Source organism: Amphiura filiformis, chromosome 2 (assembly GCF_039555335.1).
Source record: "Amphiura filiformis chromosome 2, Afil_fr2py, whole genome shotgun sequence".
Taxonomy (NCBI): Eukaryota; Metazoa; Echinodermata; class Ophiuroidea; order Amphilepidida; family Amphiuridae; genus Amphiura; species Amphiura filiformis.
The window spans coordinates 59,880,166-59,952,254 of NC_092629.1; the positions used below are offsets into that span (position 1 = coordinate 59,880,166).

At 37.1% G+C, this 72,089-nt stretch overlaps 2 protein-coding genes across 2 annotated transcripts in view; one reads left to right on the forward strand and one right to left on the reverse strand.

Moving 5' to 3' along the window:
* The first annotated feature begins 20,755 nt into the window (after positions 1-20,755).
* Positions 20,756-29,560, forward strand: LOC140136442 (alpha-N-acetylneuraminide alpha-2,8-sialyltransferase-like). The gene is made up of 7 exons (XM_072158169.1): positions 20,756-21,064; positions 22,507-22,605; positions 23,179-23,316; positions 25,372-25,528; positions 26,062-26,174; positions 26,495-26,587; positions 28,760-29,560. Exons 1-7 carry the CDS (start codon positions 20,862-20,864, stop codon positions 29,235-29,237), a joined length of 1,281 nt encoding a protein of 426 aa, XP_072014270.1. The 5' UTR covers positions 20,756-20,861; the 3' UTR covers positions 29,238-29,560.
* A 30,328-nt stretch (positions 29,561-59,888) lies between these two features.
* LOC140146477 (kelch-like protein 15) overlaps positions 59,889-72,089 on the reverse strand; it is a 17,353-nt gene continuing 5,152 nt past the window's right edge. The window contains exons 2-7 of the mRNA XM_072168338.1: positions 70,861-71,099; positions 69,558-69,701; positions 68,160-68,578; positions 65,932-66,207; positions 65,271-65,430; positions 59,889-64,514 (exon numbers count right to left, since the gene is read on the reverse strand). Coding sequence (XP_072024439.1) covers positions 63,610-64,514; positions 65,271-65,430; positions 65,932-66,207; positions 68,160-68,578; positions 69,558-69,701; positions 70,861-71,071 — 2,115 coding nt within the window. The 5' untranslated portion in view covers positions 71,072-71,099 and the 3' untranslated portion in view covers positions 59,889-63,609. The remainder of the gene's footprint in view (positions 64,515-65,270; positions 65,431-65,931; positions 66,208-68,159; positions 68,579-69,557; positions 69,702-70,860; positions 71,100-72,089) is intronic.

The following is a 72,089-nucleotide window of genomic DNA, read 5'->3' on the forward strand; positions in this document are numbered from 1 at the left end:
ATATTATACCTGCATACAAATCAAATCAAAGCATTGGAACCTGTTATATTTGATGGGTTAGGCAATCTCACTGAGCTAGGGTTGTATGAGAATCAGTTAACTATGCTCGATGTCAACCTATTCAAAGGGTTGCATAAATTGTCTATATTATACCAGGTGCATACAAATCAAATCAAAGCATTGGAACCTGGTATATTTGATGGGTTAGGCAATCTTACTAAGCTAGAGTTGTATAAAAACAAGTTGACTGTGCTCAATGCCACCCTATTCAAAGGGTTGTATAAGTTGTCTATATTGCCACTGTACAAAAATCAAATTAACACATTACAACCTGGTATATTTGATGGGTTAGGCAATCTCACTGAGCTATGGTTGCATGAGAATCAGTTGACTGTGCTCAATGTCAACCTATTCAAAGGGCTGCATATATTGTCTATATTGTCACTGCGCACAAATCAAATCAAAACATTACAACCTGGTATATTTGATGGGTTAGGCAATCTTACTGAGCTATGGTTGTATGAGAATCAGTTAAGTGTGCTCAATATCACCCTATTTAAAGGGTTGCATAAATTGTCTATATTAGACCTGCGTACAAATCATATCAAAGCATTGCAACCTGGTATGTTTGATGGGCTAGGCAATCTTACTGAACTATGGTTGTATGAGAATCAGTTGCCTGTGCTCAATGTCAACCTATTCAAAGGGTTACATAAATTGTCTTTATTAGCACTGCGTACAAATCAAATCAAAACATTACAACCTGGTATATTTGATGGGTTAGGCAATCTCACTGAGCTATGGTTGCATGAGAATCAGTTGACTGTGCTCAATGTCAACCTATTCAAAGGGCTGCATATATTGTCTATATTGTCACTGCGTACAAATCAAATCAAAACATTACAACCTGGTATATTTGATGGGTTAGGCAATCTTACTGAGCTATGGTTGTATGAGAATCAGTTGACTGTGCTCAATGTCAACCTATTCAAAGGGCTGCAAAAATTGTCTATATTAGCACTGCACACAAATCAAATCAAAGCATTGGAACCTGGTATATTTGATGGGTTAGGCAATCTTACTGAGCTATGGTTGTATGAGAATCAGTCATACTGCAGTTACTGTCCGTTTTCCTATACACAATACACAGTGCTCTTTCCCATTGACGCGTGACCCTACAAATAGCCCTACGTTAACAGTATGGGGATATGACTAGTTAACGTCGCTGTGTGAAAAATAACCGGCCAATATAAAAAGTACTCTTCTAAAGTTCTAGAAAATATAGTTTTTAACATGTCCTAAATTTTAGCTAATTTAGATGTTTGGAAATATTCGTACTTTGGTGTTTTAGTTAATGTTATAGGTAATAGTACATTGCCTAGTTAACGTCGCTGTGTGAAAAATAACCGGCCAATATTAAAAGTACTCTTCTAAAATTCTAGACAATATAGTTTTGTAACATGTCCTAAATTTTTAGCTAATTTAGGTGTTTGGAGAGGGTCGTACTTTTGTGTTTTAGGAAGGACATGTAAACGACAGATAACACCAAAAATATGAAGAAATTATTTCCAAACCGTGTTAAGTCAAAAATCATTATGTTGCTCATTTTCAAGAATGCTGGTTTACAAAAAGCACGCCATTGTCTGATTTCGTGAACAAAGCCACACATAACATTGTTTCCTTTCGTTTCCTTTATAATCGGTTACCCAACTGAAGCTATGAATACCAGCTTTATTGCGATATCGCACATGAAAACAGTCACTTGTGCACAACCAGAGAAGATCCGATTTAATCAGTTGAGCTGTTTCAATGAGTGTTATCTTGGTTTAATAGCTTTTAATGGGGTTAAGTCCTGCAAAGGTCGAGATGAATTCTACTGTAGACATGACTGCATCATGTTAACTGTGCTCAATGTCAACCTATTCAAAGGGCTGCATATGTTGTCTATGTTGTCACTGCGTACAAATCAAATCAAAGCATTGGAACCTGGTATATTTGATGGGTTAGGCAATCTCACTGAGCTATGGTTGTATGAGAATCAGTTAACTGTGCTCAATGTCAACCTATTCAAAGGGCTGCATATATTGTCTATGTTGTCACGGCGTACAAATCAAATCAAAGCATTGCAACCTGGTATATTTTATGGGTTAGGCAATCTCACTGATGAGCTATGGTTGTATGATAATCAGTTGACTGTGCTCAATGTCAACCTATTCAAAGGGTTACATAAATTGTCAATATTATCACTGCGTACAAATCAAATCAAAACATTACAACCTGGTATATTTGATGGGTTAGGCAGTCTTACTGAGCTATGGTTGTATGAGAATCAGTTGACTGTGCTCAATGTCAACCTATTCAAAGGGCTGCATAAATTGTCTATATTAGCACTGCATACAAATCAAATCAAAGCATTGGAACCTGGTATATTTGATGGGTTAGGCAATCTTACTGAGCTATGGTTGTATGAGAATCAGTTAACTGTGCTCAATGTCAACCTATTCAAAGGGCTGCATATATTGTCTATGTTGTTACTGCGTACAAATCAAATCAAAGCATTGGAACCTGGTATATTTGATGGGTTAGGCAATCTCACTGAGCTATGGTTGTATGAGAATCAGTTAACTGTGCTCAATGTCAACCTATTCAAAGGGTTACATAAATTGTCAATATTATCACTGCGTACAAATCAAATCAAAACATTACAACCTGGTATATTTGATGGGTTAGGCAATCTCACTGAGCTATGGTTGTATGATAATCAGTTGACTGTGCTCAATGTCACCCTATTCAATGGGTTGCATAAATTGTCTATATTAGGCATGATGCAGTCATGGTCCATGGCAAAGGCGATTCGACCTTTGTGGCATTAAACCCAGTTAACAGGAAATTAATCCAGTAAATCGATTCAGTAAAGCAAATAAGCTCATGCATTCGATCACTAACGGCAACCAACTTCGGTCGATTACCCCAGCTGCAGCGTGTGTAAACTCTAATTTGCATAGAGGCTGTACGTGAAATTATTGATTGGCTCCAAACAAAGGATTTGAACCGGTGCACGTAATCATGGCGCAGTGCAGTCCATTCAATCAAATGTTGTCATCAACCTATTTGATCGCAGTGCATTGTTATGTGTGTGAGACGAACTGTCGCGGTTGATTGCAATCAAACAAACGATGTCTTACGTATTACTTTGTTCCGTGATGAAAATCGTGATGTTTTATTTAATCACTCTCGAAAAATGTATTTCTTTTGTAGGTCTATTACTTTGTTTTGTGATGAAAATCGTGATGTTTTATTTCATCACGCTTTAAAACAAACGATTTCTCATGTATTACTTTGTTTCGTGATGACAATTTTGATGTTTTATTTCATCACTCACGAAAAATTGATTTCTTATGTATTACTTTGTTTCGGGATGAAAATCGTGATGTTTTATTTCATCATCACGCTCTAAAACAAACGATTTCTTATGCATTATATTTGTTTTGTGATGAAAATCGTGATGTTTTATTTCATCACGCTCTAAACAATAATTATAGTTACATGCATTTCAAGAAAAAATCTTATTAAAACGGTAGGCCCTATGTTGTTTAGAAAAATGTAGAAAGTGATGATGATGATGATGTCGATGATGATGATGATGATGATGATGATGATGATGATGATGATGATGATGATGTCTCCAAAAGTGTCCCGGTTTGTTTTTCTTGCCCTAAATCGTGCGTATCTATTAATAAGGCACTTCAATAATCAATAATCAGTCCCGTGACGGCCTCCACTAACTAGCTACTAACTTGGGTTTATGGGCGCTGATATTTCATGTTCACTGTCACTTATTTATCAGAAAAGTGCGACCCTTTGTCAATCACCTACAGTACCCAATTTCGGCATACTATATAAGACACTCATCATGATGATTGCCAGAGAATAGTTAAGATGTAGCTTGTACCGTTTTTTTGTGGCATCCTTCAGAAGTGAGCAGTCCGATACCAATATTTTCGGTCAAATCTCCATTCAATTAACACGGGGAGTTGGCTAGCTATGCCTTGCCCTCACTCATATTTTACAAAAGTGCGACTATTTCTGAACATCTAACCTAGCTGTAATTTTAGGTCATGTTAGAGAAATATATTTGCTAGAAGTTTGGAGAATACCTAACATATTGGCTGGTTATTTTTCACACAGTGATGTTAACTAGGCAAGTGCCCATTCTTGCAACGTACATCATTTGTAGGGGTCACGCGTCAATGGTGAGAGCACTGTGTATTGTGTATAGGAAAACGGACAGTAACTGCAGTATGGACTGCACACAAATCAAATCAAAGCATTGGAACCTGGTGTATTTTATGGGTTAGGTAATCTCACTAAACTATGGCTGTATGAGAATCAGTTGACTATGCTCAATGTCAACCTATTCAAAGGGCTGCATAGATTGTCTATATTGTCACTGCGTACAAATCAAATCAAAGCATTGGAACCTGGTATATTTGATGGGTTAGGAAATCTTACTGAGCTATGGTTGTATGATAATCAGTTGACTGTGCTCAATGTCACCCTATTCATAGGGTTGCATAAATTGTCTAATTTAACACTGCATACAAATCAAATCAAAACATTGCCAAATGGTATATTTAATCATTTGTCTCATTTACACTTTCTTGATCTAAACTCAAACAAGATTTCAACTCTTTTCCCACATGATTTTGTTGGGTTGTTTCAACTAAGAAGGTTGGAACTAGCGGAAAACAGTTTGCGATTGTTGCCACGTCGTGTCTTCAGTGACCTTGGTAAATTGACTCATCTGTGGCTTCATTTCAATTCGTTATATCAACTTGAATCGGGTGTTTTTAATGGATTATATAAATTAGAAGTACTGTTATTATACAATAACCAACTTACACAGCTAGATGCATTTACATTTCAAGACTTGAATAGTTTATTCTTGCTTGACGTTTATTCCAATGATATATCAACAATACAAGCTAACGCTTTCAATGGTTTATACAATCTACAGGTGCTGATTTTAAGTCACAATCCGCTTGTTAGATTAACCGTAGAGTCATTTAGTGGATTGGGAAATCACACGGTTATGGCAGTCAATTCAGGGTCCGTATGCCAATGCTTCCTAAATCAAAGCAATGGCCCTAAATGCACTTCCGAGGAAGATATTTCCCCGTATTTATCATGTGAACAGCTTCTGTTAAGAGACATTATTAAGTCAACGGTATGGATAATTGGTTTATTAACTTTATTTACAAATTCTCTTGTTATCATTTGGGGATTTATTCAATTAAGGAAACTCATCAGAGATGAAGTAAAACAAAAACTATTAATTGTAAACCTGGCGACAGCTGACTTACTCATGGGATTCTATTTGTTAATCCTTGCCGGTAAGGATAGCATGCATGGCAGATATTTTCCAATGTATGCTACGAAATGGAGAGCAAGCTCATTTTGTAGATTTGCCGCAGTATTATCTATTTTGTCAAGTGAGGCATCTCTACTATTTCTGACACTGATAAGTCTTGATAGGTTCTGGGCATTCAAGAATATCTTTCTTGGTTCTTGGACGTTGAAATATCCAGTGACTGATGATTCGAGACGCGTCGTTATGCGATATGATCCCCGGAATTTGTTGTCAACTCGAAAATCAAGAGTTATCGCGTCGGTAACAGTTTGGATTGCTGCATTTACACTGAGTATTGTACCTTTATTTTTAGGTGACCAAGACTTTGAGTATTCAGAGGTGTGTATTGGATTACCATTAGCAAGGAATATCTTATTTCACAGAGTATATGAAAACTTTACAATCCCTTTTAACGATAGTGAGCGAATACCAAATCCAATTATCGTTCAATCTTTAAACATAACAGGATCAATACTTTCCCCATACTATTCCATTGGTCTATTTCTAGGCGTCAATTTCCTTTGCTGCATCACATTGGCATTTTGTTATATTGGCATATTTTGTATTATTTCTTGTTCATGTTTAGTTCCACATATGATAAGGAGTAAACCCAGATGGATATTGGAAGTACGTGCAGCATTAAAAATGGGACTTATTGTTCTTACAGATTTCTTATGTTGGATGCCAGTTGTGATCTTAGGAATACTTGTCCAAATAGAGTACACAACAGTCTCTCCTACAGCATTTGCGTGGATCATAGCCTTTGCTTTACCAATCAATTCAACTATTAACCCATTTTTGTATGCAATAGGACAAATAGTATCCAATCATTATTTCAATCGCAAACAAAATTCAAATCAGGTACATAGGCCGGTTATACGGCGTGGTGATGTTGAACTTGCACCGCGTGTAGAAGCTGCACCGCGTGTAGAAGCTGCACCGCGTGTAGAAGCTGAACCGCGTGATGAAGCTGCGCTACGTGGAGAGGCTGCGGCACATGGAGAGGCTGCCCCACGTGGAGAAGCTGTAACTCGTGGTGAAGCTGCACCACCTGGAGAAGCTGCACCTTGTAATGAAGCTGCATCACGTAGAGAGGCGGCACCTGACGCTGTAACATGTGTTGAAGCTGTGCCACGCGAACAAGCTACACCTTGTAAATCTGCACCACGTAGAGAGGCTATACCTCGTGGGGAAGCTGCCCCACCTGAAGAGGCTGCAGCATATGGTGAAGCTGCATCACGTGGAGAGGCGGCACCTCGTGGTGAACCTGCACCATGTGTTGAAGCTACACCACGTGGGGAAGCTATACCTCGTGGTGAAGCTATACCTCGTGGTGAAGCTGCACCGCCTGGAGAAGCTGTATCTCGTGGTGAACCTGCACCACGTGAAGCTGCACCACATAGTGAAGCTAAACCGCCTGGTGAAGCTGCACCACCTGGAGAAGCTGCACATTGTAGCGAAGCTGCATCACGTGGAGACCCTGCACCTCATGGTGAAGCTGCACCAGCTGAAGAAGCTACCCCATGTTTTGAAGCTTTACCAGGTGAGGACGCTACACCTGGTAAATCCGCACCACGTGGAGAAGCTGTACTTCTTGGTGAAGCTGCACCATCTGGAGAAACTGCCCAATGTGGTGAAGCTAAATATCGCGGAGAGGCGGCACCTCGTGGTGAACCTGCACCACGTGAAGCTGCACCATGTAGTGAAGCTGCAGCAGGTGGTGAAGTTGTACCTCGTGGTGAAGCTGCGCCACCTGGAGATGCTGCGCCACCTGGAGAAGCTGTACCATGCGGTAAAGCTTCACCACCTGGAGACGCTGCACCTCATGGTGAAGCTGCACCACCTGGAGAAGCTACATTACGTAGAGAGGTGGCACCTCGTGATGAACCTGCACCACGTGCTGAAGCTGCACTAGAAATGGAAGCTGCACCACATAGAGAAGCTGCATCACATACTGAAACACGTCTTTGAAAATGATTGATTTTTGCGATTTCATCATAGATTTCATGTGAGAAAGTCAATATGTTTACGGAAAAGTTTGTCATTCTTAAATTACGATACATAGGGAGAACAAACATGTCTGCATTCAATATCGGTGTAAACCACAGCAGCTGAAGGGAGTATCCCATCATGCATCTGCTTGCTCCATAGCAAATACATACAAAACATAAGTAAGAGCAGATTAGATATTGAGAGCTGTGAATAGTTTCGCAATACTTTGGAGATCATATTTTTTCAAACAAAAGTCTTAACTCCCCTGATATAAGCGAGTAATTGAAAGTTGATGTGAGGGATTTTGTGTACACTTTCTATGGCATGTGCAGTTCTACTGTGGTACTGCATAGCATGATGGGATACACAGCCCTCACATCATCCAAGAATTTCCTTGTAAAGAAATAAGTTTACCAAATTTGAGGTCACTATCAATGCAGATAATGAAACATCGGCAAAATTCAAGCTGATGACGTCAGACGCTACGCGTAACCTTCCTTAGAATGGTTGTCATTTTGTTACTTCAAAATATGACCCATCTTTACTCTATAACTCCTGAACTAAGCATCCTAGTCAATATGACAATTGACTATTTTTATTCCTTTCAACGAGAGGAACAATTTCGTCGGCTGTATTCCATAGTGGCGTATAGTGATTTTTGGTCATTTTTTGAAAATTGGCACATATGTTTTTAATGATGTTCTCTTTCATTTTTCTAAGTCTCATCAGTCATAATTAGCTAATTAATTAGTAATTAATTAATTAAATGTGGCGTATAGTTACAAAGCGACATTTTTGTATTCCATAGTGGCGTATCGACCATACGCCACTTTTTATACTCATTTTATAATAATGAAATAGCGGCAAAAATGAAAAACATCGTATGTCATAGTGGCGTACGCGTATCGGACCTATACGCCACTATGGAATACGAACGACGAAAATTACGCCATAGGGATTACACGGCGACCGAGGTGGTGTACGGTTAACGTAAGGTTAGGGTATTGCGTTTTGTTCGTTTTCCATAGTGACGTATAGTTTTATTGTCAGTTTGCCAGCAATAGTATGTATTTATTTCTTTTGAAAAATATATAACAATAAAATCTATTTAGTTTACTACAGAAATTTCACATCATTTACAAAATATAATGAATGTCTGATTTACACAACTCGATTTTAAGTTGGCATTTCTTCAAACGCGATTTTCTCGAAAAGTTGTTTATTCGCGGCGCCCAACTATACGCCACTATGGAATACGGACGACGATTTGATATATAACAGCATGATAGAACATACATTAACTTTTGGTCCCATTATGACCTTGGACACCTCGTGGGAAGCATAGAGGGCATAGAAAAAAATGGAACCAATTCTAGTTTTATTCTTTGAGGTGTAAGGATGCCAAAAAATATTGGTTTCACTAATGTACGAAAAAAAGATCCCAAACCAAAAATCACCCTTACGCGCCCTGTACTATATAAGATGTGAAAGAATTTAATTACTATTTAATCATTTCCATGGTAAATGGTTTGTATTTATTGTTGTCTGCAATATCCAAGTAAATACCAACAAAATAATAGTGTTAGAAGCATCATATAGAAGAACAGCTAAGAACATCACGTTTGCCGGCCACACAAACCTCCTTGGGCAGATATTGCAACGTCAAATATTATTTTGAAAATATAATTTGAACAGAATCAAAAAGTATCAAAAAAATATTATATTCATGTACCCAAAACAGAACATTTATAGATTTTGGATGATAACTGTCTCAAAATGTTCATCTTGGTTGTGAAGAACATTTTGCGCATTTTTTTTGCGCATTCTAGAGCATTTGGTCACACAGAAAAAAAGTCACCACCATAAATAGGACTCAATGGGCATTGCCCCAGCAAATGTTCTTACAACTTTATAACCGTACTGTAAACACATTTTGGTTTTATTCAAAGAGTTTTAATAACATTTAAATGTCGGGTTGTATAAAGGTTATAAAAGCGTTTTTAAAACATTTTATATGATAAAACTCTACAACAAAATGTTGTGAAAATGTTATTGTAAAATATTTTTGTCAAACATGTTTGCAAAATATTTTGTCAACTCTTTAATAACATTATGTTAAACTGTTTTTCAAAAATGTTTTTGGAACGTTAGTTAAACGTTTTATACCCTTTATATAACCCGACAATAAAACGTTTTTTGTAACACATTTTGTGTTTGCTGGTAGGTAAGGAAACAACCTAGGTGGTGGAAACTCATCCTTTAATTGAACTGTTATAACTGAATGACTATTTTTGGACCATTTTGCTCCAAATACATTTTCGAATGTGAGCCCCTTGCAACCCAGATTTTGTTCTTCGGCATTTTTGCGTATAACTACATAACGGTGTAGGTAGGTTAAACTATACATTTTCTGAACCCATGTGATCATCGGAATATTTCAAATTATCCTTCCAAATAAATATGTAGTATTTGAACTGGTAGATAAAGCATTTTGACCCAGAAAGGCATGAAAAAGTGACAGAGTGAAAACCTCACTTTTTATTTCCCCTAAATCGTGCTTCAGCTCAAAGACACCTGTCTGCGTTTTTAATTTGCCTTTTCAAGATATGGCGGACACAGTTGGATAGCAATGCACGAAATCTGTCAAGTTTTTAGAATATACCGGCTTTTACCCAGATTGAAGACTGCCCTCTTGTGTACACCATGCTTCGAAAAGGCTAATTCGGAGGGCATTATACCATACCCATCGGTCTCTATCATCTGCGAAATGCAAATTTTTTGTAATATCAATGTGATGTATTTTAATTCTATAGCATATTGTGCTGTTTTAACATTAAAGGAGTATTTCGTGATCCTAGCATCCTCTTTTCATGTCATTTTTCAGCAGATATTCACGAAAAAAGCTTATTCCCAAAATTTCAGTTGATTCCGATTTTGCGTTTGGGAGTTGTGCACGATTATGTGTATTACACTGCTCCATAGACAATGTGTTGCAATTCAATTTCACGATATCTTTGCTAAACGGATTAATCTGCAAGAAATTTTTTGTACATAAACATTATGTAGCCAGAGGTTTCCAGTGATACAAAAATCTCAACTTTTTTGTTGTTGAGAAAAAAGTGGGGAGGGGGATGATGCTGTGGATCACGAAATACCCTTTTAATATTAAAATATGTATACATTTATATATCTGTAATTGTATCAATCTAAATTTAAAATTGTGCAATGTTTTCCCTATAATATTTGGGGAGCACTTGAGATTGGTGGGATATTAAGCGTGGAAGATTTTAAGTGTCATCTAACGTGACTTAGTAAGATACATTATCTTACTCAGATCAGAATGACAATTATGTCAACCTGTATACAGTGGTGACTGCAATGAGGGGTGTGTGCAGAACAAGGAATCAGCAAAATTCCACTATTTTCCACATATGACATGACATGATATATGATATGACATGACATGATATATGATATGACATGACATGATATATGATATGACATGACATGGTATATGATATGACATGACATGACATGATATATGATATGACATGACATGATATATGATATGACATGACATGATATATGATATGACATGATATATGATATGACATGACATGATACATGATATGACATGACATGACATATGATATGATATGACATGAAATGATATATGATATGATATGACATGACATGATATATGATATGACATGACATGATATATGATATGACATGACATGATATATGATATGATATGACATGACATTATTATGATATGATATGACATGACATGATATATGGTGACATGACATGATATATGATATGACATGACATGATATATGATATGACATGACATGATATGACATGACATGATATATGATATGACATGACATGACATGATATATGATATGACATGACATGATATATGATATGACATGATATATGATATGGCATGACATGATATATGATATGACATGACCTGATATATGATATGACATGATATATGACATGACATGACATGACATGATATATGATATGACATGATATACGATATGATATGGCATGACATGATATATGATATGACATGGCATGACATGACATGATATATGATATGACATGACATGATATATGATATGATATGACATGACATGATATATGATGACATGACATGATATATGATATCACATGACATGATATATGATATGACATGACATGATATATGATATCACATGACATATATGATATGACATCACATGATATATGATATGACATGACATGATATGATATATGATATGATATGACATGACATTATTATGATATGATATGACATGACATGATATATGATGACATGACATGATATATGATATGATATGACATGACATTATTATGATATGATATGACATGACATGATATATGATGACATGACATGATATATGATATGACATGACATGATATATGATATGACATGACATGATATATGATATGACATGACATGATATATGATATGACATGACATGATATATAATATGACATGACATGATATGTGATATGACATGACATGATATAGGCCTATGATATGACATGACATGATATATGATATGACATGACATGATATATGATATGATATGATATGACATGATATATGATATGACATGACATGATATATGATATGACATGACATGATATATGATATGACATGACATGACATGATATATGATATGACATGACATGATATATGATATGACATGACATGATATATGATATGATATGACATGAAATGATATATGATATGATATGACATGATATATGATATGACATGATATATGATATGACATGATATATGATATGATATGACATGACATTATATATGATATGACATGACATGATATATGATATGATATGGCATGACAAGAAATGATATGATTATGATATTATATATATGATTATGACATCACATGACATGATATATGATATGACATGACATCACATGATATATGATTATGACATCACATGACATGATATATGATATGACATGACATGATATGACATGACATGACATGACATGACATGTTAATGACATGTCATGACATGATTTAACATGTCATGACATGATATGACATATCATGACATGATGTGACATAATATAATATCTGTAAAACATAAATGTTATGGTATTTTCTATTATTAAATGATATGAGCATGTGATAACAATGCATCATGAGGTGATGCAAAGGTAAACAAATACAATAAAGGCATTTGCCAAAATAAAGTACAGCGTGTACTTTGAGCTGTATAGTATTGCAATAAATTTCAAGAAAACTTGACTTGCCTCTTTAGCTTTACTTGATGCAGTCCTGTGAGTCCATTACTAATTCAAAGAAAGTTCTGTATACAAATATGGTACCGCCATGAGAGGTTCTGGTTAAAACTATGGGCCCGAGGTGAGATTAATAGTACTGTTTATCTCACCCATTGACCATAGTTTTAATCAGAATAAAGGCATAATGTGTATTTGTTTTATATACATGTACTTTAACATTAATATATTCTTTGTTCATTGATTGGTTAAAAACAAATTATTCAACATTTGTACTCTCCAGCTTCTATCCTGAGTGAACAGCACGACCTATTTGAGTACAATCTATATTATTTTGGCCTTCAAATCACGCTATGTGCAAAATACGGCCATGTACTCAACATTTTAAAACAAATCAATGAAAAAGGAATATATAAATGTACAGTAACCTGTTAACACGTATTAATGGTAGAAGCTCCTTTTTCGCAATCATCTGACAGCGAAAGTCAACCATATTCATATGAAAGGTATTTTGATGCCAAATTTAAGGCGTAAACTGAGCTACTAGTGGACATTTATAATGAGAATTTTTTCAAAGCGATGAGAATTTAAAATTTTCTCTTGTTTTCTCTTTTTTTTTTTGAAACCTTCTCATTCAAATGAATGAGAATACTAATTAACGTGTTAAATGAAATGAGAAAATTGTCAATTTTCATAGTTTTGTCCAATTTTCATCGCCTTTGAAAGAATTCTCAAACTTCCACTGTGCATGTATACTCGTTCGAATTTGCAGAAACGCGAATCTCACGCATAAATATCATTGACAAAATGACGTCGTTTTTGTCATGTTTGTAGGCCATACGCTGAGAATTATGTGTGCAATTCGTGTTTCTGTAAAAGCGATCGAGTATAAATTCAGCTTTACAAACCATAGGGCTTAGTATAGTGTACAATCTCCGCCAATGTCACCCTTTAGGCCTATTAGTCTCCCGGTGTTGTCACTTAACATTGACTATGTGTACGCATGATCGTTCCATGATGCAGTCATGTCTACAGTAGAATTCATTTCGACCTTTGCAGGACTTATTAACCCCATTAAAAGCTATTAAACCAAGATAACACTCATTGAAACAGCTCAACTGATTAAATCGGATCTTCTCTGGCTGTGCACATGTGACTGTTTTCATGTGCGATATCGAAATAAAGTTTGTATCATAGCTTCAGTTGGGTAACCGATTATAAAGGAAACGAAAGGAAACAATGGTATGTGTACTTTTGTTCACGAAATGAGACAATGGCGTGCTTTTTGTAAACCAGCATTCTTGAAAATGAGCAACATAATGATTGTTGACTTAACACGGTTTGGAAATAATTTCTTCATATTTTTGGTGTTATCTGTCGTTTACATATCCTTCCTAAAACACAAAAGTACGACCCTCTCCAAACACCTAAATTAGCTAAAAATTTAGGACATGTTACAAAACTATATTGTCTAGAATTTTAGAAGAGTACTTTTAATATTGGCCGGTTATTTTTCACACAGCGACGTTAATTAGGCAATGTACTATTACCTATAACATTAACTAAAACACCAAAGTGCGAATATATCCAAACATCTAAATTAGCTAAAAATTTAGGACATGTTACAAAACTATATTTTCTAGAACTTTAGAAGAGTACTTTTAATATTGGCCGGTTATTTTTCACACAGCGACGTTAACTAGTCATATCCCCATACTTTTAACGTAGGGCTATTTGTAGAGGTCACGCGTCAATGGGAAAGAGCACTGTGTATTGTGTATAGGAAAACGGACAGTAACTGCAGTATGCCCAATTTCGCGAAAAAAGGGGTTATTTTTAAACTATGTTGGGTTGTTTTTGACGACGGTGTACTCGAAATTAAAAAATAGGGTACATATTTCTGTGAATCATCATCATCATAATGTTGAAATCCCAAGAAATCTTACCATTTCTCGCTCAATTTACTCCCCGATTTCACTTTTGTGAAACTTTTTGCCTTCCTAATATCCCGGCCTAAATATTCAGCAACACGCTCGACTCGGTTTTATTTGTTTTATGGTTTGTTTACACCGATTACGTCACTGGGGACTTACCCAGTTTGGCCGCTGATTCCATGAGACTTTTTTCATTGGCTTTATTAATGACGCACCCGGCCTCCGGAGCCTTGACAAACTGGGTACCCACAAACCGAGCCACAAACTCTTCAAAATGGCACCTGATCATAAAGGAATTGTTCCTTCTGAACCTTTTGAAGTTGTAGTCAGCAGGGCGAAAACCGCAAATCGCTCACTATTTGGTGACCGGCAAGCTAGAGGTTTTTCTTGAAAATATCTAAAGATGGTGCTGGTATAGTGGTTTGAGTGAGGGAATTCGTGGCAAATGCCAGAGTTCGTAATTTTTGTCAGTCAGTTTATGTATTGGTCACATTCAAGCTTTATTTTGCAAAAAAAAAAAACGGGAGGAAAGATTACATTGTTGATAACTGTATCATAAAAAACACATGATGCATCCTATTGGATGTATTTGTATATATTTTTCTGTTATTTTCCTCGTTTATATATTAAAAGGACAACGGAGTAAAACAATGAATCAGAACGAGTGTTTTTGTGTGTGTTCTTGAAATGTTAAAAAAGGGATACTTTTGTAAAAGTGTACTTGAAATGCAAAAAATAGGGGTATTTTTTAAGGCTAATTTGTACGCGTTTTCATGTAAAATAGGGGTAAAAAATGACGAAAATGTTCTTGAAACCGCGCAAAATAGGGGGGTATTTTTGACTTAGGGAACGATCATGTGTTACGCCTTTGAATGTTAAGTGACAACACCGGGATTAGTCTATCCGATTTTGTTTCTTAATTTCTCCCATTTTACTTTTAGTGACCCTTCCAATAAAAGAGAAGACTTAAGTGAAAATAATTAGGCCTATGTGAAACTATTACTAGAATCTAGGGCCTATTACTAAAATCGTACACCGTACTACGAATAAGGCTGTTATCACCCTTATATACCGTACAAGTGATAATATTATAGGCCCTAATATTATTATATTATTATGAGCTCTGTTCGCCGTAATATTGGGGATTGGGAGGTACCACTTGGGGAGGGGGCAAATAAGCTGCACTTTTACATGTATGTAATTGACATCATGGGGTACACGAAAATACCTGATAGCTTTAAAGATAGATTGCACAATCTAGGTAACACAGCAAAATAGGTCAAGTACCTTGAGGCCTATTGACTTGATTTTGATGCATTACGTACGTAGGTAACGAAACATCAAAGATGGTGCAATCCTGTCCTTATTTGTATTTGAATTGTTTTATCAAAACGAACATTTTAACACCTCTTTTGTCAAAATCGGTTTTGTGTAGCTCATGATGTCAACTATCTCTGGTAGCAGTACAGCTTTGCGCCCCCCCCCCCCAACTAGTACCAAACACCCCATCTGAGGGGGTCGGGCTAATACACTATGAAGTTGAGGTGGGTTGGAAAAGGGTCGAAGGTGTCTGGGTTCTCTTACCTAGGTATTGGGCTATTCCAGAAAATAGGTGCACACCCCCTATAGAGGAGTAGATTTTCAATCAAAGAAATGTCCGGATTTCCAAGTTTGCTTTCTGAAAACGACTGGATTTCCAGTTGCCAATGTTACTGGAAAAAGCTTGGAAATCCAATCAAATGAAGGAAAAATCACGGAAATGTTGAAAATGAGCTCTCATATTGAGGATTTCTGATTTTAAACTATTTTTCTGCCGGATTTTTTGGCCTTTGGGCACTTTAAAAGTCTGGATTTCCAACAGTCACGACTGGACAAAAAGTCCGGAAATCCGAACTCCTCTATAGGGGGTGTGCATCTATTTTCTGGAATAGCCCATTCTTGTGGGGTGCGGTGTCAGTATATAGATATAATGAAAGACAGAGATAACAAAGAAAAAGAAGACTAATTCGCATCTGACGTCAGAGCAAAGGCGCGTCGTGATTGGTTGCCGACCTGCCAATCTTACACCGTCACGATATTCACAGACTTGGCACAAGTTTTAACATTTAGAATCATCCTGAGATTGGACTAAAATTACTCTTTCTCTAGATTTTGTTTTGGTTCCGATGTCAAAATCTCTATTAGACGAGTTAATTTAAAATGCGGGATAAGGCTCTAATTCGGGTCACCAACCATTATATCGGATATTATTTTGTTTTCTGAATTAAGCTGTCAATTGGGACCATACATTATGTGCAGCCCGTGAGAGATATCATAGATTTTTGGTGGGTATGCTCCTTCGGAATTTTGAGGTGAATGCAGTGGTGCACCGTGTCATCGCCCTGATATCTTCATGGCAGAAATCGCCATGGTAGGTTGAATCCACCGCCACGCATGGCCATTTTGTTCCGACCTGTCGAATAGTTTTGAGACCTAATGGGCCGAAGGACATCTGACTAAGGCTACTGACAATAGCCTGGTGACTAACCTCGCTGTGTGTCAGTGAGCATGGTACGCCATAGGTCATCTGCGGCTATCTGCTTTTAGACTACCTCCACGATTGACCTATACATTGCGCTATATAGTTCGGCACATACAAAATCAGAATTATTGTCAGTTTTTGAGTTCAAGACGCAAGCTTCTTTCTCAAGACGCATGCTAACGACTATCATATCTGTTCAACACATATATTCAAGTGCAAGGAACCACAACTGGCTTCTTTAGACGAAATCATTTACGGGAGATATTCATCATTTTCTACCCCCGTATTCAAAGATTTTCGTCTGAATATCAAAATCGTGCATAGCACATTCACGTGTATCGATCCCGGGTATTGATTTTAGTATCTCTGCAGTACCAGGTAATTATTAGCCAGGCGATGTCGGTGTGTGGTGTAGCCTGAATTTTAGTGTGAGGGGGCAAGGCTAGATTTTCGTCCCCATTTGCCAATTTTTGTCCCATTTCTGGTCGTTTTAAGGACATTTTGCTCTTTGCCGTTTATCCCTAAAAATTTTCTGTGGGGGAACTCTGCCCCCTTCCCCCTGGCTACGTCACTGGTTGATGGGTCTTTGGGAGCTGACAGCGTACCGGTGACGTGAAAGGAAGTCTTTCGGAGCTGAGAACGGTCAAAATCAAAGGTCTTACTAGTTCAAAATCATCTGAAAAAACCCCAGAAATGTTGGGAATGAGCAATTTAGGTGTCCTTTAGAGCTGAAATTATCAAATTCAAAGGTCATTTAACGCCATGTTTTGGTAAGTTTAGGAGGTCTCTTGGAGCTGCGTGATCCAAATACAGGTGTCTTTTTCCAGGGGAGTATACCTGTATGGTAATTTGTGTTGAGTGCCCCCCCCCGATTTGCAGTTTCTCTGGGCCCCTTCCCCGGTTTTCATGCGAGTATTTTTTGTGAGGGGGACTTTGGGGTGCGAGCCCCCGGGGAAAAAAGCAAGGGGCGGCGGAAGAAGAATGGGCGGCAGGAAGAATTATTAAAGAAAAAAGGAGGACGCAGAAAGGGCGACAAGAAGAATTATTAATGAAAAAAGAAAATAAAAATTATGGAAAATGTTTACAAAAGTTCTGCAAAGAATTAAACTATAGGCCTACCTTCAGGGGGTACTACACCCCTGCCCAATTTTATGCCTATTTTTGCATATTTCTAAAAAATTATAGCGCATTGGTGAGAAGTAAGATATGTATATTATAGGGGCAAGGACTACAACTACTGCACTGACAATTTTATTTCAGCACAGACAACAGTTGTGGAGTTAAGCAGTATACAGACTTTTTATTGTACGTACAATATTGTATGTACAATATGTACGTTATTTAATCTATTGCCATTCTATTTCCAGTAATGTTTAAGTTCTAACGAATGTTTGATGACGTAAAATCGATAATATATTTCTGCTAGATATTGTATGCAACATATTATCGATTTTTCGTCATCAAACATTCGTTAGAACTTAAACATTACTGGAAATAGAATGGCAATAGATTAAATAACGTACATATTGTACATACAATATTGTACGTACAATCAGGCGGCTGACACTGAAAAATTTGCATGGAAAAATGACCCGTCTCCTCCGCAGCCAATTTGGTTCCGCTCCATCGAAATCAAGCTGGTCACGGAGGAGACTACCCTCCTTTGTGTTTGTTCATTTGTGTATGGAGAGCCCTTTTTGGAGTCCGGAATGACTTAGGCTACGTTCTCAGCTAGAGTCCGACGCTGCATTGCACTAGAAATACCTTTTCTGTGAAATCGCTATAGAGCCAACCGGGAGCACGTATTCGTTTTGAAAATATAGCATTAAAATTAGTATCACCCTTGTGGCCCGTGCAGTGGAAAACCTTAATTCTTTCATTAAAAGGAAATGAAAATTAAAAAAAACACAGATCTACTTGTGCACCAATAAAATTGGCACAGCAATTTGTCTCAAATATGAATGAATTTTAAGAAACATACGGGGTATGATGAACATTGACCTGACGCCATGATAGTAGGATCTATTAGTCGTTTTATATACAATGTATATACCGTATTGTCATAATACCAATATTTGTCATTATAATGAGTAATATCTAGCAACGTAAATGTGCAGTTCATATGCACAAACGAATACTGATCTTTATGATATTCAGGTTTTTGTACATCACATATAACATGTCACATAGGAGGTCATACGTGTTGACCTTCATCTATTGTATTTGTTCATCTGTGTATGGAGAGGATTAGCGCCATTAAACGCCATTAAAACGCCATCAGTATTAGGGCGTAGTTCAGTGAACTCACCGGATTGCTATTCCAAGTACTTTCATAATACAGATAATATGTATTAATGGGTCGAGGCGATTGCATTGAAAAACCTAATAAATTATTCATAACAGTTACGTAATCAATCGATAGTGCGGACACTTTTCATTTGCAAACCACCAAAATTCGTGATCTTTTAGCGTTGGAAAAGAAACCACGTGAATAGAGTGCCCTCTCAAGAATATCAACTCTCTGGTAAAATACTCGGATTGTTATTATTATTATTATTATTATTATTATTATTATTATTATTATTATTATTATTATTATTATTATTATTATTATTATCATTATTATTATTATTATTATCATTATTATTATTATTATTATTATTATTATTATTATTATTATTATCATAAAAAAAATCAGGTTTATTTTATATTGATGAATTTATGACTATTCTCACAACAAAAATGCTCACTTATGTAAGCTTTCGGCTTGCAGTCGCTAAGCCTTTTTCAGTTCAAACTGATGCTATTTTACTTGTTTTGGGAGTTATTATAAGTAAAACACGTTTTAAACAAGGTCATGGCAAGAAAGTGATTAATATTAAAAACTTTATTCAATGACTGTATTTTCATGGTGAGCCCGATATTTTAAAAACCACAAATAAATTGATTCATAAATGGGTCCCCAACTATTGATCACTCCCCAATGAATGATCATTTCTTACGCCGCCATCGTCGATATAATATTGATGTCGAATGTAACTTTGATCAACATGATCAATGTATTGGAAGTGTTGCCTTCTCAATCATTTATCAGCATAATTGGGCCGCCTTCTACTGTGCCTTTTTGAATGGTCTTGCTTATAGGCCTGGCTAGGCATCTAATACATGTTTCCTTTATACATTTTGGAGAGTGTTTGAGTTCTAGGCTATCGTAGATTTCTCATTTAAGCCTAACTCTATAAACTCTAACTGTTCAATTATTATTTTTTCATAGAATTAATATCACTATTATAGGCCTACCTTATGCCTTTTATCGACCGAAATTGGCCGTTATAATTCGAATAGTGCAGGCCATTCAGTTAGTCACATGCGATTACAAATTACAACACCCATGCAATGTGGCAACAGTTTAGGTGTACTTTGACGCCTAATTCAAAATTTGACTACTAAGGGGTGCTTTTGCCGCAGCGTTGTGCGGCAATTGCAAATGAAAGTTTTGGCAGTCTTTATAATACAGTCAATACATGTTTAATTATTAATGTACCGTATTTAAAAGCGAGTTTAATATAGTATAACGGCTTTATCTGTTACTCGACTCGAAAACAAAATTATGCAAAATGTTTTTACCTATTAAAAGGAGAACATTTTAAAAGAAGAGATGAAAAGTGGGAGCCTAAAGTAGGAAAAATGGGTGTTCTTTGGTTTCTTGTACTTTTTACTGGGTTTACAATTATCTTATTTGGAACAAGGGGCGCATACATATACCTATCAGAAAGATCAATTCATAAGATTCTGTTTGTCACTGTATTAGTGTGCGGCCCTGTCATCATATGGTATTGGATGGTACTAGCAGATTTCATCAGGAACGGCAATCAAGATGTATATTTAGGGTGAGTTGACCAAGTTTGAATCCTGATTTTACTCATAGGCCTATTCATCATGATATATGCCCAACGGCGTGCCATGGCCGCTACTCTCGGGGGGCTGCAGAAAAGGCAAAGTTTGCCGCCGCTCTATCAATAACCCGAAAGGTTGACCCAATTTCATAGGCACTAGCGACCTGGTGTATAGTTCCATTGGTTACACAATTTTTTAACCTCTTTCAAAAAATGTCCGCCCTTCTTTAATTGCCGCCCCTCCTCTTTTTGCCGCCCTCCAGCGCACCCCCCCAAAAAAAAAAAAATACTCGCATGATACCCATATGAATGTAGGCCTACAGACATGTGTATAGATAGAATATTATGTAGTTAGGTCTACCTATTTTGAGAACCCAGGAGGTACCATCTACTCCCAATCCCAGAATTTTTATTTTGCTTTTAGTTTATGGATTTTAATCAATATTACCCAGTTTGAACACCCTAATCCTTCAGTTGGAACTAATACCGGTACTAGTAATAAAAATTAAATTTTGATATATACTTGGCCAATTATCTGGAAAAGAGGGCGAAACTGCATTTTGCACATTTTCATACATCTGACATCTGAGGTCCTGAGTTCGATTCCCAAGCGAGATTACACTCCCTGTTTGCGTATTTAATGAAATAATTTTACGGCGGCAAAACTGTTGAAACTTCTGATTGAAATAATCTGATAAAACTAATCAAAGTAAATAGAGAATTTCTGATTTTGATAAAAATGATATTTCACATCGGTACGAGCCCATAATTATCATTCAAAAACTACATCATAGCCCGCCGGGGAAGAGGGGATATAAGTTCCACGTCCCCCATATTCGACGGGATGGTTCATGCAATCATCCCCATCCAATTCTATGCAAATGTATAATGTGTCTGACCATACCAAATGTAAGCTCATTATTTGAAAGTTTTAGTTTCGCGGCATGTCCTATTCGACCATTTTAGTTCAAAAATGGCAAATGTTTGCGCATTTCGGGACCGTTCACAAACACTTGTTGGGGGGGGCTGATGCAAAAGGGGCCCTGAAATTTTTAACCTTCCTTGGCCCTGAAAAAAATGACCACATATTTTATTGGGAAAATTGAGTTCATATGCTTTTCTATGGGGTTGACCCATAATTTTTATGTCAAAAAGGGGGTGCCCTGAAAATTTTGAGATCTCAAAAGGGGGGGGGGGGCGCCCCTCTCTTAAGTTAACAAGTGTTTGTGAACGGTCCCTAATAGCAATTTGATCCAAGAAAGTTATTATCATGATTATGGAAGAGAAAGACGGTATACTTGCCCCGCTTTATCATGTTTACGGATTTTACACCAATAATTATACACTTTCGACATCTATAATGCCATAAAGAAATTTACGTCACTAAAAAACATTGACAATTTCATGTGTTAATTAACTAAATCTATATTATACAGAACGGACGGTGTATTAAATTTGTCTGCAACGGAAGATCCTGTCCTTGCTGCCATCGTAAGGAAATGGACTATATTAAAGGCAGCTCCACAACCATTTGGGTGAGAAATTACATGTATTGGGTATTTATTCTAATCAGAGAAGATTTACTTCATCACATCTTCTCTGTTCTAATGTAATAAAAATAAAAAGCTTGGCTTGGTCAATTTGTTTGAGCTTGGCTCCATCAGGACCCAAGACCGACTGGTTAACAGGCTTTCAACGAGTCATGCCCCGAGATTTTACTTTTCAAAAATGAAATAACTCGACTCAGATTTCCCCGTAGAGATTGCACAGTGACTTGAGTCATTTGACTCGACTCGACTCAAGATATTGCTAGAAATAACTCGACTCGACCATGAAATGACTCAACTCGTTACAAGTACAACCATACTGGTTAAATAAACGAACAAGATATCTGTATACACATCACAGTCCAAGTTGCTTTCCACTTGCGCCCATCTCGGCATGTGACGTGGGACGGGGCAGATAGACATATTCCTCAATTGTCCAATGCACATCATGTTCTTGTATGCCTATATCAAAATGCTCCCAACGAAGGCCGGGCAGCCTCATGGTTGTGGATCAATACAGGGACGTCATATATATTATCGTTGTACATGTACATTTTTCAGATCAGAAGAAATAGATTTTTCAAAGTCAGCGTTTCCGAAGTTACGTGAAACAATGAATACCATCAAGAGAGAGGATTTTGCCATAATTTTAAGCACAGATTACCAACTCAATAAGACATCTAATTTAGCTAATTTCAGGTAAGAATTTTCACTTTTCACTTTATTTCCATCTTTTTAAATAAATATATTCATTATTTGTTTAAAATAATATATGATATAAAACAGTTTGAGACTATTTTGTTTAATGATTGGAGCCATTAAAACAAGATCTCTGAACTTTTTGACCTGTTGGGAACGATGCAGTTTGAAATCTAAGCATACAAATGATTGATTTTTACTCCTCTGTACTGTGGGCATTTCAATCTGATTGGAAGTATTTATTTTATTCAGTATTCGTTATTCATTATTCATTATTCACCCGTATACGTGGGAAAGCATTATGATGACGAAGAAGTACACTAAGCTACGCGAATAAAACTAATTCAAAATATAAAAGTATAATGCCGCTTACACACCATTAATAAATAATGATAAATAATTAAATTTCGGATTTATATTATCATTTTTATATTCAAATACGTATTGAATAAGAGCATTGCCATATCTATGTTGGAAAAACATAATGATGGAGAAGAACAGCAAACTATGCGAACAAGATTAACTCAAAATGTAAAAGAATATATACACGACAATTTATACCATTATTCATTATACTTTATTCACCATTCCTTATTCACAGGTATGCATTGAAGAAGAGCATTGCTATGTCTACGTGGGAAGATATTATGATGACAGAGAAGAACACCAAATTATGCGAACAACAATAATTCAAAATAGTATATTAAGGGATCCAAAATGAGCGTTTATTGCGTTTCGACAGTATTTTTGTGGGACATGAGAGCACCTCAGACCTATCAATTGCATTCTGAATACGAAGCATGTCTTTCTGATATCAAATAATTTTCATTTTTTTAAATCACAATATAATACAAATTTTATGACAAATTATAAAAATTTCATATTTTTCAAATTTTTGATATATAACAGTCCTGGAAATAAATTGTATAAATCTAATGATATATTCTTAAAGTGTATGTATAGCAGGGAGGAAAAGCCGACGGTCAATTGAAAATTTTGACCTTTCATATTGAAGATATGGATTTTTTTCCCAAAAAGACCTATTTTTTTGGTGTTTTGGGAAAAAAATCCATATCTTCAATACGAACGGTCAAAATTTTCAATTGATCGTCGGCTTTTCATCCCACCTACATACACTTTAAGTATAAATCATCAGATTTATAAAGTTTACTTCAAGTACTGTTAAATATCAAAAATATCAATTTTAATGATTTGCCATAAAATGTGTATTAAATTGCGAATTTCAAAAATCAAAATTATTTGATATCAGAATGACATTCTTCGTATTCAGAATGCAATTCGATATGTCTGATGTGCTCTAATGTCCCAAAATAAATACTGTCCAAACGTTCATACCCCATCCCTTAATACCACATGATACCATTATTCATTATACTTTATTCATTATACATTATTCACAGGTACGCAATGAACAAGAGCATTGCTATTTCTACGTACGTGGGAAAACATGATGACAGAAAAGAACACCAAACTTTGCGAACAAGAATAACTCAAAATATAAAAGTATAATACCACTCATACCATCATTTTTTTTTTTTTTTTATTCATTATACATAGGTACGCATTGAATAAGGGCATTGCTATTTCCACGTGGGAAAACAGTATAATGACAAAGATAACGCCAAAATATGCGAACAACAATAACTCAAAATATAAAAGTATAACCACTTGTACCATTATTCATTATACTTTATTCATTATTCATTATTCACAGGTACGCATTGAACAAGGGCATTGCTATTTCCACGTGGGAAAACATTATAATGACAAAGATAACGCCAAAATATGCGAACAACAATAACTCAAAATATAAAAGTATAACCACTTGTACCATTATTCATTATACTTTATTCATTATTCATTATTCACAGGTATGCATTGAACAAGAGCATTGATATGTCTACGTGGGAAAATATTATGATGACAGAGAAGAACACCAGACTATGCGAACAAGAATAATTCAAAATAGTATATTAATACCACTGATACCATTATTCATTATATTATACTTTATTCATTATTCATTATTCACAGGTATGCATTGAACAAGAGCATTGCTATGTCTACGTGGGAAAACATTATGATGACAGAGAAGAACACCAGACTAGGGAATGAGGATATGATTAATAAGGATACTGTGAATCTACAAGAAAACGAATTGACCCAAAATGTCTTTAATTATCTCCCTAAAGTAAGTTTGTATATTTATTAGTTTTAATCATAATTCGATGTAACTTCCTCATAGTGCTGATTAATTATACAAAAACTGTTGATTGCTCCCATTGACTTGTACATATAAGCCAATTTTGGAAGGATTAAGTATTTATGATTTGAGAATAAAAATTTGGATATTTGAGATATTCTGTGTGTAAATATGAGATTCCTGAACACATGCAATTTTGACAAAAGTGTTAGTTTTGCCCTTTTACGTTGGGAGCCCTGCGGGGCAAGTATTTTCTTCGTCCAGATCCCGGATCTATCCCCAAACCCGACACGATTCGAACATTTTAAGACAAACCCAAAGTTATGAGACCCAAAAGTTTGCATAATTCCAGGGCTAAGACCAACCTTAAGAAAACAATATATATATATGTGTACCCTTTGCATTTCCCCTTTAACGGTTGTTTGTTTATTTGTGTATGTAATTGTTTTGTTTTGTTTGTTTTGTTTTTGTTTTTATTTAATGATTTGATAGAGGTGTTGGTTTTTGTGCTTTTATTTCAGAAATCGTTGCTACCACCGGCTCCGTATAACGTTTGCAGTGTGGTAGGCAATGGAGGGATATTAAATGGGTCAAAATGTGGAAAACAGATAGACAATGCCGATATGGTTTTAAGGTACGACATTTTCCCCTTCCTTCCTTCCTTCTTTCCTTCTTTCCTCCTTCCTTACTTCCCTCCTTCCTACCTTCTTTACTTCATTCTTTCCTTAGTTCCGTCCCTCCTCTTTTCTTCCCTCCTCCTTCCTTTATTCCTCCATTCCTAACTTTGTAGCATTCATCGTCCTTTCTGTTGCCTTTCTCCCTTATTAACTCCCGATTCCACAACCTTTTTTTTTTTTTTTTTGAGGGGGGAGGGGGAGGAGGTTAAAATATTATCTTGTAAAATGAAACATAATTCCATCCTAATCTCTAATACGTCATAATTATTTGATCCAGATTTAATCTCGCTCCGACAAGTGGAGAGTTTGAGAAGGATGTTGGCCGAAAAACAAATCTAACTACTACTAGTTTCACGGCGTTATTAGTTGAGTAAGTTTGCCAGATTGTATTTATTTGTCTAATTATAAGGGCAGAAATATCATACCCTCGTTGAAATGGGATATTCCAGATAAAAGATGTCCACCCCAAAGAGGATGTTGGAATTTCAGACTTTGTTTTTCAGTTCTGAGGATCGGTATTTCAGTATATTTTTTTAGTTTTGGACAGGATTGCCAAGTATTTTAATTCCCGCAAGTCCATAACCATAATACGAGGTTTCCCACCATTTCCTCGATTTTCAGGATTTTTTTTTCAATATTTGACTCAGGATTTCAGTACTTTTCACTGATATTGGTGCGTAGAATCTAAACATTTATTTCATTTCATCAATTTTTCACATCCTTTATGGCATGTATGGGGAGGGTATCTGTTTTCTGGAATAGGCCTATCTGGAATAGCCCAACATCATCGCAGATATCCCTGATTTGATAAGTCGTCAACATACAGCGCTCATGGAGCACAAGTCTTTCTCTTTTCCACTGCGTATCTTCAAGTTACCTGAAGTTGAAATGAGGTCTAAGGAAACTTAGTCGGACATATTGTGACATACCTAGTCCTACACTGCCTAAAGGTTTGGCGAAATTAATACCCAACGTTGTGGAAATATGCATCCCTACTAACTGTTGGGTAAATCCAATCCGACCAACGTTGCAGAATTTATCTTCGTTTCACCCAATTTTTCACCAATCATATATTTCCCAACGTTGGACTTTGATCGATGTCATAAACTCTACATTGATGATAATATTATTTGACTACAAATTTTAAAAAAAACCGTCGCCCAACAATGATTTCAACCAAATATTTGCAGTGTAGTAACTCCCCCTTAATGTTTATCATCCAACTTAAAAAACGCTCGTGTTTTACGCCGCTCGTGTTTACGCCCAAATGACCTAAGCTAATCGTGGATCCATTTTCAGCGATTTTTACCCTTGCACCTTACCCCGGGGTAGGACCAACCATCAAGAATGACCATGGGGTGAGGCCCAACATAATATACCCCGGTATGCTTCTACAGTAAAATACATTATTTTTATTTCACTCTTGTAAAATATTTCCAAGAGATAACTGTTTACTTGGTAGTTAGGTTGAAATAGTCATTTACTTCCATATTTAGGAGAAAATCCTGTAAAAATCCTACGTTCTTAAAATTTTTAGCCAAAAATCATTTTGCCTATAGCCCAATTTTGCGAGGGGGCGCTTAAATAATGACGTCATATCGACATTATGTGGGAAATGTTTGTATTTATTTTGGCATCAATGGATAGAGGAATCCAATTATAGCTAGACATTCGGTAGTTACAAATAGTAAGTTTTGGTATTGGTTTTGGTTTTGATCACGTAGTTTCCTATTATCCTGCATTGACTGACGTCATTACCAATACCTTTGTCTGTACCCTTTGTTAGAAACTTGAAATTTGTCGAAAGCAGTTTTGGTTTTCATTTCAGTTTGTTACATAATCGTGTGACCGCAGATTATCAGGTTTGAAGTTACCTTGATCAAAGTATACAAAAGAAGTTTTTAATTTCGCAGTGCAATATTCACGAGCAGAGAAGTCAATCTACATTTGAAAGCGTGATTTAGCTTTCGAAATAATGCTAGGCATATTTCCATGTGAAAATATATTGACCATCGAAATATTCTACCGAGATTACAAAAGCATAGACACTCGAGTGATATATGCACATCTATTCATGTGATAATCGCATGCAAGAGGATCGATAGAAAGCTATGTGACTTTCAATATAGACTAGTTTACTTTTATTCAATTTATTTATGACTCGAAAGAAATGAGAAGAGAGAGGAGGAAGAATGTGTGTGGGGGAGAAAAGATAAACAGAGGGGAGGGAGAATTGGAAGTGGGGAGGGAAGGAGGGGGAGGGTAGCTCGAGAGTGGTGTGGAATAGTGTGTAGGGAAGAGGGGGTACGAGTGTAGGGGAGGGGAGGTGAGTAGAATGAGACACTGGGGAGAGGGAAGAGGATGTTGTATTGGTGGGAGAGAGGGGAGCCTAGGTAAGAGGTATGGGTTGTGCTTTCCGGGGACAATAAACTAATTCATAATCAAATCATCTCCATCTCAGTGGGACGAAGGTTAAGATCCTTTTGCTCAAAATGATGTTTTAAATAAGACCAATAATATATTTTTATTCCTTTCTTTATAGGTATGGCAACATTAAAGTACTAAGTTTTGAGAAATTCTTTCATAGATTGGAAAACGAAAATGGTCTTGTATGGTACCCAAGTTTCTTCAAAGGTAAAATGTCTAAGGCGGCCTTACGGGCCTTCCTGAGAATGAAAGAAAGAGACAATTACCATAGAATAGTACTGAGTGGTTTTAATCATTTCAAAGCCGTGGAACATTTTTGGCTACCGCTTGGTTTTCAACGTAAGCTTACCACGGGACTTTACTTTTTAACTTCCGCCATTGTACTCTGTAATGAGATCAATGCATATGGATTCTGGCCGTTTGGGAGGTCACCAGATGGTGGAAGGGAGCTCAGGATGAACTATTATGATAATTCGAGTTTGTATCAAGACAGCAAAGACTATGATTTGCTGAAGGAAATTCAAGCCATTGCGGCATTACATAAACAAGGAGTGATTAAAGTACATATAGATGACTGCAACGATGTTCTTTGACCTTCTGCCTTATTTTCAGGTCAAAGGTCAAAGTGTTATGTTATTGGAGCTTTAACGTGTAAGCTATTAGTGTCTTCGAAAAGAGCGGCATATTGTTCAATCTATGATTGTACACATACACAGACAAGACAGGTGATGAGTGCAGTCTACTTATAGTGCAGGGCAATACATTCAAAAATTGTTTTCACCTATCGCGATGGTAATTAATCGTATTACATCACTACTTCTACGGCGAATAAACAAATCAATTCTCAACCTAAAAAGTCATTCGCTTTTCATTATCAAACATGGACTTTGCACGTTCTTTTAAAAATAAAGTGTTTATTTACAAATAAAGTGTTACATTGTGAAATTTTGACATACAGGTGTATGGAACATGTAGATTATTTTATTGTACAATATAGTTAACTATACTTTGATCATCTCGTAATCGGCGGCCCTTATAACATTGCGGATTAATATCAAAATATTTTATTTTGAAAATTGCCTTGTGACATCTCGCCAGAAGCATCACAAATTATTAATCCACGTCTTATACTTTGCCTACTTTCTTTAACATACAAAATATAGACCAGACAGGTCAACTAATAGCACTCTTAACGTGGGTCTACTTTTCGGCGTAGTGGTAAAAGCCTAACATTTCCCGCCTTTTAAGAGCTGATCAAAGTATAGACCCAATATGGAAGTAACTCTAAATCGGGTAAAATGGGTAATTACGTCACCATGTTGCTCTCAACTTAGAGCAGTACGGTAATCCCGAGAGACGTTGCATAATTATTTAACCGAGATTACATCATCGTTGATGAATAGAACGCTCGACCAATCAAACGTGCGCAGTATATACGTGACGATGTTCGCATGCACTGATGACGTATTCTCGGTTAAAATGTGAGAAACCAGATGAACACTAATTTGCTATAAAGGGCGTTGGCTCTTAAATGTTGTTCCTCGATATAAATGAGACAGTTTCACACTTCATAGCTTATACACTGGGTTTCGGGGCTTGCCCTTTTGTTAAATGCTAAAAGCTTTCCCTATTTTATGTGCTCAAGGCTGTTTCTACACAGGTGAATGAGCATTAAAAGAGTGTATCTCACGGCTATAACGTGCGGACAACATATCACATTGGTGTACTCAGAGAATTAAATGATTTAATACTAAACCAGGAAACGCAACTTTTTCGTGCGACACAAAAAGAAAACATTTAAATGTGGCAGATAAGTTTTCTGGCAAGATCAAAAACTGTAATGTAAAGATCACTTATGTGGCAAAACTCAATCCAAAGGGAAAATGGGCAAGTTTAATAATTGTTTCCACAAAAATCACATCATTTGTGGGCAAAATTTTTTGTAACGAAAACACCGTTTAAAATCCGTTATAATTGGCACATTATTATGTTGTATTTCCTTTAGCAATTTTGAACTATTCATGCTAAAACCTTGACACCCATTATGGCTGGTAACAGCAGGTACAGGTACATAGAAGCCCGTAATTATTCAACACTCAGTCACGGACCGGTTTCTCTAAGCTCGGTAGTCATAGGCTCAGAATAATTGAGTGCCTTCAAAATCCCGGGGGAGTCACTCCCATTGTGGCCTGTACACCATCCGCGATAATGAAAACGCGTAAAAAGGGTAGTTTTTCGTGGGTAAGCACGATACGCGCGTAACGCGTTTAGGGTGTCAAAAACATGAAATATTGGAAAAAAGGGTAGCAAAATTGCAATTGCTAATACGCAGAAATGACATTCAGGGTACGAAATTTGATGCAAGGAATAAAATCCCTATTTAGGGTGTGAAAACACCTGTTTAGGGTATCGTTTTAGCCAAGGGTTAAATCCTTGTTTAGGGTGCTTTTCAAAAGTTGATTATCGCGGATGGTGTACAGGTTACAATGGGAGTGATCCCCCCCCCCCCGGGTTCAAAATGCAAGGGAGATTCAGTCCACTGTGTAGGCCTATATATACTGTTTCATGCTGTTATTTGAAAGGCTCAGGCTACCGCCGAGTCCCGCCGAGTACATTGGTGATATAAAACCCGGGGGGTTACTGGTACGGGTATGTGCGGCAGTGCCCTTAAGACCTATATTTGCATCATGCTCTATAGTTCATTGAGCCTAAAACTCTGAAAATTGTAGCTCTTTAGCTCAAATTTGGAAAAAATTTGATTTTTTTTTTTAAAGCTCCAAAGCCTATAATTTGGCCCAATTTTAGTTCACAGACCTCCACAAAAATGTTGAAATTTCAGTTCATTTAGCCTCTATTTTGCCCCCAAATCAGTTCTTAGTTCCCACAGTTCGGCGCTTCGCGCCGCACACCCTACCAAAATTAAAGTTGAGAGCACCCGGGCATAAAACGATGCTGACGTTTCGCATGCAGCGATTAATCATTATAGATGTAGTCTATAGGCCCTAACAAGGATCTGCAAATAATTTATCCTACATGTATGCCCAATCCTTGCCTCCAGCCGACCTTCGAGAAACTGGCCCTAAATGCTAGACATGTACATTGTTATCTATTCATTCCAATCAAAATCATTTACGAAAAAATTACTTAGCATGCTTAGTAGCGATCATGATCTGATCACATTATTGAGGACTATATAACCATTATTTATGGGCAACATGCAATGACATAAAATTGTGTATTTCGTATATACTTCAATGGCTTCATTTTTAGTAAGATTATGAACAACAAAATCGGATTGAAAAAGTGTCTTCTAGCGAAAGTCATCATCGACCTCCAGTCCTACTACCACTGACACTGACATGGCATATTCTGTCAGAATCGACATTTAGATTGGAACCTCTTTTTTTTAAATTCGGGAATAACCGGATTTCTCACAATTGTAATGAGTTTATACAATGTCACATTGGCCTCATGTACAATGACGATTGCACTTGAAAACAACTAATAATCATACATCAAAAATGTATGGAAGGATAATTTTACTTTCTGATCATTAATGTGAGTCGCCATGTTTGTTTTCAAAATGGCGGCCGTCATATTGGCAAGATATGCGTGGATACTTATTGTATTGTCATCAGTTCATTTTGTGATAATTACTGGCATGATTGGAGAGACAAATCATCATCATCAGGGCACTGGTAACCATGGTAGCCAAGATGGTAACCATGGAAACCCAGATACGAATTATGGTGTTTACCAGCCTATCATAAATATTGAAGTGAGTATTTTGTTTTAATATTAGTGAATAGGAATGTATTAAATAACTTGCGCTTCGATTGAGATTGTAACTTTACAACGACATTAAAACATAGGGACCAGTTTTAGCATTGATTTCTGATAAGTTTTCTTCTTTTTAAACTTTCTTGTCTTTTTCTACTCCACAATTTTGATACATAAAGCTAATTTTCTTGCATTTATAATTTCTTCCACGATCAGTTTTTATGTGTTTTGATTATACATAATGAAAAGCAATCGTATTAGTAATATATTATGGAATACTAGCTCCTTGCAACTATAAATAGGCCCGAAATTTGTTATTTTTAATTCAAATAATGTTTGTTTGTTTGTTTATTTATTAATTTATTTTTTATTATTAGCAGTATTAACCAATCAAGGGATGAATTAACCAATCAAGGGATCACAGATTTTCAGGCCTCTCCTTGGCCTTTCCTGTGATTCCTTCACTCTCACTTATATTATTATTTTGTATGTATTCTAGCTTTTTGTAATTTGATGAGTGAAAATAATAAATGAATGAATGAATGAGTGAAAATAATAAATGAATGAATAAATGAGTATTTCCGTTGTTGTTGTTCTGGTTGGTTGCTTTTATTTAAAGCAGATGCCTTTATTTAAAGCACATACCCGGCGGACCGCGCTAAGCGGGTTTAAAATCATTTTTGCGAGGATCCCCTTCGCGTGGTAAGCGTACATTGACATGCAGAAAAAACAATCGTCACGGGCGTCAAACTTAACTTGCTGTTTTTATAGGAATTACGTTTTCATTACTATTACATGCAGCAAGTTGTTCAAAAAGTTTAAATGCTATTCACTTGTTCTTGAAGTACTTTCAAATCATTGTGCCCTACCACGACAAAAGGAAGTAATGACTTTTTTTAATGCTTTTTATTAAACCCAAATACAAGTATCTTCCTTCTCAATGCAAGTTTGGCCTGGTTATGTCTCTAAAAAGTAGAAAAATCTCACCAATAAATGAGAAAGTATAGGACAATCTCTGAAAAACCACCACAAAAGGAACCAAACAATTTCGCATATTTTAAGATTTTATGTAAATTTGTCATCTTTGTTCAAAGCCAATGGTAAATTTTATATATTGTAACTACACATACTCAGACATAAAATAATCTAGGTATTTTGTGACATATGGCCACACGTTTTGAACTCGCCACCCAAAAATGGTGGTTTTGTTACGCTTTTCCAAATCAAGACTCGTTCAAATTGTTATATCTCTGCTTAAACAAAAGGTATTGTAGTGTTTTGTAGCTAAATGAGTGCCCTAACAGACAAAGGAGGATTGTTTATCCGCTAAGATAGTGGAGTTACAGTTGTTTGAGTTCAGAATGGCGGAGGTGGTTGTTGAGGCGGTGGCGGTTGAGGCGGTGGCGGTTTGAACAAAGTCTATGGGAAATAAAGATTTTGTGTGTGCGCGTTGAATCAACTGATCATATCTTTGCATCCATATGGGCTACAGACATGGTTAAGAGCTCTTTTGAAAGATTATTAATTCTGCTAATTGTTTTTAATCATTTTGAACTCGTTATGATTGGTTTAGTCTATAAAATACAAACTTTTACGTACAAAACTACCCGTTTTCATATTAAACACTGTAGTAAGCAATGCGGATGTCTTCAAAATCTAAAAGTTGCTGTAAATTTTTAATTACTTACCCTATCATAGTCAAAGTAAACATTTTCTGAGAGGAAATTTGTTGAGGAATCTAAATGTGGACTTACTTTTTCTGTATGGGTTAGGGGTAAAATGTTTCAGTTCAAAATATGTTGAATTGTAAAAAAATTTGAACATATTTTGGGACACCCTGTATTCCGAGATTACCAAACAGCTGTGATTTTTTTTCTTCCAAAGTCAGTAGGCTCCCCATAACCTCCAACCAAATCAATGTTGTTTACTTTCAGTTTATATCGGCAAGTTAGTTAAGTGACCCATTTTTTATTTTGAATTTTTTTATTCAACCCTGTATAACTTCAAGGTCACCCTGTACAATGAGTTGAAATGTGTATATTTGAATTGCTTATGCCTTCAGCTTTCCAAAAATGTATACTTTTGCTAGTTTAGGGTTCATAGTTGTGGAGATGTTCTAATTTGAAAATTGATTGGTGTAAAAACTCATAATATTTGTGATGTAGGGCCTAACGCTAAGGGTGGCGAGTTCAAAACACACAGCATTCATATGAAACATATCAAACAAAATTGTGTCTTTATCCTATCCTATCTCAATAATATAAAATTGGTCATAACTTCCTTTTGTTGTAGGCAGTATAAGTTTAATAACACTAATAGGCCTACCAGGTGCAGGTAGGCCTACTCACAAGATTACTTTTTTGAAATGCATTATGTCAAATGGACCTCTGAATGCTTCCGCTGCAGCATCTTGCGTTTGGTCTCATTGAAATGTTGCCTAATTAAAGGAAGTGTCCGGTAATCACAACATTAAGCCTTATTTGTTAGAAAAATAATTATCAAGCACGAATCACATGGTTTTATTTCAAACAAACTCATACTGACCATAAAAACGAATAAAAACAGCCGTCTCTGAACACGCGATATTCAAAATTCCCGCGTCGAAATGTTCTAGAGCAGTGACGTCATGGTTATTTTTGCTCATTTGTCGACAGGCTTCATTGAACTATTGCGACGTCACTGTTCTATACAATTTCGGCGCGGGAATTTTGAATATCGCGTGTTGAGAGATGGCTGTTTTTATTCGTTTTTATGGTTAATATGAGTTTGTTTGAAATAAAACCATGTGATTCGTGCTTGATAATTATTTTTCTAACAAATAAGGCTTAATGTTGTGATTACCGGACACTTCCTTTAATCGTGAATGACATTTTCAGTGATTACAGTAGCTTTTCGAGAAAGCGATTGACAAAGAAATCTAAACATGATTAAACCTCTAGAGATCAGTGCACGAAATTCATATCTGCAATAGCTGCCCTATAGTCATTTGACAATTTCTACATTTTATTATTGTGTATATCTAAACAAATGACACCAGGCAGCTATTGTACTAGCCCCTAGCTCGATTTTTGTGTGCATTTTTTTATTAGATGCCTGAGACACATTCAACAAGCTGTGAAGACGAAAAGGAATCTCTAAATAGATTACAGGAGCGATTCACCATGCAAGAGGAAAAGATGGACAAGATTTTGGAGCTTCTTTCTCTTCAGTTGTGTCCATGTAAGTTAAATACATTGATATAGCTCCGAGTTCGAATGTGGTCCATTTGAGAGGTGTAAGCTGAATACACACTCAGTCACGCGCGACGAGCGATTGGCTTTTGGCCCCATCGAGCTCTTCCAATTTGAAGAAGATCCATGTATCCATATTCAATTGTCCACTCTTACTATATACATTTGAAAAATACAATGGACCTCGCAGCCAGTTCCAATCTGGGTAACGCTTGGCTGTTTGTACTCCGTTGCATCATGAGGAGCAGTGTTTAAACACTGAATGATCTGCATAGGTTAAATAAGACGTTAAAAATATTCAACATACAGGGTGTCCAAAAAAGAGGCCCCTCATTGCGCCCTCTTTTTCGCCTATTTCTGAAAAGTTGATCAAATATATTTTGGTATGTAAAGCATCCTTGAGTCGTTAGCTTTAATAAACCAAAACAATTATATCAATCGGCTCACAACTTTTGAAGATATGCTCTTTTAAAGAAATGTACCCGTTTTTCACTCTGTCTACGGAGAAGGTTGGGCTACTTCAAAGATTGAAAAGGAGTACACATACCATGCATGAATATCAAACATTCCTCAGTGATAACTTTATAAAATAGCTTTATTTATGGAATGGGCTTTACCGGTGGGTTTATGGGCAATGGATTTTGTTAATAGTGTCATTAATTTGTGGGTAAAATGGATGCCGAATGGGACTTCTTTTGCTTTACTTGCAATCACTTACTAGTATTTTTTCTTGGTTATATTTATGCCTTTTTGTTTTATTATGTTTCTTACTTTCTTACTTTGTTGTTTCTTGCTTTCCTTTTTTATTTATTTACAACATAAGTCATTTCTCTTTTTAGGATAAAAGGTAGCCCTAAAAGGCCATTTGGGTTGTCTTTGGCTCTTCTGAAGTGAGTATGTGCTGCTCTGCCCTCTACCTGGTTGCCTCCTTGGCGAATAACAGGTTTCAACTGGTCCTCATTGCATCAATTGAGTTGCGTACCATCCTTGTGCGCCGGATACTTGCGAATGCATTCAGTAATACGTTTTCGAAGATCTTGGATTTTGCCGCAAAGGAAAAGTGGTGTGAGGTCTGGTGATCGTGCAAGCCACTCCACAGCATGAGCCATCCCAACCACTCTGTTTGCTATCCGTGGACAGAGTGAAAAACGGGTACTTTCATTCAAAAGGGCATATCTTCAAAAGTTGTGAGCCGATTGAAATAATTGTTATGGTTTATTTAAGCTAACGATGTTTCTTTACATATATGTAATCAACTTTTCAGAAATAGGAGAAAAAGAGGGCGCAATGAGGGGCCTCTTTTGTTTGGGACACCCTGTACGAATACTGTATTAAGCTTGAAAATACACTATCAGTAGGCTCATATATCACGCACGTTACAAAATAGGAACATAAATGGCACGATTGGTATATCACATAATATTATAATTAAAGGGCCATGGCCCGACCGCTAATAGCCTCATCCCCAGGACCCCAGATTTTACCGGAAGTGGTATAAATTTTGCTATCAGAGGAAAGTTTTTTTTTGTTGTTGAAATTTTCGGATTGAAATATTGGCCTGAAACTTTACAGATGGAGTCTGTGGGTCAAAACTATTCATTCAAGATGAAAACTTCTAGTAATTAAATCGGGCCATCCCCAATGTGCATAATAAATGAGAAAGTAATAGACTTCTGGCGAGGAATGATATTTAATTATTGTAAATAACAATTATTCAAGCCTGTGGGTCTCGTGACTCTTAATAAAGTACAAGCTGATGCCCACATACAGCGTGGGACTGCCAGTGTTATTAAATTAGTATACATTTAAAATTAAAATTTCATGGTCAGATGATTTCATTATTTGTTTATAATATTGACGATGATATTATTTTTATTATTATTGTTAACAGAGTTGTAGTTATTGCTGCTGATGTTGTTGTTGTTTCTCAGCACATAGGCTACAGCTCCAGCTCCATTTTAAGCTTTTAACAATTGACCGTTTTCGGTAAATCCTATAAGTAGACCTGCGATGTGGTCAGATTGGTTTCTGTACCAACAGCATCTTGTTGTTTAAACTAGGGGAAGTGTATCAATGGGTGATCAAAAGAAGGGTATGTAAAAGCGACTGCATCAAATTTCTCCCTTTTGTTTGCTGAAGTGGTTTGTTGGTAACACTTATTACAATAGGCGCTTAGTTTGAATAAACATGGATTACATCTCTTGGCGATGACCAATGCAATGGGAATTAGGCCTATGTTATGAGCTATACGCTAATATTATACTTCTAAACATGTTTCAATTAAATATTCTTGTGATATGCCTATATTATTATCCCGGATTATTATAATAAAAGCTCAATTATTATTCCAGTAAACGTCAGCTTTGTTAATTTTATATTTCCATCAGGACACAAGCCCATTTTATCTGTTTGCTCTCCCTAGCCCCCCCCCCCCACCACCACCACCATCACCACCACTCCATATCATCCCCTCCCTCCATATATTCATCTATCCTCACTTTCCCACTCCCCAGTGACGTTGCCAGGAGTTTTCTTTTAGGAGGGCAAGGACTCCTCTTTGCATTCTGATCGAATTAAATATATCTCCCCGAATGATCCTCATTCTGTTCTTTAAAAACTCCCAGAATTTTGAATTTCAACCAACATATTTCTGGAGGCTCCTTTTCTGACATTCTTATTTTTTGTAACAAATAGGCCTCCTCTTTAATAATGAATAATTTGGTTGACATACAATACCCATAGGCCTATAATATGCGTATAATAGCGTGGCACATGTTAGACCAGCTTTCTGCTGAATTGGGGTACATAATGTAGGCCTAAATGAATAAAATAATAATTAAATAAAATACATGAACAGTACAAACATATTTGGTTATAAGACACGCAACGTTGTAAAAAAATGTTCACAGTAGCTGCAATTCGCAGAAGTTCACTACACTGCTGGGTCACGTAAAATCAGTCCATTTTACTGGAACTTAATCCCCTTGGCGTTGAAGTCAAGCCAAAAACTTGGTTCCGCAAGCTGATTTGGTGTACGTCATGAGCACACACAAATGTATATATCAAGTGTGACGTTTGGAACAAAATTTATTTTGATCTAATTCAATCAGTAATTTTAGCATCATGTGGCATGTTTTTACCCAAACCAAATTAGATTTCCAATAATTGGTCTATTAACTAGACAATACATAAGTGGTAATTATGTAGTCTATGAGGAAATATGCAAACCATTGTTTTAATTATGACGTATTTTCATCATAATTTACGGCACACTATAGATTCTGGCGTTAACTTTAACTTCAAGCGGCTTTAATGGCAGAATGGTTTTGAATACATAATCCTCTATAATCCTCTAGACGTTAAAGTTAAAGTTAAAGTAACTCCATTTCGCAAGCTCTCTGTTGTTACGAGTTGTACTGACTCAAGGCCAAAATCACTTCTTACCCAAATTCACACGAATGCACAACACAAATACACTGTTTGATTAAGCTAACAAAATCTAAGTCTTTAATTGAAAGTAAAATATGATTGGTACAATATATGACAACAAATGCACAAACAATGCAATCAAATATAATCACTCTTTAAACTACCCAGCAAACACAAAACGTTTTCGACATCATTCGCAAAAGGTTATAAAAGGTTGTCAGAAAACGTTTAAATGTCGGGTTATATAAAGGGTACATTAATGGTATAAAACGTTTTCATAACATTAAATAACATTTGTTGGTAATTTACTGCACAGCAAACACAAATGTTTTACAGAAAACATTTAAATGTCGGGTTATATAAAGGGTATAAAAACGTTTTAATAACATTCCAAAAACATTTTTTAAACTTGATACAAAACATTCTAAATAGAATGTTATTTTGGGGTTGAAAAATATTTTGCAAAAATGTTTGCCCAAAATATTTACAATAACGTTTTTAAAATGTTTTCACGACCTTTATATAACCCGACATTTAAATGTTATTAAAACGTTTTGTAAAAAACATTTTAAGAACATTCCTGTGTTTGCTGGGTGCAAATATTTTAACATAATGTTATTTAAGTGTTGACAAAATATTTGGCCAACAATATTTGCAAAAATAGTTTACAATGACAATTCGAAAACATTTTAAAAATATTGTTGTAGTGTGTTTTCATACAAAACGTTTTTAAACGATTTCATGACCTTTATATAACCCGACATTTTAATGTTATTAAAACGTTTTTACCTAAACCCAAACCCAAAATATAACTTATTTAAAACGTTTTAAAAACGTTTTTGTGTTTGCTGGGTAATCAGTACTTAGCCAGCATTCTTCGTCTTGATGGTAATAGAGTTCTTGCAATGTTCTGGACGGCTGATGTATATATATATATCCTTATTCACTTGTCCTGCGAAAATCAGCGAAGTCCATTGTACACTCTTGCATTAAATATCCTTGCGAATAAAATCCTCATACAAAATGGTGCTGCTTTCTCCAAATGTTTATCTCCTTGCTCTGCTTTCTCCAAACTTAACTCCTTGCGCAGTTCTCCAAACACTTTTAAGTTAAAACTCCTTGCGCAGTTCTCTATCTCCAAAAATGGCGCTATTTCCACCTTTCACACAATTTCTTCAAGAAGCAGGACTCCCCACTTATATTGACAGATGTGTTATATCATAAACCAGACTTCAGCAAGTCGACAGAAGAATATATATTACTTTCTTTGAAGAAGTACGTTCTTTTACGTTGGGCCTATTCTAGATCTTCTCTAACAACACTGGGAAGCAGTAGTACATTGACTACATAAAATATTTCTGGTTCGAAATTTTCTTTCTTTGAAGGAATTGGACTCTAAGCACATTAGCTAGCTAGCCCAGATCAACACTATACATTGTGAAGAATCATGTTTATATTTTCTTATATTCCAATCACTTGGGAAAACCCATTCTATTAATAGCCAATTACTACCTTCACACTATGCTGCAATCTGGGAAATTCCCAAGACTTAATTATAACATTAACCTTTCACATGACATCACTTCCTGAGGGGAATCCCATGACATCACTTCCTGAGAGGAATCCCATATGATGTCATCTCCACTTTACAATCTATGGGGAATTCCCATATGATCGAAAATTAGAAATGATTCAATTTGTTTTTGATCAAGTTGATGCAAGAAAGGGGAATCCCTAAAATGTCTCATGAAATAGATTTGAATTGTAAACAAAGATAAATCATCAAATTAAATTACTCATGGCACATCACAACGTCAAATGACATCCCCTCGTTTCAAGTTTTCGTTTCTCTTTTGCTCAGAAACCAACTTTCTGTTAATGTTGATGGCAAGGCTATTCAGTGACAATATGAACCATATGTGGAAACAGTTACATCAGATGAATTTGTGCAGTCCAGCTTTCCAGAAAGTGACCTTTTCATGACCAGTATTTTTTTAAAGAAAACATCCGAATTTAAAAGATGAACTTCAAGATGGTTATTAAACGCAAGTATCATGCGTGGCATGTAAAATCCGCTATTATCTTCGCGCTGAATTCAAATCAGAACAATTTACTGCAGCTTTTTAATTCGGGTTTTTTTTCTTTGAAAATACTACTATGTTGTTAATATTGAACACAATTTGGTGAATGGGGTATCAAAATGCGCATTATACATAAACCACCTTTACGATTCATAATTCAGAAGCCATGGGCGTATTTGTAACGACTGCGTTACTTTCTTTGAATGTATTTAGAAAGCTACAATACACCGTTGTCGTGGGAATTTCAAATTCCATTAATACTTATTTGTCTTTACTTCACAGGTGCATTTCAATCTGCCGAAACTATACCTGTACCAATAAAAATTGACAATTCCTACGTTCCCTCTTTTTATGAGAGCACCGTTCCTGATTCCGTCACCACATCCTCTGATTATGAAACAGACAGCATCGCTTCTGAAGAATACAATCAGGTGTCTGGTGACACTGACCATTATCCATCATACGATGAGCTCAATGACACCACGTCAATTGATGAGGATTTCTCCGATGTATTAAGCTACCAATGGCAATCAGTAAATTATGGGGACAATTTAACTATCTTTGAGTTCAATGATTTTAATTCAACGAATGATCTAAATCAGACTTCAAATGAGGCAACTTTTAATAGCTTAAACTTGACTGAGCTCAACACAAGTGATTCTACTTTTGTGAACTGGGAAGATACTTCATCAAACGAATCAATTTATGATAATTTCACTGTTCCAACAAGACCCAGTCCGAATCTAGTGTCAGAGACGCCTTTTAACTCTACCAGCGATTTGACTATCAGTTTTAATCTTACAGATCCTTACGAGAATACAACCTCCGAGAATATAACAAGCAGCATGCATTACAAGACACCAATTACGAGTAATTACACAACGCAGAACGAATCACGGGGGAACTCTACTATTGAAGGACTCGGTACCTATTCAACAATGACAGAGGATTATTATGACCTCTATGGCGAGAAAACACCTCATGTAAACGAAAGCTATGGTGATGATATGATCTATCCTAACAAAAGTTACCCGTATATTCCAAACGTAGACCCTTCCGAATTGAATGACACGGTATCAATGACGCATACCAATGTGTCGTCTGCAAATGGTTCTGTTTTTACCACAAAATCGGCGATAATTGATGAAGGGAGATTAAATTTTACTTCCACAAATACAACATCCATATCATTTGCTACAACAGCTGTTGCAAACTTGAGTTTAGATGCTGCTAACTCGAGTTTACTGACTACGAACTTGAGTTTACCTAGCGCAAACTCAAATATACCGATTGCAAACTCTAGTTTACCGACTGCCAACTTAACTGTAAACTCTAATTCCCTAACTGCAAACACGACATTGCCGATTTTGCCGATTCCTCTTAACCAGGAATCGAGTTCATATAACGACACGTCTTCTGGTTATAATACTAGTTCAAATAACACCTTAGAATATCAGAATGGAAATTATTCCGAAGAAGCTGGAACTACCACGCCAAATCTGGAGTTATTTCATCTGAGCAGTTCTAATGGAAGTGTGAATCTTAACACAACGAATGAGTATGTAGATAATACGACTGAATTTACAATTAGCAATAAGACTAAGAAAGATGAGTCCGATTACGTCAATAGCGATAAGACTAAAACAGCTGGGTCCGATTACGTCAATAGCACTATTTCCATCTCTGAGAACATAGACAATCAAACTAGTGCGACTTCCGTGAATAACAATGGTGCGAACTCAAGTACACTGGTTACCAACTCGAGTCTATCAACTGCTCAGTCAGGTTTATTGAGTGTTAATTCTAGTTCGCTGACTGCCAACTCGAGTTTACCGACTGCCAACTTGAGTACACTGATTACCAACTCTAGCATATCAACTGCTGATTCAGGTTTATTAACATCTGACTATAGTTCACTAGCTACAAACACAAGTTTACCATTCGCGAACTCAAATATATCGATTGAAAACTCTAGTTTACCGACTGCCAACTCGGATTTATTGACTCTTAACTCTAGTTCCCTAACTGCAAACACGACATTGTTGATTTTACCGACTCCTCTTAAGCAGGATTCGAGTTCATATGACACATCTTCTGGTTACAATACTATTTCAAACAACACCTTAGAAGATCAACATGGAAATTATTTGGAAGCTGGAACTACCACGCCAAACCTGGAGTTATTTCATCTGAACAGTGTGACTCTTAACACAACGAATGAGTATGTAGATAACACGACTGAATTTACGATTAGCAATAAGACTAAGACAAATGGGGCCTATTACGTCAATAGCAATAAGACTAAAACAGATGGGTCCGATTACGTCAATAGCACTATTTCCATCTCTGAGAACATAGACAAACAAAATAATGCGACTGCCCTGAATGACAATGATAGTCCACAAAACGAATCCACTGACTTAAACACTACAGATATGGAAGATGCCGAAAATGACACAACCTTTATGATCAATGATTTAACTGATTCCGAACATAATGGGTTGGAAGATTCGCTTACTGCGTCGTCAGCTGAAGAACATAATGACTCCAACTTGGAATCATCTGAAGAATTTAAAGAGGACGCTGCAAATTCATTTCCACTTAAAGAAGGCGAGGATATGTCTGAAAGCAGTTCACTTAACAAGTCACATCATAGTTTCCGTCACCGAAATCCAATTCATAGTTCAAATCGTCATTCATTTACACGTCATGGCTCCGGTCGCCACTCCGCGCCATCGGATGCAGGAGAAAACTCTAAAATGGTATAATTGATTTACTCGCTGCATCCGGGTATCATTTCATTTCTGATAAAAGAGACGATGAAACGACTACCATCGTGTCTCCGTCTAATGTACCTACTGATTCTAGAAATGAAACAAGCACCACAACAGAAAACTTGCAGCAGACTGGTTTAAACACTACGACTCTTTCTAGCTCAACATATATGAATGGCACTTCTATGGATCAAGATTTGGAAAATCAAACAACCAATCATACTTTCTTCGATCAAACATCCAGCTTTACTCAAAGCAACATCACTAGTCAGAATGAAAGCTCCATTTTAAACCAAGATATGAGTGACGGGATTGGTACTGATCAAGGTGCTAACAACAGCATCGACATCAATCAAACCTCCATCTCAGCGCTAAATCACAGCAGTAAATCAAATACGCAGATTGAGAACGCTACCGACAGAATCGCCGTTAATAAAACTTATATCTCCGATCTGAATGACAGCGAAAATGACAGCATCGCTTTTAACCAGAGTAACAGTTATGACCCTCAGTCGAATCTAAGCTACGACTATCCATTGGGTTATCAAGATAATCAAGACTCCCCAGTTTATACTTCGGATGGTTACGCCAGCGACAACACATATGGCTCTAGCGATTACTACTACTATTATTATGACTATTACTACAGTACAAACAATGATTCAGAGAACAATGAGACAACAGCTATTCAAGTTAACACCGAAAATATCACGGACCTTCTATCTACGACTCCAAACTATAAACCTACAGAAAATACAATTGGCGTTACCACCATGGCGGATGAATCAACATCCAAATCAGAGAGCACCGAGTCACCTGAATATCTAACTGGTACCAACAAAAACTATGATTACGATTACAGCTATTACTATTATGACTATTCGAGTGCCTCGCCAGATGGTTTCCAATGTTTGCCAGCTTCTAAAGTCAGTGATCCACCCAAAGATTGTGATGACGTTGCAATGGTGATGACGACTGAATATGTTAGTGGGGAATACTGCATCTATCCTTTTGCAGACCAAGAAGACGTTGGTTTACGCGTTTATTGTGATTTGGAGAACGATGGTGGCGGATGGACGGTAAGTTTGAAATCATTACGCTACAGGGCCCTTTCAGGTCTAAGCAATTCCTCTTAACAGCTTAGTTCACAAAGTAATTCTGTCCGTATCCCTGATGAATCAGTTTACCAGTTTTTCATACAGCCGAGGGCTATAATGAGCCAGATGGGGAATCATCACATCAGTTGACATTGTTCAGTCCAGCTTTCCAGGAAGTGACCTTCGCTAGCGATTGATGCAATTATCACTTGATGTTGACGACGGTTGATAACAGGTGTCATTTTGATTTCGTAAAGTCTTTGATTTTAAATGGCAAGACTGAGTGATGCGCCAGACATATGAAAAGCGCTTTAAGGCGACGAAAAAAAGAAACCCTGTTCTACGGGCGGACGGACCTTTCAAGTAGGGTCGGTCGGTCGGTCTTTTTCCTTTTTTAAAAAAAAAAAAAAAATCACTAAAATCTGAAAATAATTTGCAATTTGAGAAAATACAAAAAAAAAATTGTTCCTGAAATTTCCGAAATTTGGGTCGGCATTCATTTGTACAGGAACATTTTTTCCCAATTTGTTCAAAATCTGGATCGGTCGGGCCTGTAGAACAGGCTTTTCTTTTTTCGTTGCTTAACGGAGATACAAAACAAACGTTTTGATAGAGCATGTTCGTTTTCGTAATTGGGTGACAAATGTTGTGATTTGAATGGTTAGTTGTGTTACAATCCGCCCAGAAACAGTATTTATCTTAAGCATGCTAACCATGGAAGTCCAAGAAAACTTAGTACATTTAATAAGGTTGCGTTATACTGAAACTTGTTTAATGTTGTGTCGTGTAGAGCGTCTGCTGATTGTCCCGGTAAACACGTATATATGTAAAAAGTTGATTTTGTGAGGAAAGTCTTCTTGCGCTAAAATCACATTGTCGTCGTCGTCGTCCTAAAAAATCATGACTGACCCCTTATGACCCTTTTGATGATGTCATTCCAGCTATTTCGGTCTTGTGCAAGACGATAGGCTGCAGTAAGAGATAGACCTGTACACTCTTTGATTCCATTTGTCCAATGTGTCTTCTGTCTATATACCTCTTCTGCGATGCCCCTCAACATGACCTTGAACAATGATCGTCTCCAAGCAATCTCCATTTCTTCTAGAAACATGACCAAAATATTGAAGTTTGTTCCGCTCAATCTTCTGGCATAATGAGGTGTGATCTCCTATCTGGCTTCTGACAAATTCATTTGTTTTGTTTTCTTTCCAAGAAATTCTCAACATTTTCCACCAGCACCACTATTCCAAAACTTGGATTCTAGATCTATCTGCTCTTCCAATAGCCCATGTTTCGGACCCATATGTGACAATCGGGAAGACCAGGGCATCCATGATGTTAATCTTTGTTGTTCTAGTGATTCTTCTATCTTTCCAAATGTCTGTGAGTGTTCTTGCCATGGCCAGACGTCTTTTGATTTCCTGGGAGCTGCCTCCTTCATCTACAATGAGGGATCCAAGGAAGTTGAAAGTATTTACGACCTCTATGTCCTCGCCATCTGCCTTCACTTGCTGGTCTACATTTCCACCACAAATCATGACCTTTGTCTTCTTGACATTGAGAAACAATCCATACTCCTCACTGCCCTTCTTAACTCGGTTAATGAGATCTTGAAGATCAGATGCTGTTCTTTCAATGAAGGTGGTGTCGTCAGCATACCTGAGGTTGCTTAATGGTCGTCCTCCAATTGAAACCATACCCGAGTAGCCATCAAGTGCATTCTGCATGATATGCTCGGCATATATGTTGAACAGGTATGATGACAAAATGCATCTCTGACGTACTCCTTGGCCAATTGTAAAACATTCACTATCTCCACATTCTGTTCTTACTGTGGCTCCGTGTCTTCTGTACAGAGATCTTGTCAAATTCCCCACATGTGTAGAGAAGCCCACATCTTTCATGGTGGTCCATAACACAGTCAAACGCCTTGGAGTAATCAATAAAGCACAGAAATAAAGGTTGCTGTAATTCCATGTTTTTCTCCATTAGGTTTTTCAAGTTTCCAATTTGATTCAGTAATGACTGATATGGAGCATCACCTTGCTGGCATGGCATTAGAGATAAGAGATATGGTACGGATCGTACGGTTATTAGCACATTCCATTGTGTCCCCTTTCTTTGGTAACGGGAGAAACACTGCTCTTTTCCAGTCTTCCGGCTATTCTTTACTTCTCCATATCTTGTTACAGAGTTTGTTGATGTTGGCGACTCCTTCAGCATCATTTTCTTTCAACAATGGATGTTATCAATTCCGGGTGATTTACCATTCCTGAGTCTTTTTATGGCTTGCTCAACTTCACACATCAAGATGTCTGGGTCAGCATTTGCATCTTCCTGATCAGATTCTACTTCAGGTGTATTTCCTTCTCTAGATGCATACAGATTTTCAGAATACTGTTTCCATCTCGTTTGGATCTCCTCTTATTCTGTAAGGATGTTGCCAGCTTCATCTTTCAGCACATTGAGCCTATAAGTTGGTTTGCTGGTCATTTGCGTGATGTTTCTATACATGTCCTTGGTGTTGTTTGTGACACTGTCCCTTTCAACCTCGGCACATTTCTGCTTAATGAAGTCAGTTTTATCTTTCCTGACCTATTTTTGGATTCTGCTCAGATCACGATAATCCTGGCAGTTATCATCCTTATCAAGCCCCCTTTCCTTCACTTTCCTTTTTTATACGCCAATTTGAAAACCTCTTCTGAAAGCCAGGGCTTTTTCATGTTCTTTCTTTTGGGAAGTGTCTTCTGTGCTATATCTGTTACAGTACTTCTGGTGTAGACTCCTCTTGATCATCTTCCAATAGCTTCTGAAACCGATTCTTCACCTCAACTCTATAGCTGTCACTGATCTTACTCACATCATATCTGGCAGGCTTTCTGTGTTGTTTTTTACGTCTCAGCTCAAACTTCATGGTTGACATAAGAATTTGGTGGTCTGATCCACAATCTGCCCCAGGATATGTCTTTGCAGATAGACATGAAACTAGATCGCCATCTCTTCTGGACCAAAATGTAATCAATTTGATTCCTTGTGCTATGATCTGGGGACGGCCGGGTGTAGAGCCTCCTTGGGTGTTGCATAAAGAAAGTATTGAGGATGATAAAATCACATTGGCATAATAAATATGTATATCCAAAGAAGTTTATGACCCCGACTGTATAAATCAGGCATATTGGTACCACCTGGCAAATACATATTTTTGTATAAAGTCCGTAAGAAAAAACAACAACACACAAACAAATCTGAAAAAACCAATTTAATTCTAATCGTGCTTGATTGGGAAATCTGAGGTTTATACAAGTACCAAAACTATTATAATAAAATGATATGTATGTATTTAAATGCGGTAGTACTTGATTACTTGAAGTGAGTTTATATTAAACTCCTGTTGAACTAGTATCATTAAGGTTTCAGACTTATAAGAATTACGTAGTATACCTTAATTTGAAATTATTTCCCTTGCAGGTAATACAAAGACATGGAACCACTTCTGATTTCTCTAAGACATGGGATGAATACAAGGAAGGCTTCGGTGACTTATCGGGAGACTTCTGGTTAGGTAAATATTAAGCACAATTAATGAGCTGAATTCCAAAGTTGTGTTTCAGTTGTTAGCTGATGTACCCTTTAATCCTTATGTTCTTTATTGTTTAAATACCAAACAATTAACTATAACTTGTATTGACTTTCTTACTTTACCGTGGTCACATATTGGTTGAACCTCTCTCAATTAAAAGCTGCTAATAGATGCAAATATCTGGAAATTTACTTTCATGACAATATCCTTTATATTTTGCTTGATCGGGAACAAATTTCAACTTCTCCCTGCCAATCTGTGGCAAATTCGACAACTGAAGAGCTGAATACCAATTTCAATTTTGGCTTTGGTATATATGGGTGTGTGTCTGGGATTTCTAAGCCATTCCCCAAATGTATACCAATTTGTATACCAAAAAGACACACAAAATATCTTAATTTCCGATTATTCTGTTCAGAATTACGGTCAATTTGTCCAATTTTAGAATATTTTCGCCAATTGTACTCAACTTTTCACAAATTGTTCAGTTGTGAATATTAGACATCCCACTACATTACGGGTTTATTTCATACTACTTCAGAGTTCTAGTTCTCAAACTGTCAAAGAAACCAATCGTTCACCTCCCTTCAAGTTTAACAGTTTGTCATACATATACATGTCCTAATGTTACCGAAATAAGGAAACGGTTTTATTACATCATGTTGATATTGTATCTACTTCATAAGGAAATGAAAACATACATCGTTTGACATCTCAAGACGAATATCAACTTCGGATTGACTTGGAGGATTATAGTGGGGTTCAGGGGTACGCTGAATACGATAGTTTCCACGTAGAGAATGAAGACACGCGATATCAACTTGTGGTAGGAAAGTATTCGGGTAATACAGGTAAGTCGATCATCGATATTGTTGTTGGCCTTCCTCTTTCTCCTGATCTATAGCTTTTCAATTTCTTTACCTACTTTTCCCTTTCACCTCCCTGCTGCTCATACTTTCTCCCCTTTCTCCTCTATCCTGTTCCTGCCTCTCATCTATCCTGTTCCTGCCTCTCATCTATCCTGTTCCTGCCTCTCATCTATCCTGTTCCTGCCTCTCATCTATCCTGTTCCATCCCGGGCTTTTCCTCTGACGGATCACCATATTCCTCTATCACATACGCTACCTACCTCGTCATTAACTTTTTTTCTTTTTGTTCGTCGTATTCCAGATCTGTGAGCAGTCTTCTTCGTTTTCCCGTTCTACCTTTATGTTCTTGCTCCTATATCAGTATATTAGCCGTTGTTCGTTCAACTCTTTTTTCTCTTTATCTTGCTTTTTGTCAACATGTTCTTTTGTTCGTCGTCTTCCATATCTTTGTTCTAGCTGTTTTATCCTCTCTACTGCTTCTTATCAACCTTTACCTTTTATTCGTCGTCCTTAAAATCTGTATTACTCATCATCTCCTTCCCATTCTAGCATCTCATTTTCTTTCTTAAATTCTGGCATCTTCAACGCCTGTTCGTACTCTTTCTCTAAAATATATAACGCCTCTGTTCTAACGCTTCCCCCAATCTCACCCGCTTCTCCTTCATCTCCCCATCATCAACCTGGTCTGTTTGTTCGTTTTCCTCCCGATCTTTGAATCTTGCTCTTTAATCTCCTTTTAATACTTCTCTCTTTGGTCATCTTGACCAAGATCTTATCTTTACCCTGCTCCGCTGTTGCTCGTAAACATCATCCGCTCATTTGTCACATGAGCTGTCAATCAACATATAATAAAGTTCTTTGCCAAGACCAAAGAAAAAAGTTTTTCTGCTGACAGATTCGCCAGAAACCTCCTAGCTTTCTCAAAGCTTACTCCTGTCTCCAAAGGATATATCTCCTCTCTTGTGAATCAAATCCTTGACCCATCTAAAAACAATAACATCCGACCGGGATTAATTCCCGCTCCAAGCAGATGGATAAATAACAACACCAATAGCTTTGAGAAAGCCAGGAGGTTTCTGGCGAAACTGTCAGCAGAAAAACGCAAGTTTTTCCTTTGGTCTTGGCAAAGAACTTTATTAGCTGTTTAATCAACAGACCTGATGAACCTCTATAATATAATCAACATGTTCTTTTAATTCGGCGTCCCCAGATTTTTATTAATCATTAATCTTCCTCTTCTTGCCGGTCTAGCTTCTCATATTGTTTTCTATTCTTTCTTGCTCTACTCTTCTCCTTTCTTCTCTACCCTGCTCTTGCTCTACAGTCTTTCATGGCATCCTCTCATAAAATATTCATATTTACGTCCTCATTGCATCATGTTATAGTATTTCATAATTATCTCATCATCATCGATTGAACATCGTGGTCGATGAAGAGCTATGAAGGTACAGTTGTCGAAGTTGATGGATGCCTCTTTCTCCATCATTCAAGGAAAAGGTTTTCTACGTACTGCAATGTGGAGGATCCGCCGACCGCGGCTAGCCGGTTAGAAGATATAAATGGACGAGCTTTGCCCGGGAGCTTTGCTTACCAGAGTTGTCTAACAATTTAACTTATTATTTATTTATCCATTTACCATTTGATATTACTGATCGTATACATTGTATGAGATGAAAACAAATAAATTGATTTGATTTGAAATCCCCCATTCCGCTATCACCGACACCAACACCATCATCAGTCTTCCTATTCTAGCCATTACATTCTTTCTCCTGTCTGCTCTTTCCCCCCCCTACACAGGCCTTCATCTGTCGTTTTTAAAAAAAATCCTGCTCGCTCTTTACCACTGTTCCTCATTCACATGCTCCGTCTTAAACCTTTTCCTTTTGTTTGTCGTCTTAATCCTCACCCTCTAGCTTATGTTCTTTCTCATCTTCTCGTCCTCACCTCCTGTTCATACTTCTCCCTTCCTCTATCCTGCTCCCGCTCTACCCCTTTCCTCCAACGCATAATCGGATTTCTTTTAGAATACCCTACCACTGTAGATTTTCAATGGGGGTCTTTTATGAACGACCCATACACACACTGTGAATGTAAAAAATGGCAGGGTATTCTAAAAGATAGCCTCCGTTTCTTCATTCTCAATTTTTTTCTTATATTCTTGCTCCTTTAAGTCATATCATTTCTCCTCTCTATCCTGCTCCCACCATGCCTCTTTTCCTCTGCCAGCATCACCCATTCCTCTTTCAAATGCACCGTCAACCATTCCTTTTTGTTCGTTGTCCTCCAGATGTTTGTATAGTGATCCTCTTCTTCCTCTCTATCCTGCTCCCACTATGCCTCCTTTCCTAGATCCTCTGAAGCATCACCCATTCCTCTTTCACCTGCACTTTCAACCGTTCCCTTTTGTTCGTTGTCCTCCAGATCTTTGTTAGTCGTCCTCTTCTTTCATTGTAGCTTCTCATGTTCTTACTCCGTCATCTCATGCTTCCGACTCATTTTCTTTTATCTCTCTTCCTTCCTCTATTCCCTATTAGCATCATTAAATCCTCTTCCACTTGCTTACGTTGCGTCCTCCTTCGTATGCACGAATAAATTTGTTCAATCTTGTTGATCATCTCCAGGCGATTCTTTACGTTGGCACAACCACCATGCATTCAGTACCCGGGACGCGGACAACGATGTCTATGACGCAGGCAATTGCGCTCAGATTTACCAAGGAGGATGGTGGTATACGAGCTGCCTTAGCTCCAATCTGAATGGATTACATCTACCACCTAATACACGTACTATGGGCATTGTATGGACGAGGTAAGACTTCGGTTCGAATTCCCATCGCCTCTTTCTTTCTCCCCCTTTTGATCAGTACATTGAGTCTCTTACATCGTATGATTTTCTACAGACGATTGCATTGACAATCATGTTGAGGGTTCATGAACTCCACACTATGCAGTATTATAATAATTTATGTTGGGAAAAGACTCAAGAGAGCAATAAAAAAATAGGCTAGGCCTAATTCTGCGGGTCTTTATTTCTGAGGTCCACCGTCCAATGACACTTGACTCAAAACTTGACCCAAAACTCAAGATCAGTTGGAAACTATATAATAATCATTAGTTAATTTCGTGGCTAATGCCGCGAAAACTGTTACCGGCACTGGTTTTGCGTGGCGTTTGGGTTTCGAGTTCGCAAATCGCGTGAGTTGCGAGACTAAGGCCGGTGGGGGCACTTCAATATGAAATGGATATAGGTGTAGGGCTGGCACTTTCGCAGTACAAAGGGGCATTCGGCGAGAGCAAAATGTAAAAAATATGGATTCATTGGGTGAGAGTATGATTTTAGGCATTCGGTGAGAGCAAAATGTAAAAAATATTGGGTCATTGGGTGAGAACATGACCCTTTTTTAAATGTAACCTTTGGATATAGAGCCGAAACAGCGCCACAGAAACCTCGAACTTCTATAGTTCTAAATGGCTTCAAATTTCTTTGATTTTTCATAAATAACAAAATCAGTGATAAATAAAGGTTGCTGTTAAAATTGAAAAATAAGGGTCTTTTGAGTGACAGATCAAATGGAAAAACAGGGGGCCTCCGGGTGACAGAGCATGTGCTCGTAAAAATATGGGGTCTTTGGGTGACAGGTCTTTTGGAAATCAGAAACTTTTCTATAATGCCTATGCATTATTTCTCCAAAATCACACGGAAAAATTTGAGGGTTTGATGGGGAGTTGGTACTTGATGACAGAGAAAAGACTATTAAAGCAACACGATGATATATAGGCATACTCTAATACATGTATATTCCTCGTTATATCCTGTCTAGATTTGAGAAGGGCGTCAACCTGAACTCAGCAAGCATGAAGATCAGAAGAGTCAATTTCCAGAGATCATCAGTGCCACATTTTGCTGAGAAACGATACTTTGATGAACAGAACATCAACTTGGAACGGGTTGATGGTGACTATGGAAACCAAGATGAGGAAGTAAAAGATGAAGTAGAGGATGACGTAGAAGAAGCCGGTGAAATGGAAGACTTGAAAGCAAAGACAAAGAAGAATAAATTGAATAAAATATTTAAGAACTTCTACAGCAAATGGAGGCGATAAGCTCACAGTTCAAGATCATTGGAATGCCTCGCGTGGGAAAGACCAAGAAAAAAACATATCATATTAATTGTGACCATGTACAATCTAATGTTCCCAGGCAAGGATATTTATAAATTGATACCCGCCCGCCATTACACATGCTTCGTTTGGCCTGTATATGATACATATGAAAACATCTTGGCAATGGGTTATTCCACTGAAATCCATACACCCACGGAAGACATGACCTTCCAAATGGAGTCACACACACACCCCCACACACAACTGAAATTTATATAGCGCCTAAAACCAAACAATTGTACTAAGACGCTGAGTCACCCATTCAAGTAACCCCATTTGAAATTCACAGTCCGTGTATAAGATTAAGTTAAGGTTATGTCTTTCTTTAGGGTGTATGGATTTTAACTGGAATAGCCCAATGGTGGGACATTCTAATTAGAATGTGTGTCTGTTGCCCAGACTGTTGGTGAGGATGGGTGTAAAACGATAAAGGCGACATTATATATAGCTCTAAAGGCATGTGAGGATTATTTCTGAATAACTGGTCAGAGGTTGGTATTAATTACAAAATATTACTATTATATAAGATTAAATCACCAACTTTTAAGGTTAGCAACTATTTTAAACTGTTGCGATTTGGTAGTTCACAGCATCTTGCGAATGGCAGTGAGCTTTGGCAAAATTTGCATTGATCATTTCATAGCGAGCGTGTAGAAGAATTCAATTTACACTTTGTAGGCCCTGTGGTTCTTGAGTTATGTTGTAAAGAGGGCTGAAACAACAACACTTTTGTAAAACATACTTAACTCATTAACAACAATAAATCAAGCAAGTTTTCAAAGTATATGATTTGTAGAATGAACTTGTGCAAAACATCAAAAGTGTTATTTTTCAATAATATATTGATTTTCATAATGAATTCGATTTTTGTTAGCTACTTCGACCAACAGTACATTGTGTACCCTTAACTGACAGGAATTATATATAGTACTACTGTGGATTTACTGATAGAGGTTTTAAGGCGAGTCGGAGCTGAGACTAGTGAGGGAAGCATAACCTATTGGTGCTTACACTCATATATATATATTGAGACAAATAAATCTGACACACAAGAGGAATGATATGGGTTCTATAAAGGAGGTACTTAGAAGTACACTGCAGGTTTTTAGTTAAATCATCGACTCAGGGTCTATGGTTAAAACTGGTAAAATATTGCTCCTGCCATCCCACTTGCCATACACACCAATTTACCTACTATGTTGATACCAAGTAAAATCAGTCGGATTCCTTATCTCAACAAGTTTCTTTCAACTTCCATTTTTTTATTTTGTGTCCAGAAAATTGTCTTTGGAATAGACACAATATAATATATATAATGCATTATACAGATATGTTTTTGAACTAACAGAAGATAAACAAAATATAAAGTTTCAGCAACTACAAATTACAATGGAATGTTCAATACATTGTAATTATTATATACAATATTATTCATTAAACCATTGGGAGAAAAAAACAACAACAAAACAATGACAAAGTAATTGGTTTTAAATATTAGTGACAACCTCCGTTTTCACCTTTTGATCTTCACCAAAATTAAATTTGAATACCAGTATGTTTGAAACAACAAACATGCACTTTCTTATTTTCAATTTTTTTCCTGTGCATTGGTGTTTTGGATGTTCATGCCCTGGCGCAGTTGGTTTGTTCTTGTGAACTAATTGAGCTAACTTTTAATTTATCTAGACTTATGAGCTACCTCCTTTACTTTTTGGTTAACCATACAAGAACTGGGGAGCTAATCCTGGCTAGGATAGTTTACTAGCTGCAATTAAATGGTTTATATGGTGCATCTTGTGCCACAGTGGTCAGTGAATTCCTGTAAAGTGTGAGTCTTGTGGAATTATGCGTAGGGCACTAGTATAAATCATTGCACTATTTTCTAATGTTTTTGTGTGTGCCCAGTATTTTTGTAGAATATTCAGGCATGCAATCCTTTACTTCACTAATCACTAATATCTCTTAACTAGATTTACAAGTCACCTACTTAGTAATATTGTTACATTTATAATAAATCGTCGGGTGCATTATATAGTGACGGATCTGCACTTTACGGTAAAATTCATAGTGACGGATGTTGAGTTCTCAAAAAAATTGCGCAAGACATAGTGACAGATAACTTCGGCAATCTATTACATATGACATGATCAAGGGGAATGAGTCACATGTCGACCCTGGTCGAAAATGAGTTTTACATGTTTCTAAAGATGACATTTAGAGCTTTCAGAAACTGAAAACTTCATGTTGATATGACTTTTCTTGGCGAAGTTACGTCAATTTTTCAATTACTAAAAACAATATAAAACAAAAGAATTTGAACACTTTCTTTGCAAATATCTCAAAATCAGTATTAGCGACATCCGACTCATTTCCCTTGATCGTGTCACATATAAGATGTACAATGTTACTACATTTTAACATTTTGAAAATATCTTTCAAGGGTCTACTTTTAATAGACACATGAATTGCTGAACATTAATGGCAAGTTTATAATCTATGCCCAATACAATGATCCTACTCAACGTATTCCTGATGCCCATTTTTTGATAAATTTGGGATCAACATCCGTCACACCCTGGGTTTAACATCCGTCACTATGTAATGCAGCAGACGAAATACATAGCATTTAATGATATTAATTACAAACTTATAAACTTATATAAATGGCAGTAGCTTATTCATGTGACAATGTCACAATTAATGAAAGTAGAAAAAGCACCTTTTCATACGATACATATTTAACCTTAAATTATAAATACATCAGAGAAAGGATTCTCTTCATTCTCCAAATCATACAACTTTCAATAAGCAAAATGGGATTCATTGCAAGGTGTTAGCCAGAGAGCCGTCCATCAACCTATCTTATAGAAAAATACCCCCCCCTGAGATGTATAGTATGGAAAGGAAATTTAGTTTGAATTATTTTCACCTTTACTTCCTCTATTCACATCATTTTAATAATGAATATTAATATTATAGGTCTATGAAAATACTAGACATTTAAAATATCTTGTAGTCTTTCTAGGGTCTGTGACTGCATGACCCAGATAAAAATGCGTTCTAAGTGCAATGACATGCAGGTCAATGCAGGGGAATGTCCAAATTAGTTTTCCAGATCTGCATCAACTCAATATGTGCTAGCAGCTTAGTTGCTTGTATAAGATTATATCAGAGTAATGAAGACCTGCCCTACTGAATTCGGTATACTTTGAATCAAATTGCATTTTTATTGATCATGACATAAGTTCGATATTGGACCCACAAATTTTTGGACGGACAGTTTTTGGATCCTGGCTAACACCCTGATGCTTACTGCTATGGAATATGTGCTTCCAAATTAAAATCTGGACCTCTGCAAAAAATTGTTGCATAATTTCCTAATCATTTTGGAAATGATGACTGAAAAATAAAGCCTGCAAATCTTTCATTAAAACTGTCACATATATGGGTGCATTACATACATGTATGGACAGTGTTTGGCCTTGTTATAAAGAAGTTGACATAATGCTGATATCGGGTCTGAAAGTATGTCACTATTTCAAAATCTAGAGCAGATCTTGATGACAGCTTAGTCCCAGGACCCTTGATTTATCAACAACACTGCCTATAGACGAATCCGATGAGCCAAGTGATGGTCAGGATTAATTCGGCCATAGCTGGGGCCATTAGCTTAGTTGTTTGGATTGCAATCCAAGACGCCCACTATCGCGAATGCAGCTGAGCATGTAGCACTTGCGCCGCGTCATGGGAGTGATACACGTTGCATGCCTGTGATACTGGCATCGCATAAAATGGATGGAATGGCCGCCAGTGGGGTGTAGGAATGTGTCAAGTCGGATTCATGTATACAGTTTAAGAATTTATCTTTTGAATCACACACATCTTTTTACAAGAATCTCTATGAGAGTCAGCTTGTAGATTCACAACTAAATTTTTAAACCCTAAGAAATGTCAACATTTCAAAATCCAACCCATCTGAATGACAGTCCTGGTCAGAGGACCTTTGGTTTACAGGTCTTGTGTTCTCCCACATACACAACAGGACCACTACGGCCACTAATAATTCTAGACATCATAAACTATTAAACAATAACTCAGGGACTTGCAGCTAAAAAGCACACACCCTACTAGCCTTTCAACAATTGACCTTTGCAGCCAGGATCAGCTCCCTGAGTTTTGTGTGAGTTACAAGACAATTAGTGTCTATTCCTTGTCTAGGGGGTTTTTAAACTTAATTCTCACACGAAAGCGTACTACATGTAACTACCGCCAGGGTTCAAACCCGCAACCTCTCACCATAGTCAAACTCCTTATCAGGGGCGTAGCAAGAGCATCAGGGGCCCATGGACAAGGAGCAGTACGGGCCCTTTTAACCAGGGTGGGATTTACATTATAGGGGCCCTGGGCCAAGCCAAAATTTGGAGGCCCCAAACTCATGTGCCGAGTAAGGCATGTGTACTCAAGTCAGTATAATATAGAGGGGGACTAACATATTTTGTTCCGATGTTGAGGACATTTGCGTGCAAAGCAACAAGAAAACATTCAATTTCAGTCTATTTTAGCCCCAGATCAACATGAATTTTGCTGTTTGAATGGACCCGGTCCTGGGCCCATCTGGCCGATTGGTAAATCTGGCCCTGCTCTCTATTATCAGCCCTTATTTAATTTTTGCTTCTGTGCTCGGGCCCCTGAACCCTCTGGGCCCATGGACTTCGTCCACCCTGTCCCCCCGCTTGCTACGCCCCTGCTCCTCATCGATTGAGTCAAACCACAGTCAAACGCCTTAGTGATTGAGAATCTTGTCACAAGGTTTTACTCGATCAAATATTTGTTCATACATATGTAGCAAGAAAATTTTCATCCAATTTAATGCAGACATTTCAATACAAAACAAAAATCTCATACCATGACCCTTGTGTTTACTCTCACCCTCACAACAGAGGTACAATATTTCCACACAGTGAGGAATTTGGTGGATATCATGAGAATCAACTTTGATTCACACAAATTTTTTACAAGAATTTTTATGGCAATTTCTTCAGTTGTTTGTATTACAGCATATTATAAGTTGGTATTACTTTAAGTACTGTTTATGTATCCTATGTACATGAATGGGCATAATTTTATTAACTACCCAATTTGAAATAATTTAATACTTAATACATGTATGTAACACAATCTGGTCCATGGAGGCCAAAGGAAGCATTTTTGAAAATTGAGTTACTACCATTATTATGTTAAAATACAAACATTATGCTGTCATATACTGAAGGTCTAGCATACTATTACTAGGCTTTAAAGTTATGAAGTTTTGTGATGGCTATTTTTATATGTACATGTATTTTATTGTTTTTTACTCCATATTTTTGCCTTTATCTCAATTTCAAATTTGCCGCCTTTGGCCCCCATAGACCAGATTGTGTCACATCTCATTAAAAAAAAGAAGGTATATACAAGGGAAGTAAATCACACATAGCAACAAGCCTCGAAATTCATGAAATCCACATTTTCACAGCCTGCGCCCATTTTCAAGGCTAGTATAATTAAATCCATAAATTTTGAGGCATGCATAGCACATAACATTGTTTACAATACCACATAGATTTTAGGTTTGTTTTTTCTTCCATTTTCTTCTGAGACAAAATTTGTCAAGTTTGATAAAATATAAATAGCCTTAAAGTGTTTTAATGATATGTATATCAAAATATTTACACAGAAGGACACCAGAAAACAATGGTTCAAACCATGTAATGGAAACAAACAAACAAATAGACGGAACATCGCTGAGACCCTAACAGCCGAAGCCATGTATACAGTAACTCTGGGCATTAACTTCAAGGCAACAGATATGTATGTACATTTTAGCTGTTAGCTACTATGTACTATGTACATAAAAAATGCACAGTTTGAGGTAAGTAAATTTGGTCCAAGAAGATTGTCAATTCCAATATCTATAATTAAAGACAGAGATAAAAAGAATTTATCGCGTCTGACATCATCTGTCAATCAGGGCAGGGTTTGTTTACAAGTGCCGTGACTTGCTGAACACGGCGGTATAACTGGTCGCCTTATTGTTAATTTTGCACCTTGAAACATGCAAACCATCTAAAAAGTTAGGTCTTTATAGTAGGAAACTTTCTTTCGCGAAGGCACGATGTCAACAATGCCTAGAAAAGCTGCTTTTTGCCTTGTAAAAGTACGTAATTTTTCGCCATTTGCTGCTATTCCTTTTCTCCGATCAGCACCAGATAGCGCTATTAACCTGTGTAAACCAATCAAGGATCGTAATTGACAGTGACATCAGACGCGATAAATTCTTTTTATCTGTCTTTAATTATAATGCATGCATATAAAGGTGATCTGGATGACAACTTTTACAAAGATATGCTACGTACCCTTGTAATTTGGGGCTGTTGACAGCCTATAAATACAAATTGGATGATATCATCATATCTTTGCCAAATAACTGAATCTGCAAGAAAGGTTGTGACACAATCTGGTCCATGGGGGCCACAGGTGGCAAATTTGAAACTGAGATAAAGGCAAAAATATGGAGGTAAAAAACAATAAAATACATAAGAAAATAGATGTCACAAAACTTCGTAACTTTTGAACCAAGTATTCTAGACCTTTGGTGTTTTCAGTATATGATAGAAGGTAATGATTATAGTAACTAAATTGTCAGAAACGCCTCCTTTGGCCCCCATGTCACATATGTGACACAATCTGGTCCATTCATTCCAAAGGAGGCATTTTTAAAATTGAGTTCCATATAATTATTACAGGTCCACCACCACATCTGGAATAATGAACTACATTTATAATTGAGTTATGTGGCCCAGGGCATGTCAGTCCAGACACCACCTAAGTCCAGACAAGTATACAAGTATACAGGAGTGTGATCTATAAGGACAAGGTCACCTACCAGTTGACCAGGCCAACGATTGTGGACCTTTAAATACAAACATTAGGGTACTGTATCATATACTGAAAATACCAAAGGTCTAACAGTTTTGTGATGTCTATTTTGTTATGCATTTTATGGGGGTTTTTTCCTCTTCAAATTTGCCACCTTTGGCCTCCATGGACAAGATCATGTCACATGCAATGCACACAATCATGTAGTGCCAGGTTTCTGATGGTATAAAAATCTCAATTTTTTGGAGTATATTGTTGGTAAGGGGTTGGTCATCCACCTTTGCGCAGTATTTTTAGTGCCTGGGAGCATATCAGATACACAAAAATGCATTCTGAATACGAGGAATGTTCTTCTGATATCAAACGATTTTGATTTTTTGAAATTTGCGATATAATACAAATTTTATGGCCAATTATTAATTTCTTTTGACATTTAACAGTCCTTGAAGTAAACCTTGCAAATCTAATGATATGTACTTAAAAAGTGTATGTAGCTGGGACGAAAAGCCGTCCATCATGAAAATTTTGACCTATCATATTGCAGATATACAATTTTTTCCAAAAAGTTCTATATTTTTTAGGTGTTTGGGGAATTTTTTCAATAGTTTGTCACAAAATTTGTATTATTAAAGCAAATTTCAAAATTATTTGATATCAGAAGGATATTTCTTGTATTCAGAATGCAATTTGTTGAGTATGATATGCTCTCAGGCCCCACAAATACTGTGCAAATATTGCTATCCGAGCCCTTAAAACATTTGGAAATGACCATTTTACAGAGATACCACTTTTCCGGTTTTAGCTGGAATTCCGTTTTAAAAGCTAATGAAGAAATTTCCCGGATTTCTTCTGCCTCGGAAAACACAGATTTTTTTGGATTGGCATGTCCCTGGACCTACAGGTAAGTGCTTAAAAAAATGCAAATCCAATGCATTTTGAAATCATTAATAAACTATCACATGAACACAAATTACAACTTAACATATTGAAAACACAAAATGTTATTATTATTATTCTTTTAATCATGAATGATCCTAGCATTTACTTCTAGGTCCAGTGACACTCCCAATTCAAAAAATAAACTTCCTTTTTTTTAACAATTTCTGGAACTTTTGAAGAAATTGGGGATGAGACTATTATACATGTACTCGCATCAGTACGGTAAATAGCTATACCTGACATTTTTTGTTTCAAACTATTAGAAAAATGACAAATATGGCTAGAAATCAATGCCAGGAGAGCCTTTCAAGGTTTTTAGGTTACAGGTTTTTTGGCAATAAGTGAGTTGATTTGATACATTATTTTTGTTTTTGTTGTTTGTTTATTTTTGTTCTCAACAGTTTTTACTTCGCTACAGGTCATAAGGCCAAAACAATAAATTGTTTGGTTGCCCTTCCAAGACAAAAATTTGGAGGTTCGGTAGGTCCATCTTTTTTTTTTTTTTTTCATGGGCTCTTTCTCTATTTTGAAGAGGCTAGTACTACTAAACAATTTAGAGTAAAACATTGTGCATTTTTGGACTGAATTAAAAGGTAGTACTTCTTGTTTTTAATCAAATATGCATTTTTAAAATGAATCAAATGAGTGAATAACAAACTTATAAAATGTCCTGTCAAAATTTAAGGTTTCTTTTAAAAAAAGTGAATGAAAAAAAAAACCTGACCCAGGATTTCTCATTTTTTCGGTCGGTTACGGAGGGCAACCAAAAAAATTTTTTGGCCTAATTTTCCAACAATGATATGATCGGAGTAGATCACATTGTGTTGTATTTGATATGAAGATATGAAGATCTCTGGCAATAGCATATTATTGATTTTTTTTTTCAGAAATACAATTTCAAAGCAGGTTCAAACTGTTTTAATCACAGCTTAAACACTCTTTAAAAATATTGACCTGTTGATCGTCTTACGTTAACCTAAATTTTGAAGCAAACTTAGGCTATTTTTCGGGGAAAATTTTGAAAAAAATTACCCACCCATCTACCAAAATTGGCCAAGGTAAAAAAGAGGGGTCATTGATATATACCAAATGGCTGAAAATGTGACCCATCCCTGTTTGTTCATTTGTACTGAGTCCCCCTCCCTCGGGGCATAAATGTACATGTATGTAAATTACTAATCACACACATGTAATGCTACATGTACAAGTAAGGTACAATACATCCTGTTAAGTTTTTCTCACATTAATCCACATATAACCCCATGGACACTGATATAATCATCTGATTAATCAATCTAAATAGAGCTCTTAGATCTTTTAGCAAATCTAAACCTTACTGACTATTCTTACCATATATCTAATTGGCTATTGGCTCAATACCGGTATATGATAGCCCTCTTTGTAACCAATCAAAATAGTTCTTTCAAGGCATAATTTGGCCAGTAGTGCCCATGGTGTTTAAAACTTGTTTTAGAGACACACACAGTGTCTGGGAAGTACATTATTACACTTCCTGGCAGAGAAGAACGGCACTTGTCATCTACATTTTGAGAGTGTACATCTATAGCGTAAACATGGAAGTGGTGTTCTGATTGGCCGTTTCAATCATCTAACAACAAACCAATAATCTGATTGGTCAAATACGTGTTAAGTATTGGTCTGTGCGCAGACTGGCACTTATGAAGGGAATGCAAGGCTTTGCCTATGTCGCTGATTAACAGGTCGCTCGCATCAACCAGAGCAAAAGAGTGCCATACTTCTCTGGAAGCTAGTGTAACACATGACTACTTATATTGCCTTGTGTAACTTGTTTCAAGTTACATAGTGCACCCTTAGCCAACTTAATATCTCAAATACATAAAATAACACTATTAATACAAAAATACATGTGGCAGTATCTGGATGTCGCATTTTGCATGTACTCATCATTTGTGAGTCTCATTACACAAACTGACTCAGGAGTCCTCATATTATGAAATTCTATCATTAAATTACATGTCTACCATATTGTTTTCATACATTAGTCCAAATTTCTTTGTCTTTATATACGCATATATAATATACAGGTTTTGCTAGCTACGCCTACAAACTCTCACTTCATATCACGAATCCATGTAAGTATACAACACTACACTTGACCCATAAATATCGTTAGGTTTCTTCACATTAATCCACAGATGATCTTCGGCTTTCTTACTTGCAACATCGTCTACCGTCAATCCCATATCATGCACCAATCCGCACGCATTCACAAACAATCTATCAGCAATGCAGAAATTCACTGTGCCGATCACACGCTTTATCAGCTCCTCATTCTGCTTCTCCTCCATGCCTATTGTAGCTGTAGGCACCTCTGCCTCAAGGTCGAACACCACCTCAACGACGCGAGCCTTTCGTTTGACATTGTCGTCATTTCTCTTATCGGAGGCTGCGTCTGAATTCTGTATGGCTTCGTACACAACTCTATAGCATTTGCCATTGTGTACATTTAACACAGGTTTAAAGACACCAGTGGCTTGGCTCCCTGAGAGTTTCTCCGTTCTGAGTAAGTACCATATACCCTGATCAGGCCCAGAGCTGCTTGATGCTGTGTTGCTACTTCCCGGTACGTACATCATCAAGACGTAGGTATTGATCATATCGCGCATTCCGTACACTAGTACATTGCCATTAAAGGCGACTGCTGAGGGTTCGCGGATCTGACATGGCATTCTGGGTAATTCACACCATTCCCTGGTCGTCAAACTATAACAGTCAACATTGTACAAGGCGCCACCACGTGTCGTCATACCTCCTAGAGCGTACACAAGATCGTCCATATGTACAAGAGCGAGGTTTTTGCGTCCTCGTTTCATTGGAGCTAGTTCATGCCACTTCTTGATGCCGGCGTCAAACCAGAAGGATTTGTCATTCATCTTACTGGCCATTATACTGTTCTTTTTCTTGTTGGAGTTGTTGCCACGACTATTGTGGGGTTGTTGTTGGTTTGGTTTGGGGACTATGCCACCTGCAACCACAAAACAGGGATAAATCAAATGTGAATCAGAATGCAAGATACAATGTATAGAGGACTGAAACCAAAATTCTTATTTTTTTCCCAGACTATACAATACTGACATACATGTACAAGGTAGTAACTGGTAGGAAATGATTGTTGCTACACCCCACATGTTGATTGTATAATATGAGTAAGTAAAGGGAAAATGTGTGATTTTTGAGAGTAAAATGCGCGCACCTGTTTTTGAAAATTCATGATTTGGCGCATTTTTACCATTTTTTTCTCCCCAAAAAGTTCGAATTAGGCAAATTTTACTTCTGTACATGGACCGACAACTTTAACGTCTACTGCCACCAGACGCGAGAATTCTAAACCACTGAGCCACGCTCTTCCTAACATAACATAAACAAGCATAGAGGCTATCACAATGGGAATCCATAAAGGAATCAATTAACAAACCAAAAGTTCAATGACGTCCTATAAACGAAAGTCCTTCGTCAGGGGGAGGAGGTCAAAAACTCAAGATTGTTAAAAAACATAGCTAAAACACTTTCGGGTTGGAATTTTCAACATTTCAAACAAACTTATGTTATAGAGGGAGGGGAGGAGGGAGGGAGAGGGTCAGCCTCCTAACAAAAGAATTTTCATTTATAGGACATCAAACTTTTGGTTTGTTCCCTAAAAGCAACAAGGTTTCAACATGTACAACATTGGATTGAAAAGGTTGTCAAACTTTCATCAGGTGTGACTCAGAAAATAACATACCTGTTACAAATAGATGACCATTAACCACTACAGATCCATGATTGCTCAACTTTTCTGGCAACACCGGAATATCTCGCTCACATGACTGCCATGTGACGTATGTGTTCTTCAACTTGATGGATCGGTTCTGATTCTTAAGGCCGCCAAGAGCCACAATACTCTGACATGAGAAACACAAAAGCATTCATGAGCATTTAACACGGTTAGAAATTTGTGCGTAGAGATTCTTGGAAAAAGATAGGAGCGAATCTGAAATTGAATGAATCAACATTGAATTTCTAACAGGAACATATTTTTACCCAATGTTTCGCACTTTCATGGCGGGTCTACCCCTTTAAAATCTGACTGAGCTGATCTACTTCAAAATTGACTCACGTCCTTGTTTAAAACCGAATTATGGCCTCAAAACAGGGTCTTAGCTAGCCACCCGTCTGGGAAACACCATGGAGATGAGGGGAACTATTTCTCCCCAACTCTAGCGCCACCAACAACAACAGGAAAGAAGAAGCAAGGTTGCCAGTTTAATGAAGTACTGCGTAGCAGTATGAAACTTACAAGATGTCACGCAATGGATTTGATAATATTAATTCCCATCAGGCAGTTATAGTTGATAATCCAGTTGTACCTAATACATGGACTCAATGCTCTTTCACTCACTTACCACAGCTGTATTTCTTTTAGCAAATAGCTGAGGATGACTCATGTGTATAGGTATATCAGTCAACCACTCAGGCATGTCAGCAAGCTTCAACCCCAGCACCTCATCCAGTAACATGCGGCAATCTATTAGCTCCTTCATCTCAGGCGAATCTCGTAGTTTCTCTACCACATCTGTGGGAATGAGTCCTAGACGTAGTTTCTTGAGTAACGTGTGAGCATGTTGCTTGCGTTCATCCTGGTTATGTTTAAGCCACGTGGTGATAATGGTTAAGATGTCCTGTACATGCAATAGTCATAGAAACTTGATAAATAACTAAGGTTACTAACTGGCAGCCCTCGATTTAATGATCTGAAGGGGCACGGCAACTTTTTTAGGGCAAGTTGATAATTGCCTTGGATTTTCTTTGAAAAGGCAAGGCAGCATGGCAGTTTGTAATATTTCAAGAGGGCATCATGGGAACTGTTGCAAATTTGAGAAGGGTACAAAGGCAATTTCTCAAAAGCGAAGAAAACACACACAAACAGTCTAATACAGGCTTCCTCAAATAGATTTGTTGAAGCGCCACATGAAATTAAAAAAAACTGCAAAGCGCCACTCAATAGCTGCGAAGTCGCCGGGGGAGTCAGCTATTGATTTCTTTTTAATTTGAGGTGCAAATGACGCCATTTGGTGCAACATTTTGTACTATTTTAGCCTGTCTTTACAAGGATAATATGGGAATCGCATTGTTTATTTATTTTTTTTAAATCTAAACGGGCGCCGCGCGCCACTCGGGAAGCCACGGCGCGCCACATGTGGCGCTCGTGCCGCTATTTGCGGAGCCCTGGTCTAATAGATGACATAATAATGAAGGGGCAGGGCTGGGGTACCGACGGCAACTTCATTAAGAGGGCACGGCAAGTGACTGCCATCGGTAAAGGACACATTTTGAGGGCATTACAGCAGTGGGGATGGGCACCCACGGCATTATGCCATGGGTGCCGTGGGTTAATTCGAGGGCTGCTAACTGGCTATTTCAGTTGAAATAAATGGAAGCCATTCATGACCTCTATCTCCCATAGAGAGAGTGTGAATTACAAATTAATGGAGTCAGCCTTTCAGGCGATCCTATTTGAAATTCACACTCCGATTGTGGAAGTTTAACATTATGTCTTCCATAGGGGGTATATGGATTTCAACTGGAATAGCCCAATAAATATAAAATTCACCCCAAATATTCAATAAATTGTTGATAAGGGAAAGAGTTAAATTTGGGAGCGAAATGTGAGAAAGACCGAAGAAAGAGAGAGAAATAATCCACGGCATATTGATAATCTGAACAAGCTTGAGCTTTGTAATGGGTACGTACTATACTTTGTTCAACTTATAAATGGCAAAAAGTATTAGGTTTTTGTTACTGCACACGTCAATAAAGTCATTAAAAAGTAGCCTTATCTTTATTGCCTTGTAACAAGTTTTACAAATTGCATCATCAAACCTGAGGTCCTGGGTTCGATTCCCAGACGGGATCACCGTTTTTACTTGTCTTCTTTATTATTTGCGACGGCGAACCTGGTGACAAATTACATCATTTTGCCAACGCTATGGCAGAAGAAAATAACATGTTAGTGAAGTAACTACCTTAAAAACTTGATATGTGACATGATCTGCTCCATGGGGGCCAAAGGAGACATTTTTGAAAATTGAGTTGCTATAATTATTACCTTGTTACAAAAACAATAGCCTATCAAATACTGAAAACACCAATTAAAGGTCTAGCATACTTGGTTCTAAAGTTCTGAAGCTTTGTGATACGTGTGCATTTTGTTTTGTATTTTATTATGTATTTTATTGGTTTTTTTTACTTATTGTTTTGCCTTTATCGCAATTTCAAATTTGCCGTCATTGGCCCCCATGGACCAGATCGTGTCACATAGGTGCTTACTATCGAGCGTTTTTGAAAACATGAAATTGTTCCAACGCCCGGCGCTTTACCAACTGAGCTAATGGGTTGAGACACACATTGGCAGGTTTACTTGTTCGTATATAACTATGTGTATTGGTAATTTGCTCAAAACCCTTTACACTTTTGTGGATGGGGCTCTTTCATGTTGGCATGTTTTAAAAGCGCTGATAGCAAGCACATATGCTAACTATCAAGTTTTTACAGTATATCAGATTTACTCTTTTGCCACATTATGGCTCTTCTGTAGTTTCTTTGGTTGTCACTATCACCAAAATACACTTACTTGGTCAGTGTAACCAGCCACTGTTCTTGTAGAATTATTGAAACTATCCAAACAGTACTCCAAACATTCAAAACTTGTTTCTTCAACAAAAGCCTCCTTCTTGGACAAAAATATGAAATTCTCCAACATATACAACTTCGATCTCTTGATCAAATCCACTAACTCCAGCCCGTAGCTCTCCGCCAAAAGTGAGATCTCATACGCCTTCTGAAGCGATATAGCCTTCTGGTCCCAAGCGTACTTTTTTGTGACAAAAGTCTTACACATGCTGAGGGCGTGTGTGAATTGGAGGTAGCCGGCCATGGACATGACGTCACCAACAGTGTCAGGTGATAAGTCTTTGATGACACCTGTGTATGCGAATTCGAGAAGATACTCGAAGATGGAGCTGTCACCTTCGATTGTGACTTCAGCTCTTCCTAGAAATAAGAAACAAATTAATGAGTCAATTAATCTCTCCAGACTGATGTCATATTTTTGTGAGCTAAAAAGTGGATTTAAATTTTTTCTCCCTATATCCATTAATAAAATGAATGTGTTTTGACAGATTTCTTGTTTTTAACTTGAACCCCACACAAAATTATACAATTTTGCCACATTGTACACCACCTCTGAACAAAAAGTTCATACCATCGTGCCAGCTGCAATACATAATGCGAGTCAAGTGTGACTCAGTAAGACTCAGTATTGAGAATTCTATTACCCCCACGACCCATTATTCAAAATTGCGCACTGTGATTTGTTGAAACGCGTCACGTGACAGACCATTAATTAGCGATAAAGTGTCAAGGGCAACAAACTATATGTTCTTCTATCATCACAGCGCACCTGCAGAGCGCACAGCACACCTGCTTATGTAAGGGAGAATGGAATGTCAGGGGTGTGTTATTGTATGTGCATACCTGCTTATAGGGGAGAATGGAATGTTAGGTTGTGTTATTGGAATGTGCATACGCTTTGGCTACGCGTATGCGCTCCACCTTGAGGTAAACAACTTGAAATATTTTGGCAAAAATTTGATATTTTCTCTTTAAATCACACTATTTTGTGGTAATAGAATAGAAATAAAGGGTGCAGCATTATCCTTTACGCAAATAATGTGTCCTCGGCAGTAAAGCGTTTAAATAATGGGTTCGGCTGCGCCTCACCCATTATTTACGTTTTACTGCCTCGGACACATTATTTTTTTCGTAAAGGATCATGCATTACCCTTTATTTCTTAAATATTTATTGTTTGCTTGCTAGTAGTGTGGCTCTTGCCTTCCTTGCTTCTTTTGTACCGTGATGTAAACACCGCCATTATGTTGTCACTATGCCACATCACAAGTCTCCAAACAAAAAGTGTGCTACTCATATTAAGAAATATTTCTGGTTTACGCGGTGTGCCTCTCTGCTTACCTGCTTCTTGAAACCCTGATGTAAACATGGCCATGAAGTAGTCACTGCTGGCTGCCAAGATATTCTTGTGAGCTTCAAAGGATTTGCCTTCCACCTTTAGGGTCACATCACAGAAGGTCTTCTGATTTTGCAGATTTCTTAGACCTGTAGGCAATGACACATACGTAGGTTGCTGTTAAATGTATGAACCAACATGTAACATAGTCTGGCTGGGCTAACTAAACAGACATCAATTTTGCCTTATGAATAGAAGTGAGAATCCTGTTCTGTAATGCCCACCAACAAATCACCAAGCAACCCCCTGGACGCACTGACAGTTGGCAGCAGTGTCGAATTAAGAAAATAAAAGGGGTTGTCCCATGGACAACCAGGTTGTAATTTCTGGTTGCCCACCAATGTTTTTGGTTGTCCGTAAGCTGCCACAATCTGAAACAACTACATGTGACCCATAAAGTGGAGTGAGTGTGGTCAATTTATGAACAATTATTCTTAAATATTTAACAATTCATCAGTTGTGTCAGGTTTGAGCAAACTAACATGCTGAAAAAGTGACCTTTGGCCACAACTAGAGCATTATTTTCGGTTGTCCGGTGCATGTTTAGGTTGTCCCGGCCGAACGGACAACCAAAATTTCGAACACTGGTTGGCAGACTTTGACCTACAAACCAATAGCTGTTAATAACATTAATTTATCGCATTATACGCTCCACAGATTACTCAAGCTGTGAATCAGATCAGGGGCAAATATCAATTTGTGAGCAAATTAGTGGTTTTTGCTCACTTCTGTTTAGAGTGGACAGACTATAATTACATACACATATCATACCATGTACTGCATTCAACCTAATAAGTATCCCGGCCTCTCATAACTAGTGCCCCTGGTGCAGGGTCGTAGGCAGGATTTGAAGATTTGGGTGTGTAAATTCAAAAACCTGGGTGTGTAAATTTAAGATTTGTGTACAAATGTGCGTGTGAAATAAAGAACACCAGGCTCAAAGCTACCAACTTACGACTTAACGCTCATTTCGTGGTAGTACGCCACATACCAATATTGGGCAATTACACCATAAGTCAAATCTCTTAGCATAATTAGTCCAATCTGTTTTAAACTAAATTTTGGCCTACTTCATACATGTATGTGCTACCAACTAGTGTTGCCAAACCTGCGATTTAATAGCCCAATAAGGTGACTTTTGAAGATTTTCCTATGACTTTTAACCATATCATGTCCCATAGAAACCAATGGCTTTTGGAGGAAAATATGGCTATTTTCAGTGACCTGCCCCTCAATTCTGCTACCCACCAGTTGTCAAGTGCTCCATGTATGTTGCCAGTTCAACATCCTTTGTGACCGAATTTGAAGCGTCATCCAGATCGCAATCGTCGTAGCTATCGTCGCATCCATCGTAAAACAGGTAGTCCTCGTAATCATCTGGTGAGTCAAATGGATTCCACCAGTCATGGTATGGATGATAGAAGTCCAGAGAGTCCTCTGGGTCAGAATAATCTGACATGATGGCTAACGAGTCACGTACAGCTCAGCTGAAAAGGTGATGAGTAAATGGTCAATACAATGTTATGGGAGCAGGGAGGGAGCTCGCTCACATCCAAGATACGTATATATATGTGACATGATCAAAGGGAATGAGTTAGGGCCTACATGTTGGCCCTGGTCGAAAATGAATTTTACATGTTTCTAAAGGGGACATTTAGAGCTTTCTGAAACTGAAAACCCCATGTTGATACGACTTTTCTTTGCAAAGTTACGGTACATCAATTTATCAGATGCTGAAAACAATATAATACAAAAGAATTTTAACACTTTCTTTGCCAATATCTCAAAATCAATATTAGCGACATCCGACTCATTTCCCTTGATCGTGTCACATATACAGGTTTACATGTATGTGCCACTTTGACACCCCCATTTTCAGGCTATTCTGCACTGCAGCTCCCAAGACCCCCTAATTTCAGCTACACCCATCGTATGTCTGAGTTACGGCTTTTACCAATTGGACAAGGCCTTACTCACACACGCATGTACATTGAAAATACATGCATACGAGTTTTTAATGGGATTGTTTTGATACACTTACTTGACTATATCTAACCTCAAATAATACTTACAATCATTCGGTAGGTTCAATGTTGTCCCAGCATATTAGGGATCAGTCTAGTTCATTTGATAATAAGTATCCGTAAAGTAAAAGGGAGAAAAATTAAAAGAATTCCCGACAGACACGAAGAAATCAGGTCACGAAGCTATGTTTACAGCAGTATGACATAACCTTTCAGAATCCCGACATGAGTTTCTGCCGAAGCTGACCGAACTACTTTTTGGGGTGAAATGACGCCAGATGACGTCTGAAATGTTATTCTTGAGTCGCAGTCGTTATAACATTCAAGAAACATTAAATTTATAATTTAATTTCATTCAAGTTTATTTTATGTAATTTTCTAAAAATAATCATCATTCATTCTACTACTACTTCATAATAATAATAATAATAACAATAATAATAATAATAATAA

Excerpts from the sequence above, each read along its gene's own strand:
- LOC140136442 (XM_072158169.1), top strand. The coding sequence starts at position 20,862 with ATGGGTGTTCTTTGGTTTCTTGTACTTTTTACTGGGTTTACAATTATC. Across the intron at positions 23,317-25,371 it reads TCTAATTTAGCTAATTTCAG|GTATGCATTGAACAAGAGCA; the intron begins GTAAGAATTTTC and ends CATTATTCACAG. Across the intron at positions 26,175-26,494 it reads AATGCCGATATGGTTTTAAG|ATTTAATCTCGCTCCGACAA; the intron begins GTACGACATTTT and ends TATTTGATCCAG.